The sequence below is a fragment of the Camellia sinensis genome, chromosome 12 (genome assembly GCF_055761805.1).
Source record: "Camellia sinensis isolate YWXY chromosome 12, ASM5576180v1, whole genome shotgun sequence".
Classification (NCBI taxonomy): Eukaryota; Viridiplantae; Streptophyta; class Magnoliopsida; order Ericales; family Theaceae; genus Camellia; species Camellia sinensis.
The window spans coordinates 150,116,781-150,188,869 of record NC_138972.1 but is presented as its reverse complement, the minus strand read 5'-3'; the positions used below and the strand labels follow the sequence as shown (position 1 = coordinate 150,188,869).

The 72,089-nt window shown below is 39.3% G+C and overlaps 1 protein-coding gene and 1 pseudogene across 6 annotated transcripts; both read right to left on the bottom strand.

Annotated features, from left to right (window-relative positions):
* Nucleotides 1-937: 937 nt before the first annotated feature.
* On the bottom strand, nucleotides 938-4,422 carry LOC114268145 (putative receptor-like protein kinase At1g11050). Of its 2 annotated transcripts, none has more exons than XM_028209263.2 (2): nucleotides 1,924-4,422; nucleotides 938-1,365 (listed from the first exon to the last, which is right to left on the bottom strand). In XM_028209263.2, the coding sequence occupies exon 1, from the start codon at nucleotides 4,147-4,149 to the stop codon at nucleotides 2,143-2,145; it is 2,007 nt and encodes a 668-aa protein (XP_028065064.2). In that variant the 5' UTR covers nucleotides 4,150-4,422; the 3' UTR covers nucleotides 938-1,365; nucleotides 1,924-2,142. The 2 variants fall into 2 exon arrangements, with proteins under 2 accessions (XP_028065064.2, XP_028065063.2); XM_028209262.2 differs by having other exon boundaries at nucleotides 1,898-4,403.
* A 46,523-nt stretch (nucleotides 4,423-50,945) lies between these two features.
* On the bottom strand, nucleotides 50,946-66,720 carry LOC114268146 (putative receptor-like protein kinase At1g11050 pseudogene; annotated as a pseudogene). 4 transcript variants are annotated; one of them, XR_014347502.1, is made up of 2 exons: nucleotides 64,241-66,720; nucleotides 50,946-51,178 (listed from the first exon to the last, which is right to left on the bottom strand). The product of XR_014347502.1 is annotated as a putative receptor-like protein kinase At1g11050 pseudogene, transcript variant X1 (transcript). The 4 variants fall into 4 exon arrangements; XR_014347503.1 differs by having other exon boundaries at nucleotides 64,267-66,720; XR_014347505.1 differs by lacking the exon at nucleotides 64,241-66,720 and adding an exon at nucleotides 51,272-51,330.
* Nucleotides 66,721-72,089: the final 5,369 nt, after the last annotated feature.

Below are 72,089 nucleotides of genomic sequence, written 5' to 3'. Positions count from 1 at the left end.
ACTGAAAACAAAATAGTTACCAAACAAGTTTTAGATGGTGAAAATGACGTAAAATTAACAAATAATTAAATAAGTTACCAACGTAAGAAATGACTTATCAAAAGATTTTAGGCTATGTATGGTTTGATTTTTAGAAAAATAAAAATAAAAATAAAAAATTAATTTAGTTAAGAAATAAAAAATAAAAAATAAAAAATAATTATCATTTTTATATAATTTTTATCTTTCAAGTGATTATAAATAATTTTTCACAAATTAAATTCAAATAACCATACGTATATATATAACCTGCCCAAAAGTTAAAATGATAATTATTTTTTACCCTTAAATGATAATTATTTTTTATTTTTTATTTCTTAACCAAATTAATTTTTAATTTTTTAAAAAAAATTCTAAAAGTCAAACCATACATTATAGCATAAGAATTTTTTGATAAGTTATTTCTTACATTGATAACTTATTTAATTATTTGTTAATTTTACGACATTTATATCATTTGAAGCCTATTTGGTAACTATTTTGTTTTTAGTTTTCAATTTATATTTACAAAAATTTTAAAAATTGTCATAAAAACTTGTTTGATGATTTTTTTGATTTATAAATTATTGTCTCAGTTTGTAAATTTGAGAAAAAAATGTAAATTCAAAAAATGAATTTACATCAATTTTTAAACAAAAATTTAAAAAATTTACTAACAAATTTTTTTTTCAAATAATTTTTTTTTTCAATTAATTTTTTCTTCAATGAATTTTTTTTTCCAATTAATACTAATCAAGTAGACAATTGGTAATACTATTTTAAACCTTAGGGAGGGGATTATAATTTTTAAAATGTGAGGGGTGTCAATGTAATTTACCCAATGAGGACAAAATTAATATTTAAAAAAATTAAATTGTGGAGGAGAAAATCTATAATAAAACTTTAAATGGAGATATAATTTTCAAAAGATGAAGAATATAACTATAATAAATATAAATCTCAGAATTTATCAGTATAATTCAGCCAAAGAAAAATTATTCAATATAATTAGTGACATTACCCAACAACATTTGAGATCATGCATTTGTGTAAATTCTACATATATTGTGGTGGGCTCCGCACAAAGGTGTCGTATGTCTCATTTTTTTTTTTTTTGGTTATCCACCCGGTATCCGACCCACTTTGGGCCGACTAATCCGGATTCGGGAGAGCAGTTCTGGATGGTTAGACTCAAGCCCCCTCCCAATTGGCATTGCGGGGGATCGAACCGTAGTCCTCCCTACCAAGTCGAGCTCCAATCGCCACTCGACCAACAACCAATTGGTGTCGTATGTCTCATTTGTTACTGGGATAATGTCACTTCTTTCCATAGAGAATTGTTGACTCCTGACAAAAAATGGAACAAACAGATTAAAGATTGGAATCTTGCAAACTTCGGACAGATGTAAAAGATACAAAATTTCTACTGTTTTCCCACCATTTTAAAGGTGATCTAATGAAGCCAGACACCCATTTCTCAGGGTATCTAATGGGAAGAAATTTAATTTCTTCATAATACCCATTGCAATTCCTCCAAATTGTCAATGTATATAGAGGACTTTCACCTTACGTGAATCCTTATCTTCTTTGTAACATTGCATGAACCAACTCAAAAATGGAGTTCCAAGTGGATGGTTTCCATATCCCTTCATCCTCTTGAACAATGAAGAGTTTAGTAAATATTATAAGTTCTCTCAAAACAGTAAATTTATAAATCTAAAACGGACTCATAAAACTTTTCAGTATATTTCCTTAAAATGATTCCTTGAAAAACAAAATTCAACTGTAACGAACCAAAAAAAAAATTACCTTAAAATACCTTACATGTAAGCTATACAAATCTATCCTACCTTACCATATTTCCGAACATATGGCATACCATTTTATCATGTCCATTCCACGTACCAGAAAGATCCGCAGTGCAGGAAATCTAGGCTCGCACTAATTTTCAATTCCTCCAATTGATCAATGTATTTAGAGGAGTTTGGCCTTTTCTTGAATTCCTCATCTTCTCTATTTCATTCCATGAACCAACTCCAAAAAGGAGTTCCAAGATCATGGTTTCCATCTCTATCCTTCCTCTTGATCAATGAAGAGACATACAAACATTACAAGTTCTCTCAATCACCTTAGCATGTCTCCAGAATTCAATTTAGGTCCACTCAATGCTGGCGATATGCTGAAGGTATTCCCATCCCTGCAAAAAGAAGGATGCGCAAGAGGCATCGGCCTATCAGGGATTGCAGGAACCTCAATATCTCCTTCCAACATTTTCAATGCATCCAAAATGGTCGGCCTCAGAGCCACCATCACATGAGCACACAAAATCCCAACAAGCAAAAATCTTTCCATGATAGCCTTTGGATTAGAACTTGCTGAATTTCCATCTCCCAACAAAGAACTATCCAAAACCTTCTCTATTTTCCCTGCCTTCACCAATGACCAAGCCCAATCTGTGATCAGAAATGCCCGTGGCGATCCATTGGAAGACAAATCAAGAGCTTTCCTTCCACACATTATCTCCAAAACAACCACCCCAAAACTATAAACATCGCTCTTCTCTGTCAATTGCCCATAGAGCGCATACTCTGGGGCTAAGTAACCGTGTGTACCGGCCACTCTAGTAGTGAGATGAGACTGCCCTTCTCTGCTTTGCTTTGCTAACCCAAAATCAGCCACTCTAGCTCTCATATCAGCATCCAAAAGTATATTTGTGGCTTTAATGTCTCTATGATATATAGAAGGCTTGACTCCATAGTGAAGATAAGCTAACCCTTTTGCCACATCTAAAATTATGCTCTTTCTTTGAGGCCATGTCAATGGCTGCTTCCTAACCATACTCTGTTTCTCAGACCAAAACAGATGATCATCAAGATTCCCATTTGGCATGTAATCATAAACAAGGTACCTCTGGCTTTCCCCATCTTCATACTCTCCATTTTCTTCACCAGTCACACAACAACCTCTAAGTGGAACCAAATTTCTATGCTTCAAATTGCTAATGATCTCAACTTCATTACAAAACTCTTCATTCCCCTGAAAATCGGATTCGATCACTTGTTTAACAGCAACCACAGTCCCATCTGACAAAGTCCCTTTATACACAACACCAAACCCCCCTCTCCCGATGAAATTCTTCTGCGAAAAATTATCAGTTGCCATGGAAAGCTCATCAATCTTGAACCAGATTGACCCCGTATTAGGCCTCATTCGAGGCCTCGATTCCAACTCCTCCGTATCCAACCCAAAACCAATCGCATCACTCATATTTCCCCGTTTCTTATGCCAGCAATAATAAAAACCCAACAAAACCGACATCACGAAGGCAGCAACACAGGCTCCGGTGAGTCCAAACACCATAGCCAAATGAGTCTTGCTCGACCCAGATTGAGAGCCAATCGAAAGGCCCAAAATACAAGACATAGCACCAATACTTTCGGGTCCGAATTGATTGACAATTCCAGCAGCATACAAAATGGTCAAATAGAAACAATTAGTGGAGTGATTTTTGTTACCGTCGATTGCAGTGAGTTGGTTTTGAACTCGAAAACCAGCGGCAACACAGGCGTCGCAGGAGGTGAGGTCGGTGAGATCGGGATGACAAGCGGTGTCGAGGGAAGTGGAGGAGCCGAGCTTGGAAACCCAGTCATGGGTTGTTTCGATAGAGGCACAGAAGTTGGGGGTGATGACGAATTGGAGGGGATCGAAGCAGAGAGAGGTGAGATTGGAGGAGAGAGAGAAGGAATTGAGCTTGGATTGGAAGTCGGAGAGGCAAGAGAGAGAAGTGGGGAGGTCTGGGAGGTGAAACAGAGAGGTTTCTTTGAGGTGTTGAGAGAGGGAGATTCCGTAAAGGCTGAGGAGGGTTTGGCAACACTGGGTTCTGTTGTTGGAGTTGTTGATTGGCATTTCTGGGTTGTAGTTTCTGCAATCAGAGACTGGCCATGGGACTCTCGAAACATAGCTTAGATTCATTGGACATGAAGAAGATGAAGAAGAAGAAGAAGAAGAAGAAGAAGAAGAAGAAGATGAAGATGAGTTGGTGGAGGAGGGTGGTGGAGGAGTAGTAGCTGCTGCTGCAAATGATGGTGATGAGAGAGAAAGTAGAGAGAGAAACAAGAAAGCCAGATTCATCTTTTCTGTGTGTGTGCGCCGGTGAAATTCTTGGTCTGGGTTTGGTTTAGAGAGAGGAAGGATTTGAGAGGGTTTTTGTGATCTCAATTGATGAAAATTGATTGAGACTGCATACACAGTTGATATTTTTGTTTGAGATGATGAGATAGAGATGACAAGTAGAGTAGCAAGTCAAACTTGATTTTCTATGGAGTTTCCAGTGGCTGCTGAGGGAGGAGAAAGAGAGAGACCAATGAAATACCACCACCACACCACCATTAGATTCGCCTAGATGTTGGGTTTAACATAAAAATGGAGTATAAAATTGTAATTTATCGTAAATTAAAAATTAATGAAACATTTTTTTTTTGTAATTATGTAATAAAAGAGGTTTAAAATATCTTTTTTATTAGTTAAGATTCTTTAATGAATTTTTTTTTTTCTGAAATCAGAGAAATTTTTGTGTGCCAGAGTAAAAATTTCTTTAAGTTGAATTTATTTTTTAAAAAATATTGAAAGATTTTAATTATTATAAAAATATTATATGTCTTTTATCTTATAAAATCTTAATATCAATAACTTAAAAAAAATCCCCTAAAACTTAAAAGTATTTTTTTTCTTAATTTTAAAATAATTAATTCTTTTAATATTATTTCTATTTAATAAATTGTAAATATAAATTACACTTAATAATTTAACATAAATTTTAAAAATGAAATATAATAAATTATAAACAAGTTAGATGATCACGAGAAAATCTTTAAGTACTAATAGGGTGTGATGTTAGGTTTGAGTTAATAAAATGATCCTGATATTGTAATTGCAGAATTTAAGAACTTTTTAAAAGTAATTGTTGGAGATGAATTTTTAGATTTTGTACTCCTTCAGTAGTTAAAAATTCAAGACAACACTATTACGTTCCTAGAATAAAAATATTTTTAAAATATATATTTATAAATCACAAAATATTTTTAAAATATATATTTATAAATTACAATTATTTTAAATGTGACTCATATTTATCAATTTTAAATGTACACCATCTATATCCATTCTATTTTCAGGATAAAATTCATAATACAAACTCATGGTTCATTTAAGATTTCAATTAAAAATGGCAGACTTGTACATGATCTGCTGATATGAATCACAATTTTAGCAGAATTTGGTTTATACGAATGTTTTCTCAAATTTGTAACGGTTTGTTTCTTAGAAAAATAAATAAATGGAATTTTTATTGATAAATTCTATTTAGAAGTATTTTAATCCAAGAAATCTATGAAGAAATTTTTTAACCCATTTAGTCCCATGTATGTATAGTTTTATTCCATAAAGTCTTTTTTCTTAATTTACACTATTTTTTTAAACACTTATGCCCTTATATTTAATTTTGATACCCTTATAAATATTTTTTGAACGGTTAGCAATTTTATGATGTGAACATTCATATTTTAAAATTCACATTGGTAGGAATGTAAAATTGGCCCGTAGGCGGCCCGAAACTCGGCCGCGAGCCGGGGCAGGCCCGGCCCGTTAACAATGTGAATATTCACATTGACATGTTAACATTCACATTAATATGAGTGTAAAATTGGCCCGCATCCCGTGGTGGGACAAAACCCGCCCCCGGCCCATGGGCGGCCCGAGACGGGCCCGGGACGGCCCGTTGACAATGTGACTATTCACATTGACATGTTAACATTCACATTGATAAGAGTATAAAATTGGTCTGCGGCCCATGAGCGGCCAAAAGCCCGTCCGCGGCCCGGGGCGCGCCCAGCCCGGCCCGTTGACAATGTAAATATTCACATTGATATGTTAACATTCACATTGATAGGAGTGTAAAATTAGCCCGCACCCCGTGGCTGCCTTGAACCAGCCCACGGCCCGTGGGCAGCCCAGAGCGAGCCCGACCCAGCCTGTTGACAATGTGAATATTCACATTGACATCTTGACATTCACATTGATAAGAGTATAAAATTGGTCAGCGGCCTAGGGCGGGCCCGACCCGTCCCGTTGACAATGTGAATATTCACATTGACATGTTAACATTTACATTGATAAGAGTGTAAAATTAGTCTGCAGCCCGAGGCGGGCTTGGCCCGACCCGTGACAATGTGAATATTCACATTGACATGTTAACATTAACATTGATAGGAGCGTAAAATTTGTCCACTGCCCGAAGCTTGCCTGCGGCCCGGGGTAGGCCCACCCAGCTCGTTGACAATGTGAATATTCACATTGACATGTTAACATGCACATTGATAGGAATGTAGAATTGGCCCGCGACCGGTGGGCTGCCCGAAGCCCGCCCACGGCCCGAGGCAGGCTCGTTTGGGTCCGGGCCTGAGCATGTCCGAGACCCTAGGCTAGGGCCTAGGCCATCACTTTGAAGCCCGGTCCGGCTCATCGGTCCGCTTAAGGCCCATTCAAGGCTCGGTCCGAGGCCCAGCCCGCCCGAAGCGCAATGTCTTTTTTTGTGGAAAATAATAAAATTTTGGTAGAAAAAATTAAAAAGAATTAAAAAAAATGGCCAAGCCCGACCTAAGCTCAAGGCTAGGCCCAGGCCCACCGGCCCGACCTGAGGCTCGATCCATCGGCCCATCCAAAACCCGAATACCCTTGTGCTAGGGCTAGGGCTAGGGCTTGGGCCTAATTTTTTGGCCCTTGGGCCGGCCTGGCCCGGATTTTTTCGGACACCCACAAGGCGCGATATGGGCTGGCTCGGGCCTCTACGCATTGATGATATGAACATTCACATTAACGATGTGAACATTCATATTATGGGTATTTTGATAATTATGTCTCTCATAAGACTTATTGAAACATAAGAAAATAATGTGTACTAAATAGAATATAAGTAGATGAAAATGTTATTTTGATCTTTTTACCTCAAATAGGACTTAATGGAATAGTCAAAAAGAACGTAGGCTGCTCGAAGCCCGTCTGCGGCCCGGGAAAGGCTCATTTGGGCCCGGGCTCGAGCCTAGTCCGAGACCCTAGGCTAGTGCCTGGGCCATCACTTTGAAGCCCGGCCCGGTTAAGGCCCATTCAAGGCTCGATCCGAAACCCGGCCCGCGCCGAGGCCTAATGTCTTTTTTTGTGGAAAATAATAAAATTTTGATAGAAAAAATTAAAAAGAATTTTAAAAAAATGGCCAGGCCCGCCCAAGCCCAACCCAAGCCTGAGGCTAGGCCTAGGTCTATCGGCCCAACCCGAGGCTCGACCCACCGGCTCGGGCCCGGACCCAAACGAGCCTGCCCCGGGCCGTGGGCGGGCCGCGGGCCAATTCTGCATTACTATCAATGTGCATGTTAACATGTCAATGTGAATATTCACATTGTCAACGAGCCGGGTCGGTCCTACCCCGGGCCGCGGGCAAGCTTCGGACAGCGGGTAAATTTTACACTCCTATCAATATTAATGTTAACATGTCAATATAAATATTCACAATGTCACGGGTCAGGCCAAGCCCGCCTCGGGCTGCGGTCGGGCTTCGGGCCGCCCACAGGCTGCGGGCCAATTTTACACTCTTATTAATGTGAATATTCACATTGTCAACGGGCCGGGTCAGGCCCGCCTTGGGCCGCTGGCTAATTTTATACTCTTATCAATGTGAATGTTAACATGTCAATGTGAATATTCACATTGTCAACAGGCCGAACCGGACCCGCCCCGGGCCGTCTACGGGCCGTGGGCGAGTTTCGGGCAGTCACGGGGCGCGGGCTAAGTTTACACTCCTATCAATGTGAATGTTAACATGTCAATGTGAATATTCACATTGTCAACGGGTCAGGCGCGCGGGCGGGCTTTTGGCCGCCCATGGGCCGCGGGCCAATTTTATACTCTTATCAATATGAATGTTAACATGTCAATGTGAATATTCACATTGTCAACGGACCGGACCGGGCCCGCCCCAGGCCGCCCATAGGCCGCAGGCGGGTTTCGTGCTGCCATGGGACACGGGCCAATTTTACACTCCTATTAATGTGAATGATAACATGTCAATGTGAATATTCACATTGTCAACGGGCCGGGCCCGCCCCGGCCCAGCTCAAATTTTTCCTGACACCCATGAGGATCGACATGGGCCGAACCCCTACACATTGACGATATGAATATTCACATTGACGGTGTGAACATTCACATTAGGGGTATTTTGGTAATTATGTCACCCATAGGACTTATTGAAACATAAAAAAATAATGTGAACTAAATGGAACATAAGTAGATGAAAATGGTATTTTGGTCTTCTTATCTCAAATAGGATCTAATGGAATAGTCAAAAAGAATATGAGTTGGATGGAATAAAGCTCTTAAAAAGTGGATTTATCAAAAAAGCTCCCTAAATAAATCACAATAAGATATTTTTCAGTTTTTAAAAATTATTTTTGACCTTTTAAAAGATAAAATAATATAAAAAGGAAAAATTATTTATAAGTCCTATTAGGGAGACTTATACTACATATGGTCCTACTAAAAAACTTATGTTCTCATAAGTCCTGTGAGAAGTTTGTTGACACATTTACCCTCAATATTAGTTGTTAATATCATAAATAATGGTAAAATCATATATAGGAAATTGAATGTCACCATAGATCATGTCAATATAAACGTAACGTGACACCTATGATCTATGGTAACATGCAATTTCCTAGAAAATTGCATGTTATCATAGATCATATCTATATAAACGTAACGTGACGCCTATAGGAAATTGCATGTTACCATAGATCATATCTACATAAACGTAACGTAACATGACACATACATAAACATAACGTGACACCTATGATCTACAGCAACATTCAATTTCCTAGGAAATTGAATGTTGCCATAGATCATATCTACATAAATGTAACGTAACGCGATACCTACATAAACATAACGTGACACCTATGATCTATATAAACATTCAATTTCCTAAGGAAAATAAATGTTACCATAGATCATATTTATATGAAACGTAACGTGACACCAATACAAACTAACAACATTTTCACATTCAATTTAAAAAAATAAAAATTCATTAAATTTGCGAAATGTAAAACGTAACATGACACATTACGTTACGTTTATATAAGTGTCACGTTACGTTTATGTAGGTGTCATGTTACGTTACGTTTATATAGGTGTCACGTTACGTTACGTTTATGTAAGTGTTACGTCACGTTACGTTTATGTAGGATCTTGTGGAATACATTCCTATCTAAATAGGACTTGAGACTCTATAAGAAATTACACAGGACTTAACCTGCCATAAGTGTCTGAAAAATGACTTATAAATAAGTCTCCCATATAAAAATGATAAGTATTTTTTTTACTAAATTAATTTTTAATTTAAAAATATAAGAAAATTTACCCATAAATGGAATAATGTTGATCCATTTAGTCCTAAAATTTTTTTTATAAACCAACTAGTCATTTTTGTTTTGAAAAGTTATATTTATTTAATTTGGTGTCATTTGAATTTAAGTTAACGTCCTTTTATGATTCATTTTTTAAATTTTCTAATTCGTTTTGGGAATGGGAATAAAAATGTGAGGTGTGGAAGACTATTTTTGAGGGAATTGATTGTTGAAGTATTGGTTATCAAGCATTGAAATCTACATTTCTATTAATAGGACTTTCTGGTGTTATAGTGAAGTGTCACATTAGAGTGCTACGTTTGAAAAAAATAGATTAAGAAGTTTTTGTGTATTACATTGATTAGAGTATTATATTTGAGAAAAATGCACTAAATTTTTTTTTTAAAATGTTACGTTATTACATTTGAGAAAAATAAACTAAGGAGTTTTTTAGAAAAATACCTGAAATAGCCACTTGCACATTCTTAGGACGACGACTCTCCACAGAGACCAAATTCCAAGAAAGACTTAGAAATCCAACGAAAACGATCAAAACCAAAACCCAAATCTAAAATGAGTCCCCATTCCTGCAACCTAATTGAGTTTAAACTTGCTGGGCTGATCAGATCAGAGTATTGCCATTGATTCGCATAAGGGTTCTTGGACAGAAATCTATGGCTTCGGTGAACCGAACTGAATGAGACGATTGCGACGACGACGGCGACGATGATTTCGCATAGCAGAGTTTAAGCAGGCAAGAGAGTCAGTGAGCAATGCTAGGGTTCACTATTGTCTTTGCTTGGTTGACACCGTTAGACTAATCAAATCATGCCACATCAAATGTAGAGGGACTTTGTTGTCTATTAGTTGGGAAGATTGGGGGTATTTTTGTCAATTAAGGGGTCAAGTTCCATATCCATGCTATTTATTCGATGTGGCATTGCACCATTTGTTCATTAGAGAAAAATTACATTTTAAAAAATAACTAAATAATAATTTTTTAAAGAAATTACAAAAAAATAAATTTAGGATTTGACCCTTATAACAAAATTAATTCTAAATTTTTAATTTTATCAATTTAAACCTTACACTTTTGGTTTATTTTCAATTTAAATCATTTGTCTATTTTCATTATGTAAAATTGATGAAAAAGTTATATTTTAGTTATTAAACAGAATGAAAAATAGTATTTTAGACATTTTATATGCACATAAAATATTATATTTTAATCTAACAAAAATATACTAATAATTTATATTGAAAATAAATAGGATCAAAGTCTAAAGGGACCTTCGAATAACTTCTCTCAAGAAAATGGCAATGCAAGAAGCTCTTGTGCTACCAAATAATAGCTAAAATGGCAGATCGCTAGAAGAAAAGGATCATCTAGTGCGAAGCACCAAAAAGATCAAAAACACGAAAGAGCACGCTGAAGACCAAGATATGAACAATTCGATTCAAGATACAATAGAGGAACAAACAAAGAGATCGTTCAAACAAGCACTCACATCAACAAAGATTAATAAGAAAGCCTTTGGCAACGACCAGGAAAGGTTGTCAGATGATGACTTCCTTACAGAAGAGGAAGATAACATGGTAATGGAAGATCAAAATCAAATTGACAATTCTCATTCCCAAAATCAAGCTTCCTTCGCGATTCATCAAGCACATTTGTAGGCCACAGAAAGACTACCTGATTGTCAGATTACTTGGGTTAACATCCACCTCCTTAATTAATTGTTAAATTATGTGATTTGCCTTAATTATGTGTTTATTATGCCAAATTATGTGTCATGTGTTATATGTGTCATGTGTTATTTGTGCTATGTGTTCATTGTATTGAATTAGTGGGAAAGATAGATGGAAATGGGAAACAAACCTGCCTGGATCAGTAAACCATAAGATTAAAATTAAATATTTGAAATAGGCAATTAGAGCCTAATTCACAGTAGTACGTTTCAATTTAGTGTTAATTGAAGAGGCTTGTGAATTGAGTATTAAAAATTAAACTTAGAATTAGGAAGACCCAAACAAGGCCTAACTCTACTCATCAAATAAGAGGTAGATAGAGATAGATATTTGGACGGACTTGAGAGAATTCTAGAGACAAAAGAGAAAAAGAGAAAGCTAGGGTTCAAGGAGAAGAAAGGGGAATTAACCAATCTTCATCAAATCATCAACTTGAGGTAAGAACTTTTGTCTCAATTTCATGAATTTGGGTTGTCTTCATCATGGAATTAGAGTATCTAAGTTGAATCAAGAAGTAGAGTGGCGTAAACTTGTTGGTATGAACCCTAAGGAGGAAAATAGAGGAACTAGTGCAAGATGAGAATCTCCATGGCATTTTTAATGTTTTACCACTTGCTTTTGCATGATTTATGAGCAATATGGAGGAAACTCCATGAATTAGAACTTAACCCCCATGTTTTATGATTTCCATGTTTTTCATTTATGTAATTGATCTTTCTTTTGATAACTTAAGTGTGAATTAGACTATGATTCATATTGAAGTTAGATATGGTGAATTCAGTTATTTTGATACATTTTGGACCTTGATTTTCATAAAATGGAGTTTGGGTTTGAAAAGGGGAAAGTTCCATTTTCAGCAGAATTTTCACACTGATTTTCACCCAAACCGCTTGAGCGACCCAACGAGTGGCCGAGTCTCCTCTGCCTAAAAATACACACTGCTTCACCACCGCTCGTGCGACCAAGGCCACCGCACAGCAGCCAGACCACCGCATGTGTGGCCAACAAGGCAGATTCAACCTGTTTTTCTGGTTATGTCTCGAACTATTGGGCCTTCGCTTGCATGGTTTTCACATGGTTTTCATGTGCATTCGCATCTTATAAATATGAAGGAAATTAAGGAACGAAACGGTGAGATTTAACGACTAATAACGAGGAATTGAACCATTGAAACTAGATATTGAACCATTGTGCTTGTATGTGTTGATGTAGGTCAGACGCCGCATCCGAGCCACCTGCTCCATGGAACTAATTATGAGTAACAATGTTGTAAAGATATGTTTGAGTTATTCTTTCTGACTGTTATTGTTATTGTTAAGAAATGTTTGTACAGTGATATGATTTACCGAATGACTGAGTATCCCACTTCATGCAATATGTTCACGTGGCCTAGACCCAAGGGTAACAATACCATGGTTATGTTCATGTGGCCCTTATCCAGGGGGTAACAATACTATGGTCTATGTTCACGTCGCCCTTACCCGGGGGTAATAATACCGTGGTCTATGTTCACATGGCCATTGCCTGGAGGTAACAATACCGAGGCCTATATTCACGTGGCCCTCACCTGGGGGTAATAATACCATGGCCAAATGGGTGTAAGATATTGAGTTATATGATTATGTTTTGATAGACCACTATATGTGTACGTAGATCCTTATGATTGCTATGCTTTCCTTTACCGAACATGCTACTACCATGTGAATCAGCCTTAATGTTTAAATGGACATTATTCCTAATCTCTTTACACATTAGTGTTCACTGGTCTTTGGCTCACATTTTATATCTGTCATATAGGTGATCAAGCTCAAGAAAGGACTTACGGGCATCAACCTACCTTCTAGTTGTCAAGCCAACCGTTATGCCTCCCTTTGAGGTTTCTTTTGGGCCTAACTCCAAAGCTTTTGGGTGGTTATGAATTCACCCTTTTGTTAAGTGATCAAGTGACTCATAGCATAGATCTTTGGTTATATGAATATTAATTAAGGGATTAATTCCCTAGGTATTGTATATGCTTTTGGTACATGTATATGATATAGTATTGGATGGTTGTACAATGATGCATATACAGTGTTGTTTATTCATTTTAGTTTCACAGCTCATTGGACGATGTATTGTGATATTATTGGCTTCCACCAGCCCCTTATACTATTTACTGTTAAGCAGGCTTTTGGTAATTTCAGATTACTGACCAGTTACGTCTCTAATCCTGTAGGGTGAGGGTTGGGTCATAACATTGGGAAAACTCTATAGTGTACAAAAAACTACTAGTATCCAAATTGAAAAAGATTTGGGGACTACAAAGAGATTTTGAAGCAACTAATCTAGGTTTGGGTTTCTTCTTGATCAAATTCGAAATATTGGTTAATTGTAGCAGAGTTTATACATAGGGCCCTTGGATTATAACGAATCATTATCTAACAATAAGATGATGGGAACACGATTTCAAATTGTTAGAAGCAAGAGAAGTGGCCACGGCATTATGGGTAAGGTTTCCCCAACTCCCAATTGAGTATTATAACGAGAAAGTTCTCTTCCACATAGCAAAGGCCATTAGAAAACCCCTCAAGGTAGATCTTAACACTGTTATGTCTGCTCAGGGAAGGTATTCACGCGTATGTATGGAAGTGGATCTAATAAAGCCATTAATCTCAAGATTTGCTATAGGTAGATATACTTACATAGTGGAATATGAACATGTACACTACTTTTGTTTCCAGCGTGGGAAAGTTGGACACTAGAAAGAGTATTATAGTATCAAACCGGCATCGGAGCCAGTGAAGGCAAACTCAGTAGCCATAGCTAACGATCATGAAGCTGGATCAAATTAAGCTACAACGGCTAGTTCCTCTAGAAGACAATCTAACCCTGGCAGAGAACAACTAGAAAAGTTTGGGCCTTGGATGTTAGTGAATAAAAGGAATAATAGGCCCAACCCCATTGCAAGACAAGTTGGGCCCAATAATTATAATCATAAAAGATCTACTAATAGGTTTGGGCCTCTTGCTAAGAATGGGAATATGGAAGAAGTAAAAGAAAAGACTAAGCATAAAAGCTCCATTGACCCAGGCATGGAAGAGATACACAAAAAAGATTCCACTAATGAGTCAGGTAATCCAAATGCAGCAAGGAGAATATCTTCAGATAGAAAAGAGGATGAAAGACAACTCAACAAGGATAAGAATCCAGCTGTTGAAGGACAAGTGAGAACTAAGAATCCTGATGCAAGCTACATCCCTAGACTGGTGCAAGCTACAAGTGAGGAACTGGAATTAATGATTACAGAGGTTAGTACACCTAACCCTCCATTATCACCATTCAATCCCACTCCAGCCTAGATTTATTGTTTCACTCCTTCCCCATCTACCTCTGAAATTCCAAACACTTCCACTAATAGTTTTGATCTAAAACAAAAATCGCCCGATGCAAAACATGAGCATCTCCAGCAACTCCAGTACCAATGAGGATCTGGAGATACCAAAAGTGCAACTCACCAGGATGAGGTACAGTTTGGTGGGGTCATACCTCAAACTAGAGAGCGAAGCCATTCACCAAGTAGATATAGAGTGGTGGATAGAAGAGATAAGGCTGAATATAGAGCCCAGGTAGGTGAGCAAGGGAGAAAGGCCACTGCAAGCAACTCAAATGGCAGCCTTAAGGCTATCAAAGTAACAGATGTAGAAGGTTTCTTGATAACATTAATCACTGTGGACTTACGGTCCTAGGTTGCACAGGGCTGAAATTTACTTGGTCTAACAACAAGCAAGGATTAACTAATACTTTTGTAATGCGGAATAGAGGACCACCTTCCCTGAAGGAACAGTCAGAAACCCACCTTGCATATACTCGGATCACTCACTCTTATGATCTACACGGAAGGTATAACTAAACTCTCCTCTGTGAATTGTCCTTTTTATTTTGAAGCAGCTTGGTTATCCCACCCTACTTATAAAGATATTGTAAATTCTTGTTGGAATCATGAGTATTTTATTCAAGACAACCTGAATTATGTTGCTACTAATTCTCTTGCTTGGAACAAAGATGTGTTTGGTAATATTTTTAAAAGAAAGCGGTGGATGTTATCTCGAATTGAGGGAATCCAAAAAGCTCAAAATTTTTCCTTTTCTCATAACCTCTTTTTGTTGGAAAAAGACCTTATTAGTCAATATAACAAAAATCTTTTCCAAAAAGAAGTTTTATGGTTCCAAACATCTAGAGCTAGTTGCATTACGCAAGGTGAGAGGAACAGTAAGTTTTTTCATATATCTACTATTACTAGAAGGAAAAAATTGAGGATTAATTCTTTGAAAAATGATCAAGGTGTATGGATTGAAGACCCCCTGTTAGTGAAAGACCATATTTTAAAAAAATTGTTTCCTTATTTAAAAAGGAGCCTGTTGATGTCTTAGATCATTGGTGTAATATTACTGCACACAATTTTTCACATGATGAGAATAGTTTATTGTTGAGGAACATTACTGTACGGGGAAGAAATAATTCTCCTCGTATAATCCTGTTGACTAAGTCCACGCTCCTCCGTACGATGTCGCTTTGTCACCTGAAAACACAAACGTGAGCTAGCCGGCGGGTGTGTGCCGGAAACCTCTCCGATGCCTAAGTCAGAAAACTTGCCAAATAGACAAAGCTCAATGTATTCAGGAAGCAAAATTGTATGTTGTGTTATGTTACCTCCTCCAAGGTGATGCTTGTGAGCTTTTATAGGTTTCGAGTGGCACAATCCTAGTAGGACTTTTATTCCTCCATGCAGAGTCCTCCTAGGATTCATACTCCTAAAGGATAATGCTTATCCTTTTACACCCCCTCCCACTGCTTAAACCAAGTGGGATGGTTTTTACCACGGCCGAACTACTATTTGACCGAAGTACCTACGGCTATACCGAGCCACAAAATAAGTCGTACTATAATTGGTTTGGTTCTGTCTCTCATTACACCTTATCTCGGTTCTCCCTTGTATGAACCATGGTGTGTTGGGACCGAGCTACCGAGTAGCAGGGTCCTGACCGATCTATCCAGAACGCGTTATGACCGGACTAGCTCGTAGACCGGACTAACTCCAAGTTGTCCAGACCGAAGTAGCTTTACAATTCCTGAGCCGAAGTAACTTCATCTCTTTTGGCCGGAGTAACTTTATCTCTCTTGGGCTGGAGTAACTCCTCGGCCCTTTTTACCCAGTCCGTCATACTTTGCGCCATAAAGTCCATCTCATAGCTCGGCCCAATTTTCACCAAAAATTACCCTCTCAATTGCCCCTTAATTCCATCTGCACAGCATGATTGGGATTACCTAGTGACCAGCCGAGCTACCGTTTTTAAGCCTTTCCAGCCGAACTAAAAAATCGTTTAGCCTCTCCAGCCGAGCTTATTTTTACTTCGGCTCTACACGTTCGGTCAAAACGTCTCTTCAATCACTGACTGTAACGCTTCACTTTCCAATGACTCGTGGCAGGTTCTGATAGGCTGTGGGCAGCTGTCACGCCGCCCTCATACCACGAAAATTTTGAACAGTCCCGCCCTTTTTGCCTCTCGTCCTTTTCACAAAACATCCCTTTCATCTTTTGAATCATTCACTTTCTCTGTTCATCTTCTTCTCTCTTCGTGCCTCTGTTTCCCCATTTCTTCAACCTCTGAGTTCTCTGAGCTCGCGTCCTTTGCTGGTGCTGCTGCTTCCCTCTTCAGCTTTATCTTCTTCTGGTAAGCTTTAAAAAACCTGTTTTTGTTTTTTCTTCTTTCTGTTTTCTATGTTTTTGCGAAACATGCTTGTTCATTTTTGTTTTTGCTTCTGAACTTTCTTGAAAAAACATTAGCAGAACTCATGCGCGTAAGACCCATTCTGTAGAAAACTAGTCTTGAATCCAAAATCATGTAGCAACCGAACTAGGATATTGTTTGTCCTATATAGGCAGATCACTTTAGATAATAACCGAACTAGAACTCCAGAAATCAGTAGTTTCAGTAGGTTATCAACTCCTGAATAACTCTAGCCGAGATAAGCCCACCGAACGAAGTTTGACTTTATTAAATAAGGAACCTCGGTCTTCAACCGAGCTAAGCCTTTAGGGCTAAGCCAGCTTTCCTAGTTTCTAAACCAAACTCAGAAAGCTGCCCCTAGAGGCTCAACCGAAGTAACAAAACTCCTAGTTCAACCGATTTAGGCCTTTGGGGCTGAACCAGCTTTCTTAGTTTTTTAGATCAAACTCAGAAAGCTGTCCCTAGACGATGAACCGGTCTAACAAAATTGTTTCCAAAGCCAGTATGCCGAGATGCCTGCCAAGATTTGGCTAATAAGAACCTTGCTCAAACCGAGCTACCAAGCATTTTGCTGAACCGAGATAGAACCTGTCCATAAAGCCGAAGTAGAACTCTTTTACCTCGCTTTTAATTTGTAGCACAGTCCAATGATTTGTGCTTAACCCCTGTGTTTTCTACTTTGCAGACTTAGGTTGCCCAGGCACTCCTGCGTGCGCTCAACCGAGCTACTGAGGACAATTTTTGCACCGATATAACTTATTCGTAAATTATACGATAGATGGGGAAGTATAGATACCTAGTAAATACTCCGGGCGGCCTAGCCGAATTCAGGAAAGACTATCAAATACCTGATGACGTCCATCTGGTCTTGGCCGAAAAAGACGTCATTCCCTGGGACAATGAAGGCTTCGTCCCCTTCACCCTTTTATCCATTATAGAAACCGGACTACGGTTTCCAGTCCAGCCATTGATTTGCGAGTTTCTTAGGCAAACCAGACTATGCCCAACCCAACTATCTACTAACTCCTACCGCATCATTATGGGAATAGCCGAACTGAACCATCAAGACAGACTAAACCTTGGCCTGGCCGAAATCTTCCATCAATATTCCATTGGCTCAAAAGAGGATGGATGGGTTTATTACCTTAGAATACGTCGCCGTCGAGAGAAGATAATAAAATATACACCGGACAAAGACTTAAACGACGACGATTTTTTTTGGGTCTCTGGGAACTTTGAGGATTTTCAAGCCCAAATTCCTGGCCGACCTATAAATTGGAAAAAAGGAGAGCCCGGTAATTTAACTTCGGTCTTCTTCCTTGCATTTTTTTACTTCGGCTTTTTAATGTTTCAGCCGGACTAACAGTTGTCTTTTCTCGCAGATTTTGCCCACCTTCTTTTCTCGCAGATTTTGCTCACCTTCACTCTTTATACAATTATCCAAACCTTGCAACTTTGCGAGCCGCACTACGATATCCTGAACGTAGTTGGGCCAAATTGCTGCAATTCGAGCCGACCTACCGATACAGTGGTCGCCGGAAAGCCAGAGTAACTGACTTTCTTCTTGAAGACGCCCCAGAACCGGACCCATCCTTGCCCGAGATTAGACTAGTCCCACTTACAGCTGAAGAGGAGATGGCAAAAAAGAACAGAGTCAGGGCACTTTTAACCGAGACAACCAGGCCCGAAGTAATGCCACCAAGCTAATCGCAGCCTGCTGTTGTGGCCCTCCCTTTTCAACAGCCGTCCTCTTCCCGCCGAGCCAAGTGCGCCCGGACTTCCGAAACCGAACGAAGTTTGGTTGATGAAGAAGAACCTGCTCTTCCGCCGAGCTTGCCACCGAGCCCCCAACCGGAACCTTCTGACCAAACTACCGGTAGTTGGGCCCCAAAACTTACTTTCAACGACCGAGACATCCAAGATTCAGACTCGGTTGTTGCTGAGAAAGACCACCAGTTGGCCTTCAATCTGGCCAAGAGTGTGTGTCTCCCTAAAGACATGGAGCACCACCAAAAACAATTGAACACCTAACTGAAAGCCATCCGGTCTTCAACAAAATCCATGATTCTGGTAAGTAACTTCGGCCGTCTTTCTGTCTACTTTCTTTTTTCAACTTTTACTTCGGCTAAAGGGAAATCTTTTGCTTTGCTAGGCCATTCAGAAAAACCACATCACTCATAGGAAAGTGCTAGAACTTAGAAAAACTACAAGGCAAGCCGTGGCAGAAGCCGAAGTGAAGTCGGCCGAGCTAGAAGAGGTCAGAAAGCAAATGGCCGAGCTACAGGCTGAGAATGGCAGACTGACCGGACTGGTTAGTTCGGCCGAAGCCGAAAAGCAGAAGGCTGCCATTGCTCTGAAGGACAAGTACCTGCGCAAGCTGGTGAAGCTCGAAAGGAAGAAAGATGCCGAAATATCCGAAGTGAAGGAGAGCGCAAAAGGAGCCGAAAAACGAGGCTACAAGAAGGCAGAGGACGCCTATGTCAAGCAGTATGAAGCTGCCAAGGAGCTATTCTTTAAGTGCGGCTGGAGGGGAGCTGTTGAGAAGCTCGGTCATGATCCACAGACTGAGGTTTTCAACCCTTCAGCCTGCTTCATACCGAACTCCCTTATGGAGTATGCTAATGCCATGCAACAGCTTGAAGGCTCAGACTCGGATGAAGACTCTGCCTTTGAGGATACTCCGGTTGTCAATGTAGATCAGGCAGTTCGGTCGGAGCCCATGGTGGAAGATCTAACTATTGAACAACCAGGTGAAACCGTGGTTCCGACCGAAACCACTCTTGCGACTGAAAACGACCTTCCGCCTAAAACCGGTCTTCATGTTGATGCCGATGCGGCCTTTGACGCCGAAATTGAAGATCTTTTTTCTTGATTTTGCACTTTTTCTCTTTTTTGTTACCTTTTGTCTTTGTAACCGGGCTATGCCCCTCTGTACTTGCTTTTCAATGAATGAAAATTTTGTTTGAACTTTTATTCCGGTTTTGATTTGTATGCTTTGCAGTTGATCTTTATATGTCCAACGTTTATCTCGGTTTTTGCTTGTCCGAACTAACTTATGGTTACCAGCCAACCACTCCTTAGCCGATATAATTACTTCGGCTGAGGAGTACTCAGAGTTGGTTTTAATCCAGCCAACCACTCTTCAGCCATACCCATACTTCGGCTGAAGAGTTCAAAGAGTTGGTTTAGCCAACCACTCTTCAGCTATTCCCATACTTCGGTTGAAGAGTACAAAGAGTTGGTTTAATTCCAGCCAACCACTCTTTAGCTATTCCCATACTTCGGCTGAAGAGTACAAAGAGTTGGTTTAATCCAGCCAACCACTCTTCAGCCATACCCATTCTTTGGCTGAAGAGTACAAAGAGATTAGTTTAATCCAGCCAACCATTCTTTAGCCATACCCATACTTCGGCTGAAGAGTACAAAGAGTTGGTTTAATCCAGCCAACCACCCTTCGGCCATACCCATACTTTGGCTGAAGAGTACAAAGAGTTGGTTTAATCCAGCCAACCATTCTTCAGCCATACCCATACTTTGGCTGAAGAGTACGAAGAGTTGGTTTAATCCAGCCAACCACTAAGTTAGTTTTTTCCAGCTAACTTAGAACAATGTTTGGTTATTCCGACCAAACGTCCTGCAGCCTGGATCCTTATCCTGGGCTTAGGAAGGGTGTTGGTTTATTCCAGCCAACCTCTAAGTTAGTTTTTTCCAGCTAACTTAGAATAAAAGGTTTGCAATATTCCTATCTTCACTAAAACTAACTTTTACAAAGAACAACTCATACTGAAAAAGGATTGATTGTCTTATTGAGAAAAAAGAAGAAATTACATGTTTGAAAGAGAAAAAGCTAAAAATAAAACAACTTGAGATTGGCCGTGTTCCATGGCCTATGGATTGCTTTGCCGTCCTTGTCTTCTAGGTGGTATGCCCCTTTGCCTGCTAACCCAACCACTTTGTAAGGACCTTCCCAGTTTGGCGCTAACTTGCCATCTCCTGGTACCAAGGTGTTTCCCATTACTTTGCGCAGTACCCAATCGCCGATCTTGAATTGTCTTGGATGCACCTTTTTGTTGTATTTTCTAATTAACTCTCATTGGTATGAAGCAATGTGAACCAGTGCCCTTTCTCTTCTTTCTTCCGCAAGGTCGAGTTCCAACGCTATGGCTTCTTCATTTAAGTCTGGATCAAAATTTTCACTTCGAATTGTGGGGAGGCCAACTTCCAGTGGGATTACTGCTTCTATTCCATAGGCTAAGGAGAATGGTGTCTCTCCTGTTGATCGTCGAGGTGTGGTGCGGTAAGCCCATAAAACATGAGGAAGTTCGTCCGCCCACTTGCCTTTTGCCTTCTCTAGTCTTTTCTTAAGTCCATCCAAGACGACTTTATTTGATGCTTTTGCTTGGCCATTCGCTTGAGGATATGCCGGTGTAGAATTGTAGAACTCTATCTTGTATTCTTCACAAAAGCTTCTGAAGATTCTGCCGTCGAACTGAGTGCCATTGTCTGAGATTAGGGCTTTTGGTATGCCAAACCGAGTGATGATATTCTGCCAAATGAACTTCTTCACATCTTTTTCTTTGATTGATGCCAATGCTTCTGCTTCCACCCACTTTGTGAAGTAGTCTGTTGCTGCGATAAAGAACTTCCTGTTGCCGGGTGCTGTTGGAAGCGGTCCTACTATGTCCAAGCCCCACATTGCGAAAGGCCATGGGCTGGTCAATGGTAGGAGTTCTCTTGCTGGTTGATGAATTTGGTGTGCGAATTTTTGGCATTTCTCACACTTCTTTACATATTTCTCTGAGTCTGCCTGCATGTATGGCCACCAGTAACCTTGTGAAATGGCCCTGTAAGCAAGCGATCTTCCGCCTTGATGGCTTCCGCACACCCCTTCATGTATCTCGTACAAGAAAGCTTCTACTTTGCTGGGATGTACGCACTTTAGGTAGGGTCCTGAGAATGACTTCTTGTATAATGCTAAGGATGGGGAGATCCAAAATCACTGTGATTTCACTCTTATTCTGTTGGCTTCTTTTTTCTCTTCTGGTAAGATGCCGTCTTTTAAGAACAGGATGATGGGATCCATCCAAGAGGGGCCTAGTTCTGTGCAACATACTTCTTCTGCTTCGGGGTCTTCTATGCTTGGTCTAGGTAGGTAGTCGATCAGTAGTGGATGGGGTATGGAGGTATCTGCCATAGAGGCGAAACCTGCTAGTTCGTCTGCTCTGCTGTTTTCCTCCCTACCGATTTGCTCTATCCTTACTACTTCAAATTTCTTGATCTCTGTTCTAACTAACTCTTGGTATTTGGCCATCCTATCATCCTTCGCTTCATAGTCGCCAGAAATTTGATTTACCACCAGCTGTGAGTCGCTGTAAACCATTAGTTCGGTGGCCTTCATGTAGCATGCTGATTTGAGTCCTGCGAGAAGCGCTTCATATTCCGCTTCGTTGTTTGATGCTGGGAAGCCAAGGTTGATTGCTTGCTCTACAACCAGGCCGTCTGGGGAGATGAGGACTATGCTAAGCCCTGCACCATGCCAGTTGGATGCTCCATCCACAAAGAGCTTCCACATCTCTCCAACGAACAACTTCTAGCACGTGGAGGGGTCAGATGATGTCGTGGGGTCAAGAATGGTGTTTTCTTCAAGGTCCATGCTTGCTGTCTGCCCTTCGCCATCTGATTGTACTATTGGTAAGCCTTGGTTTGTTTCTTCTTTGTTGTCCTTAGTCTGGTCTGCCTTGGAGTTTGACTGAGTACCTTCTACTAGGGGTTGCACTATTCCGGCGTCAACTTCCGTTCCTAGTTCGGTTGTGTCAGTTAGGTCGACTGGGCAGATATGATGACTTCCAGGAGTAAACTCTGCGATGAAGTCTGCCAAAGATTGGGCTTTTATCACGGTCCTGGGTTGGAACTTGATGTCGAATTGTCCCAACTCTACTGCCCACTTCAGAATTCGCCCAGAAAAGTTCGCCCTCTCAAACAAAGCTTTTAGTGGGAAAGCTGTGAGGACGGTTATGGTGTGGGCGTGAAAGTAGTGTGCTAATTTCCTGGAGGCCATCATCAATGCTAATGCCAGTTTTTCCAGTGGCAAATACCTTGTTTCGGCTCCCAGTAATGTCTTGCTGACATAATAGATGGGCAAGTGTTGGATTCCTTCTGCACGAACCTGTATACGTCCCCGAACGCCCCGGGAGGATTAAGTCCCGTTCTGTTCATTTGGGGTCACTACAGCTCGGACTCTCAAATTTGTCACGGTTCTAAGTCTGAACCGAAGAGTCCAAATCCGGCAAATCGTTTTGAGAAAAATAGATTTTTGAAAGAAGTGCCAAACATGGACTGCTTTGCCAGATACAGAGTCGCCACCTAAATATTTTTTAATGGGAAATTTAGGAAACCCTAACTCAGTGCCAAAGGCCACGTGTCCGTTATCACCAAAGTTGCCTCGGCTCGGGAACTTGGGTACGATTGGGGAAGGTCACTTCGTGAGCACCCCCGCTCGCCCGATCAAAGATCGGCCTCTACTAACCATGATATCTATTTTTGAAAACTTTGTGTGTTCTTATTCCGGTTATTAGCTTAGGTTACTATGTGATGCACACAGCATATAAGTATAGACTGGGTCGCCCGAATTGGAACAAAACACTTCATGCTTGTTTATTTGAAAGATGGTTTGCTACTCGTAAGTAGGCTTAAAATACAAATTTTGCCACCCGCAGGTGGGCTTGGAAAAGATGGTTTTGCCACTATCTAGTGGGCTTGAAACAAACAGTTGATGATTCATTCTAATCTGAATAACCCAACCTTCACCCACAGGCATTCAGGCAGTTGTATCACATAAGCATATTGCCTCATAGTAAGCATGCTATCATGGCATTCACTCACACGCATGCAAGGATGCTAAAGCATAAAACTTACCAGGTACTCCAAGCCAAAATAGAAACTACATTAGAAATCATGCATGAATCCTAAGTATACAGAGATGCCTAATGTAACACATGCAAGAATGCAAACTATAGCAGGCTCGGCTATTCTAAACATGGCACATGGAATGCTGCAGCTAACATGTATTCAATTTGGAATTGAAAATACAATGTAGTTAGTATGGTGCGCCAAGCCCGGTGCATGCAAAACAGATGAATGATGCAAACATGCTGTCATACTGTATGCTAATTGAAATATGCCCTAATCTAACCATCATAAGCAGATAAATAAAAGGGAAGAAAGACGTGGGGTTGGAAAACATACAACACACTCACGCACACTTATTACAGTTGTGCCCTCGCGCAGAGGGTCCGAATAAATATACAGTCCCAAATAAAAGAATATTACAGTCCAAATATTACAGTCCAAATAATATACAAATTCCTAATTAATTAATCAAATTAACTAAGAAAGCTGTAAAACTGGCGTGCAAGCCAGGGACTGCCTTGCTTCTGATGAATGATGCATGTCTGGGCTGCCTTGCGTGGAAATCCACTGGGATGCCCCAATTAGCCTCTGTTTTGTGATTTTTCTTGGAAAGCGCGCCAAACTCCGGAAGTTTGCTGATTCTTCATTTGCTGCAACAGAGAGCAGGAAAGGGGCATAGCAATGTATTTTCACAGATATATGCATGCCTCGATCCTCGTGCCACCAATCATGCATATCGAGGCATGATGGCCGAGGAGTCGAATTGCACAATTTAATATGGGATGAATGCACGTATAAACACAACAAGAACCTAACTCCATCATGGATGATCCGGAGTGTCGGTGACTAGGGAATTGAGACACATTCCGTCACTCGGAGTACGAAATGCACCTCGTTTCCCGTGCCCGGGCTAACTCCTATCCCGAACACAATGCAATATGCATGATATGCATGAATGCAAAAAAGATACAGCCTAGTATGCACAATGCTATAAAAATGAGATGTCTCGAAATGCGTGCACACGGGCACGCAAACTGAGAAAAATGACTGAATGCGATCTAAGATACAACCTAGTATGCACTATGTTGTGAAAAAGAGGTGTCTCGAAATGCGTGCACACGGGCACGCAAACCGAGACAATGACATACGCAATGTAAATGACATGGAAATGGCATATAAAATGCAAAATGGACTTATACTAACATGAGAGAGCCTCAGCCACACTCACATAAGAGGCCGATGGATGAAAATGAAGTGCCTCGAAGTGCGTGCACACGGGCACGCAAACCGAGGCAATGGCATACGCAATGCAATATGGCTAAAATGGCATATAGAATGCAACATGGACTTATACTAACATGAGAGAGCCTCAGCCACACTCACATAAGAGGCCGGAGGATGAAAAAGAAGTGCCTCGAAATGCGTGCACACGGGCACGCAAACTGAGGCAATGGCATACGCAATGCAAATGACATGAAAATATGATATGGGCTTATACCAACATGAGAGAGCCTCAGCCCCACTCACATAGGATGCCGATGGATGAAAATGAAGTGCCTCGAAGTGCGTGCACACGGGCACGCAAACTGAGGACCGACCCTCAGGCGCCGAAATGCCACTCTAATGAGACATGGCAAAGACATGGAAAATGATATGCAAACATGCAATTTTCAGTAGCAAAATGAGGGGTAAAACAGCCCCGAAACGAGGCGAAATGACACCCGATGCATGGAATCTCTCCCGAAATGCAAATTAGGCGCATAGAATGAACTACAGCTATACAAAGCATGCATAATTGGTACACGAGATGAAAAGACAGAAGCAAGGAAGCCTCAAAATAAGCATTTTTACAGTACAAATCATGGCCAAACAGCAAGCAAAGATAGGGCAACAATGGCATGCAAAAATGGCCCTAAACATGAGATTATGAAGCAACTCACAGCTGCTAACTCCAAATAGGTTAGGGCCCTTCAACAACATTGAAGAGGGGCCAAAAATAAGCCACTTTACATAACTGTAAAAACCCTAAAAATAAACATAGATATGGCTAAGCTCTTATGCAAAAAAAAGGGCCAAAAGGTGGCCAAAGAGGCAAGTGGTATATGAAAAGCCCAAACTGAAAAATTCCCTTCTACAACATTGAAGAGGGACCAAAAATATGCAGATTTACAGAACTGTAAAAACCCCAAAACAGTATACAAACATGCTAGAAATGCAATGCAAAATGAGGCTCAAAAGTGGCTATAACACAAAGTATACAAAATATTCATCAAACAGCCAAAGACCCTTAATGAAACATGAAGAATGGGCCAAAATAAGACTATTTTTAGTTCTGTAAAATGACCAAAAACAGAAGCATAATAGGCTGCCAAAGCATGCAAGAAAATAGCATTCAAGGGAGATATTGAAGCAAGTGCAAGATGGGGGGCTCAAACAGGGTTGAGCCCTTAAGAAAAAGTGAAAAAGAGCTCAAAATAAGGCCACTTTCAGTTAGGACCGGAGCTCAAAACAATAAGAATGTATGGCTAAGAAATGTTGCAAAATTAAGCTCAAAAGAGGGGAAATAGGACTTACCTTTGAAGACAAGTCTTGGATGCTTCTTGGCTTGAGTTTGCAGCACCCTTAGGCCTTGGAGAACACCTTCAAACTTCTGGAATGGAGGATGGAAGGGTGGGGATTGGTGGTGTAGAAGAAATGGTGGTGTTGGACTTGGAGGTTTTCAAGGAAATGAGAGAGATGGAGGAGGATTTTGTATACCAAGCTTGAAGATGAGTTTTTCTAACCCCTAAAACCAATGCTTGCAGCTGGTTATATGGACCAAAAGGAGGGGGAGCATGGAAGGAAAGGGTGGGGAAAAGGACCAAGGCTTTCCCCCACAAAATATCCCCCGGATACAAATATTTTCTAGGGGAAACAGCTATACAGCTGTAAAGTACCAGGCATAAGGAACATGGCCGGCCACCTTTTGGGCTTGCAGGTGGCCGGCCGGCCACCCCCCCTAGCCGGCCGGCTAGGGGTCAAAAGGGTCAACTTGCTTTAGTGGCCGGCCACCACAAAAAGGTGGCCTCCCAGGTCTCCTCTTCACAACCCTGTGGTTCGAATTTGGAAACTCTAAAACAGGAGAGAGAACAAGCCATTTTTAAGAGGGGTTCAAAAGGGTCAATCAACATTAGTGGCCGGCCACCAACTTTTAGGGTCCTCCCATGTGTGTACAACACAAATATGTGGTTTGGGGTTGAAGAAAGTGGCTCCAAGGTGTTCAACATTGGCTCGGAAGTGAGAAAAACGGGTGCCGGAGGGCGAAAATGGAATATAACTGGTTGCCAAGATAATTGCTGGCCTCCCACCCTCCAGTGACCTTCCTGGTAATGAAACAGAGGCCCCTGCCAAAAATGAACGAAAACCGATGCAAAACGAATGCTCGGGGGCTGAAACACGCAGTTCGGGGTCCCGAAAATTGCCTGTTAAGCACCGAAAGTTGCGTTCAGCCACGAAGTGGGTTTCTCAGACCCCAGTGTCCCTTAAAAGGGAGAAAATAAGATTTATGCCAAAAATCAGAGCAAATGGAGACGATTAAGCGGTCCCGAACCGAGGCACACGGCCAACGGTTCCAAAAAACTGAAAACCGGGCTCCGAAATGGGCAAAATGGCCTGCGGAAACAAAATGTAGCCCACGGCCACTGAGAGATGGTCTAGGGACCTCTCCCTCCCCTCAGGAAAAGAAACAAAGAAAACCGAGTCTGGTTCGCAAACCGAGGCAAGGCACAAAAGAGTCCGGAAGTCCGGAGGCAGGGCTCACGGCCAAGACTCTGAAACTTCTGAACGAGCACATTATGCAATATCACCGAGCGCTCAACTGGTGATGTCTGAGTCTTAAGGTCGGTCAAAAATGGGGTGTCTACAGAACCAACACTGCGCTAACTGCGTGCTGAGAGACTGCCAGGTACAAGAAGAGTTCTTCACCAGATACTGGGGTAACAAGCAGTGGTGGGGAAGACATATACTCCTTCAAGCTTTCCAGAGCTCGGTCGCATTCTTCATCCCACTCAAACTTGGCTTTTAAGGCATGAAAAAATGGTCGTAGTCTATCTGACGACCTGCTTATGAACCGGTTGAGTGCAGCTGCCATGCCGGTGAGATGCTGCACTTCTTTTACTAAGTTTGGTCTCTCCAGATCTTGGATTGCCTTGATTTGAGAGGGGTCTGCCTCTATACCTCGGTTGGTCACGAGGAAGCCTAGGAATTTGCCAGATCCTACTCCGAATGCACACTTGGACGCATTGAGGCGCAACTTGTGCTTCTTCAGGATCTCAAACATCTCGCCTAGGTCCTTAAGATGGTCATTCTCATCCTTGCTTTTGACCACCATGTCGTCGATGTAAGCTTCCATTGTTTTGCCTAACAATGGTTCAAACATCTTGGTGACCATCCGTTGGAATGTTGCCCCTGCGTTCTTCAAGCCAAAGGGCATGACCTTGTAACAGTATAATCCTCTTGGAGTTGTAAAAGATGTGACCTCCTGGTCTGGTTCATGCATGGCGATTTGGTGATAGCCTCTGTATGCATCCAGAAAGTTAAGTCGGTTGTGCCCCGCCGTTAGGCCCACTAGTTGATCTATCCGTGGTAGAGGAAAGCTGTCTTTTGGGCACGCCTTGTTGACTGTTTTGTAGTCGACGCAGACTCTCCATTTGCCATTTTTCTTTGGTACTACGACTGTGTTAGAGATCCATCTTAGGTAGTGCACTTCTCTCATTGCTCTTGCCTCCAGCAGGTTGCCTACTTCTTCCGCCACTATTTCGGCGTGGTGGAGTGCCGATCTGCGTGTGCGTTGAATGACTGGTCTGGCGGATGGGTGGACATTGAGTTGGTGACTGATGAAGTTTGGATCAATGCCTAGCATGTCGTAGGGTGTCCAGGCAAACACTTAGATGTTAGAGGTCAAGAATTCCAAGACCTCTAATCTCTCAGTGCTGGACAATGACGAGCCAAGCAAGAAGAACTTATCCGGGTTCTTCTCATCTATTTTTACCTCCACTAAGTCCTCCACCACTTTTTGATCAGCCTCTTTACCGACGTCCACGAATAGTTCATTGCTTTCAGGTTCCTCCACCGAATGAACGTATCCTTTGGCAGCGCGGTTGCCGTTTACCATGACGAAACATTGCTTTGACATGATCTGATCTCCATAAACTTCTTCAATTATTCCGGTGTTGTTGGGAAATCGCATCACTTGGTGGTAGGATGACGCCACCGATCGCATGGCATGCAGCCATGTTCTGCCCAAGATGATGTTGTAAGTGGAAGGGATCTTTAATACCCAGAACTCCACTTGTTTTGTCACGCTTCCTGCTCTGACCGGAAGAATTATCTTGCCAACGGGCCATTCTGGCATGGAGTTGAATCCAATTAAGGGAGATACGACAGGCGCCAAGTCTTTGTCTTGTAGCTTCAGTTGTTTGAATGTTTCGTAGTACATGATCTCACATGAACTACCCTGGTCAATCAGAATCCGCTTGACGTCAAAATCCTTGACTCAGAGAGTGACGACTAGGGCTTCATTGTGAGGACAGTATATTCGATCCAAGTCTTTATTTGAAAAAGTCATGACGTTTGTCGCCTCTGTTTTTCCCTTCTTGATGGCAGGTTGGGCACTTAGCACCTCTCTAAAGTGCTCAGCCTTTTTGATTGACCCCCTGAGCTCGCATACACGCTCAGGTTCAAAGACTCCATGTATCACATTGATAATTCCTTGAGGTGGGAGGTCGATTGGCATTCCGTTGGGGTTGTGATCTTGGGGGGTTGTTTGCGCCCCTCCTTCAATGTACTTGTCCAAGTGGCCTGCTGCCACCAACTCTTCCAGGTGTTGTCTCAATGGTGCGCAATTCTCCGTGCGGTGTCCCTTTTCTTTGTGGAAGGTGCACCGCGATCTTTCGTCATAGTCCTTCTGAGCTTCTCCTAGTTTGGCTAGCCACTTGACGAAAGGCTCATCTCTTATTTCGCTAAGAATCCGATATATCGGTTTCTTGAACACCGTGGTTATGGCAGTGCAGATTCTCAACCATCTTTTATCCGGGTCTTCTCCGTTATCTCGTCTGCCACGTCCGTTTTTGTTCTGACAATCTACTGTATTGACCTTTGCTGAGGTCTTCTTTTCTGGTACTGCGGTCGCACTAGATTTTGCTTTGGCACGTGCGCCATCCTCTTCTACCCTGATGTGCTGATGCACTCTTTCCATCAGGGCTTCCATAGTGAGGGGCGGCGTCATGGTGATCGAGTCCCTCAGTCTGTTCCCAACTGGAAGGCCTCTTTTATACTGTGCAATGGCGAGATTGGTGGGACAGTCCCCAATCTGATTAAATGTCTCCCAGTAGCGACTATTATAGGATCTTAGGGTCTCTTTATTGCCCATGTCGATGGAGAGTAGCTGGTCGATCTCCACTGGGGTTTTAGTGTTCGTTCGGAACCTTGTTACGAACGCTTCTGCCAATTGCGCCCAAGAGGCTATGCTGCCCTCAGGAAGTTTCTCGAACCAAGTCAAGCCTAGGTCGCCAAGGCTAGACGGGAAGAGTATGCACATTAAGGCCTCGTTTCGCCTGTAAACGGCCATGACTTGGCGAAAGTGGCTTAAGTGTGAATACGGGTCCGTCTTCCCTTCATATGTAGTGAATTTCGACTGAAGGAAGCCTGATGGTAGGGGCGCGTTTTCGATCGCTGGAACAAACGGCGAAGTCTGTAGTCTTGCCAATGCTTTGTCCGTTGGTTCGTAGGCTGGGCGCGGTATTGGCATTCTAACCTCGACGCTTCCATGCGTCCGAGGAGCCAACCGCTGTAAGGCAGAAACTCTGTGCAGATCCCGCACCCTGGCATCCTCCTTGCATCGTGCTTTCTCTTCGAGCATGGTTCGTAAGTCGGATGATCTGGGTAATTCCGTCTGTCTAGATCTGGTTTGGTGCGAATGTGAGGGCCAATATGTGCTTCCTTCAGTGTATGACCTTTCAGATCTCGTCCTCTCAGACCTGGAGTGACGAGTTCTGGAAGACCAGGATTGAGTATCGCCTGTCCTGAGGCTTCTACTCTCTCCTTGTGAGGGTGTAGTAGTATTCCTACTACGATTTTCTGAGTGGCGAGGGGGCGTCTTGTTTTTGCGCCCCTCTCCTGTCACCACTTCTTTTTTCTTCATCTGGCGTTTCAAGGCCTCCATGTCTGCCGCCATCTTTCTTATCAATTCATCTTGCTCTTTCACGCGGTCTTCCAGAGCTTGAGGGTCAATCCTCCGTCTTTGCCTGTCAGGACTTTGAGAGCGATGGGGGCTGTTATTTCGCCTTCCCCTAGTATCCCTTCTGGAGTTATGTCGTTGGGGCTCCAAGTCCGCCATGAGAGGGACAGAAGGTAATCCTTCACGCCTTGCGCCCCCATCTGGAGTTAGTCCGTCGACGGCGGACTGCGGTAATTCTTCAATGTGTGCCATTGGATGTAAAGGGGAGAAGCTTTAATCAAGAGGTTTTGTTCTGTCTGTTATTCTCACAGACGGCGCCAATTGTACGGGAAAGAAATAATTCTCCTCGTATAATCCTGTTGACTAAGTCCACGCTCCTCCGTACGACGTCGCTTTGTCACCTGAAAACACAAGCGTGAGCTAGCCGGCGGGTGTGTGCCGGAAACCTCTCCGAAGCCTAAGTCAGAAAACTTGCCAAATAGACAAAGCTCAATGTATTCAGGAAGCAAAATTGTATGTTGTGTTATGTTACCTCCTCCAAGGTGATGCTTGTGAGCTTTTATAGGTTTCGAGTGGCACAATCCTAGTAGGACTTTTATTCCTCCATGCAGAGTCCTCCTAGGATTCATACTCCTAAAGGATAATGCTTATCCTTTTACACCCCCCCCCACTGCTTAAACCAAGTGGGATGGTTTTTACAACGGCCGAACTACTATTTGACCGAAGTACCTACGGCTATACCGAGCCACAAAATAAGTCGTACTATCATTGGTTCGGTTCTGTCTCTCATTACACCTTATCTCGGTTCTCCCTTGTATGAACCATGGTGTGTTGGGACCGAGCTACCGAGTAGCAGGGTCCTGACCGATCTATCCAGAACGCGTTATGACCGGACTAGCTCGTAGACCGGACTAACTCCAAGTTGTCCAAACCGAAGTAGCTTTACAATTCCTGAGCCGAAGTAACTTCATCTCTTTTGGCCAGAGTAACTTTATCTCTCTTGGGCCGGAGTAACTCCTCGGCCCTTTTTACCCAGTCCGTCATACTTTGCGCCATAAAGTCCATCTCATAGCTCGGCCCAATTTTCACCAAAAATTACCCTCTCAATTACTAACGTTGAAATTTGAGAGGCTATCAAGAATATTAATGCGTTCAAGGCTCCTAGGAGAGATGATTGCCCTCGTTCCCAAGACTGAAATTCTTGAGAATATTAAGTAGTTTCATCCTATTAGCCTTTATAATGTCTCATACAAATTTTTGTCTAAAATTTTGGTCAACCGTATACGGCCCCTCCTTAATGATCTTGTTAGCCCTAACCAAAGCAATTCATTCCTAGTAAATCCACTCATGATAATATTATCATTACACAAGAATTGATCCATACTCTAAGGCACAAGAAGGGTAAGTATGGTGGTCTTATTATCAAAATTGACCTAAAAAAGGCTTATGACAGAATATCTTGGGATTTTTTGAAAGCAACTCTTGAAGAAATCAATCTTAACCAACATTGGATAGATCTTATAATGTCTTTTGTCTCTTCTGTTAACTTCTCTATTTTATGGAATGGAGAAACCATGAATAATTTCAGTCCAGGAAGAGGTTAGAGGCAAGGAGACCCGCTTTCACAATATTTGTTTGCGCTATGCATGGAGAGATTGTCTAATATGATCAGAGTGCAAGTGGAGATAGGAAAATGGAAGAGTCTTAAAGCTTCAAATAACAGCCCACCAATCTCACATTTGATCTTTGCAGATGACCTCATTCTCTTTGCTAAAGCTGACCAAACTAACTACGATACAATCATGGAAAGAGTTTTGCTATATCTCAAGGCAGAGAATCAACCTGTAAAAATCTAAGATGTTTATTTCCCCTAATATTCACAGGAATTTAGCCAAGGAACTTAGTCTACTTTGTGGGATAAGCCTGACTCAAAACCTTGGCAAATATCTTGGCGTTCCTCTCATCCACAGTCGAGTTAACAGAAAAATCTACAATGGAGTTATTGAGAAAATTCAAAAAAAGTTGTCCTCATGGAAAGCTAAGGCTCTATCCTTAGCTGGGAAAGCAACAGTAATCTAATCTGTGTCATCCTCCATACCTTCCTACATTATGCAAACCTCTAAACTCCCTCAAAGTATATGCAAACAAATTGACAAGCTTAATAAAAACTTCCTATGGGATTATCAAGAAGAAATGAAGAAAGTTTACTTGGTTAATTGGAAACAAGTTTGCAAGAATGTTTAGCCTTGTGTTGCTTTATTTTGTAAGTTTGTTGTGTCTTTGTACTCTTTCCTTTGCATCAAAAAATAAAAAGAAAAAAAGAAAATAAATCAAAAAATTAATATTTAAGTTGATAAAATTAAATATTCAAAGTTTGTTTCATTATGACAGGTAAATATTTAGATTTTTTTTATAATATTTGTTGTGACGTATAATAATAAAATTTTAAAAATTAAATACAAATAGTTATAATATTTGTTAATTTATATAACATTACTCTTATTTGTTTTTTTAATCAAGTACACAAAATTTCTATTGCAGTTGATGAAATCTCGATGAGACAAATTTGTTAGACAATGATATTGACCAGCTTTTTTATTGTTTTTTAATTTTAAGTTTTTATGAGCATTTCTTTAAGAATAATAATATTACATCTACTTCAAATTTTACTAATAATCCTATTAAGTGTTCCGTTTGACAATGACTTTTTTAATTAGTTTTTTGACTTTTTAAACTTTTTAACTACGGACTTTTTTAGTCGTTTGGTATTTTTATTTGACTTTTTGACTTTGGAATGACAAATTTTTTTATCTTTTTGTAATTTTTGTCCTTTTATGATTTTTTAAATTTTTTTGTCATTTTGTGATTTTTTAGCCCCAACTCAAAAACCAAACAACACCTAAAAGCATCCATATTTAAATATTATTGGAAATTTACATTTTTTTTCCCACAATTAATCACATTTGATCATTTATATTTTTAATAAAAAATTTAATAAGATTGTTAGTGGGTATATTTATTTTTTTTTTAACTTTTAACGCGAGTTTACTGATAGATGAGATAAATATAGTTGATTGCATTAGTTCGGAACACTACAGGGAAAACGGGTTATGGTGGCGTTTTTTTAACGACGTTTTTTTAAACGTCACTGTTATTAACATTTAACGGCGTTTTATAAACGCCGCATATTCTTTTAACCAAAACGGCACCGTTTTATAATAAGAGGCGTTGAAAAACGCCTCCGAATGCGGTATACCACACGCGCCTTTTCATTCCTTATTTTGTAGAAGGTTTTTGTTTGTGTATTTTAGGTGGATGATTTTGATCTTTTTAAGGAGAGAATGTTAGGGTCTGGAGACAAGAAACCTCCACCACATAAAAGAGCACTACTCTTTGTGGACAACTCAGGTGTTGATGTGATCCTGGGAATGCTTCCACTAGCACGGGAACTCCTCCGACGGGGAACTGAAGTAAGTGTTTTCTCAGTAGTGTTAATGAAATGGTTCTGAATATTTTTAATTGAAGTTTATATTAATAGTAACCCCAATCTAGGAATGCTTCTCTCCACTTTGTGAAGTCTGATTTAATAAAGGTTTATTGGTAATTGCGAGAATGGGGTCATGAAGATGTGATTCACCAATCTCTCCCCTGCCCCCCACCCCCTTCAGGAGGAGACAGAGAAGGAGGATATGGAGACATATAGATGCATTATGATTGATGAAAGTTGATACGATTGTTACTTACCCAAAAAAAAGTTGATACGATTGTTTTGCAATGGATTGCATATCTAGCTGTTCAAATGATCGATGTTACCGCATTACTGTTGTCAAAATCATATGATATGCAATTAGGATCTTAGGATTGCATTACACTATTGTACAACATATTTGACATTTTTTACTTTATCGTATGAAATGACTAGTAAATGTATGATAAATGGCTATTATGTGATATACATCGTATTGGATTTTCAGGTTGTGCCTAGTTGATTAGGGTGTGAGCCTGAAACAAAGAAACTTCTTAGGACTAAACTTTATAGCTTCCATGGATGTTACTTTGTACTTTGTAGGCTTAACATTTTCTTTAACAGTGTTATCTCCGTGCTTGCCATGAGTAACAAGGATATTTTTACAGGTTGTTCTGGTTGCAAACTCACTCCCTGTACTAAATGATGTTACTGCTATGGAGCTTCCTGATATTGTGGCTGAGGCTGCCAAGGTTTGTGATGGACTATATGCATAAACGCTAACCATTTATTTTCTTCCATTTATTGTCTTGAATTGCCTATGTTAAATTGCTATATAGAAATTCAGTTTTATGATTATTATTGTGGTAGACTTGAATGGCTGTGCCTTTTTCTTTTCATATATGAGGTCAGATTTGGTTAGTAAGCCAATACAGCTTCCTAACCAAACTTGACCAAGGTTTAATTGAGGGAGTTGCTAGCTATCCAAATTGGAGCAAACTTCTCATCTGTTTGCATAGCTCAAGCTTTTATATTTTCAGAGTATACAGACTACTAGATTTGTAGGAATTCAGTGTAAGATATTAACAGGGGATATTTGGCTAGGTTCTAGGTTCTAGTTTGATTGTGTTCAAACCTGAAGGCAGACACTATGTGCATCTGATGTTTATGTATATTTACATTGTGGTTTCTTTCAAACAAACTTTTTACGTGCTTAACATGCTTATATTCTTTTCTTCAGAGTATCTCCACAGAACAAACAAAAAGATTTACAAAATTTAGGGAGAGGAAAGGCCTTATTGATGAAGATGTGGTATGCTGGAAAATGCCTCATTTTTTTCCTTTTGAATTAATTTTCTTTAGATGAATTGAAAAAGTTGTTTACATTCAAACTTTTAATTGTTCACTTTTTGTTTTCAAGGTAAGAACTGATAGATCACTTTCATTCTATGATGGGGATGACAATCCAAATGTGAATCTTTTACGAGACATACTGCTGACATACTCGTTTTACAACTTTGACCTTGGTTACAGTCAGGTACTTATTGTTGTCAATAATTATTATTTCAGATGGCAGTTATTTATTGATTTTAGATGATTAATAGCATAATGGTTTTCCATGTACGAAATGTATCAAATATGTAGAAACTGATATGTAGACAATTGGCCTCATTTGGATCCTTTTTTCTAAATGAATAATTTTGACCTTTTCATCATTAACAGGAATAGGCTACCAAAAGCAAGTCTGCAGGAAAGGCATAGTACCAGACTATGATCTCCGACAGCGATTACACCGAGTTTGAAAACTTCTCAAAGTGGTTGGGAGTCTCCCAGTGAGATTTTTCTGTCTTTGAGTTTTGTCTTGGTATAATATCTTTATCTAATTGTTTTGTTTCAAGAGGAGTTAATTTACTTTTTGTGGCAGTTTTGAGACAAGATTTGAGTTTGGTGGGTTATGTTTTATGACAAGATGGATGGATTTTTCATTTTAGCAGATCTGGAATCAAAATTTTACAAATTGTAGTCTCTTACTTAAACACGATTTGTTAGTTTTTTTTTTAATGAGAAATTGAATTAATGCTTCATTTGTTATTTGAATGAGAGTTATTATTTTAAATGTTAGTTTTTTTTTAATGTGAAATTGAATTAATGCTTCATTTGTTATTTGAATGGGAGTTATTATTTTAAATGTTAGTTTTATTACAGATATTTGAATGGGAGTTAATATTTTGTATGTTAGTTTTATTATAGGTATTTTTTTATTAATTGAATGAGAAACTAAATTCAATATTTTTTACAGGTATTTTTTTTAATTTAATCAAATAAAATTAGCATAATATCCCCCCCCCAAAAAAAAAAAAAGGAAGATATGACGGCGTTTCTACAAACGCCTCCTAATCCCTCAACAGTAACGGTAATATTTTTAAAACAGATACGACGGCGTTTCAAAAACATCGCTAAATATTGTTGGTGAAGTCAGCGTGTGTGGTGGGACATTTGGCGGCGTTTTAAAAAACGCCGTCTGTACTAATATCACGACGTTTTTAAAACGTCGCAAAGCTACAGCGACGGCCGCAGCTTCGACGTTTGGTACTAAACGCCACAAAAGGAATTAGGGGCGTTTTTGATACATATGGCGGCGTTTAAAAAACGCCGCTAAAAGTGCGATTTCCAGCAGTGGAAAGACAATACTAATCTTATAATAGTAGTATAATAAACAATGTTATCTTATAAGGCTCCGTTTGTTTTGGGCTATAGGGATGGTATTGGGATTAGTAATACCGTGTCCTTGTTTGTTTGGAGAGATAGCCTTGGGACTATTAGTCCCTTGGTATTACTAATACACTTGAAAGAGGGATTGGTAAGGAGGAGATAGAGATGGTATTAAAAAATAGTGAGGGGATTAGAAATTTTTTTATTTTTTACATATCGGGAATTTTTTTTTTAAATATAATGTTTAATTTTTTATATTTTTTTATTTGTTTTATTATTTTATATAAAAATAATTTAACAATTCCTCATTATTAATCCCCTCACTATCAATCCCCTCACTATCAATCACCTTCATTCTATCTCCCAAAACAAACGGGGCCTAATAGTAATATAATAAACAATGTTAACATATGTGACGAAATTACATTTTTACGTTCATGTATTTTATATATCCTCTCCATTCTATCTTTCAAAACAAACGGAGCCTAATAGTTGTATAATAAACAATGTTAACATATGTGATGAAATTACATTTTTACGTTCATGTATTTTATATTTCATATACCAAATGATAAAATTACCCACTATTTTCAAAGTGGAGTTTATTTTTAGATAAATTATCATTAGGTCTTAATAGTTGGATTTAATTCTCATCAAACCTTATTGAAAATAAATTCTAGTAAAATTATCAGTAAAAAGAAAATTTTGTGACAATTTTTTTGTATACGTCGCAAAAAATTGACAATTAGTGACTTTTTTTATCACGATTTTCATAAATTGTGGTAAAAACTTATAATTAGTGATTTTTTTTTTTTTTGTAACAAAAATTTCAAATTGTCATTAAAAGTCAAAAATTAAAGACTTTTGTGACAATTTTTTTAAACCGTCACTAAAACTTATGATTAGTGACATTTTTTTTGCTAAAATTTGTAAATTGTAAATGAAAATTAATGATCAGTGACTTTTTTAATGGTGTTTGATGAAAAGCGTCATTAATTCTCATAAGACTCATTGGATAATAAATCTACCTATTACGACCTACACGTAAATCTCTTTTTATTTTTTCACCCTTAAAATCTCTCTTACTCTTCTTTCTTCTTCCAATACATCAAACCACCACCTCACTCAGCCCTTTCTCTTCGTCTCCTCTCAAACCAAGCCCACCACAGCCGCTACACCAACTTTACTACATTTTTTCCTCTTCCCTTCTCCTACCTTGTTCTTACATCTTCTTCTTGTCATCTTTACCGCCACCCCAACTTTACTACCTTCTTCCTCTTCCCTTCCTCTATCTTCTTCTTGTCATCTTTTTCAACACACCAACACTTCTAGCATCCACCACCACCACCACCACTTTCCAATTCACCATCCCACAAGCAAACACTATCAAATTAAACGCCACATTTCTTTCAAATCGCTCATTATCTCTCCTTATACAATAAAAATTAAAGAAAAAGAGAATTTGATCAAAAAGGCGTTAAACATTATCAACTTATACTCTTTTAAACATACACAGCAATCGAAATGTGACAAGTACTAACTAAATCTTCTATATCATAATTTTTCCCCACTTCCAAGAATAATTTCACAATATTGTCTGATTCATCATTTTGAATCACACTCAATACATGTAAACTATGAGAAACTATATCACACTCAACATTTTATGATTAAACTCAATTGCGCCTTTCACATTACCTGAAAAATAAGTTGAGAGAGAGTTGAGAGAGTGATATTGAAAGTGAACACTCTGTTATTGAAACTGTAATCAGAAACCAAATAGAGGTTCCATATTATAGGAGCTGGATACAAAACATCATTATGATCTAATTTAATATAATAAAGAAAAGGAGGCCGAAAGAGGGCGGGCGGCCGAAAGCAGCAACAAGGAATCCTATATACATACTATAATATAGTAAAGGAAAGGAATCATAATATAATATATAACATATTATATTATATACATTATATTAATATATGTTAACAGCCCCCCTCAAACTCAAGGAGGACAAACATCAACCAACTGGAGTTTGGAGACAAGTTCAACGAAGCGGCCAGGAGAATGAGCTTTGGTGAAGATATTAGCAGGTTGATCAGCAGAGGAGACTGGATGGAGATGAACAGTACCACGAGTGACGTGTTGACGAATAAAATGACAGTCAATCTCAATATGCTTGGTGCGATCATGAAAAACATCATTGTGAGCAATTTGAAGAGCACTTTGATTGTCACAAAAGAGGGCAGTAGCGCCAGAGGGGGAAACACCCATGTCAGCAAGAAGCCAACGAAGCCAGAGAAACTCCTGAGTAGTATCAGCAAGAGCACGATATTCGGCCTCAGTACTGGAGCGAGCAGTAAGAGATTGTTTCTTGCTGCGCCAAGAAATAAGAGAATCACCCAAGAAAAAGCAGAACCCTGTAGTAGAGCACTGGTCAGTAGGATCCCCAGCCCAATCAGCATCGGAAAAAGCACGAAGCTGGAGAGAGGAGCGGGCGGAATAATGAAGTCCATGAAACAAGGTACCTTTGAGATAACGAAGGATACGAACTAATGCAGCATAATGAGGGGTACGAGGAGCTGACATAAACTGGCTGACAATATGAACGGCATAGGCACTATCAGGACGAGTAACAGTGAGATAGACAAGGCTGCCAACCAGCTGACGATATAGGGTAGCATCAGAGAGAAGAGTGCCATCAAGAGGTGTAAAACGACTCTGAGGCTCCAGCGGAGTGGAGGCAGTCATGCAATCCGTAAGACCAGCACGGGTGAGAAGATCAGAGGTATACTTAGCCTGAGAGAGAAAAGACCCCGTAGAATCATGGAAGATTTCAAGACCCAAGAAATAGCTGAGAGGACCAAGGTCTTTCATCTCGAAATGATGGCTAAGAAACTGTTTAAGGCATAGAATACCATCAAGATCGTCACCGGTGATAATCATGTCATCCACATAAAGAAGAAGCAAGGTGGTCCCTTGAGAAATGGTCCGGATAAAAAGAGCAGTATCATAAGAACTGGAGGTGAAACCACAGTCATGAATAGTAGAGCTGAACTTGGCAAACCAAGCGCGCAGAGCTTGTTTGAGACCATATAAAGCACGCTGAAGTTTGCAGACTTTATGAGGTGGATAAGTAGACCCAGGAGGAGGTTGCATGTAGACCTCCTCAAGAAGAACACCATTAAGGAAAGCATTTTTCACGTCCATTTGATAAAGATCCCAGTGTCGAGCAGTAGCAACCGCAATCAGGCTGCGAACAGAGGTGAGACGAGCAACAGGAGCAAAGGTCTCCTCATAGTCAATACCATATTCTTGGTTGAAGCCTTTGGCAACAAGGCGGGCTTTGTAGCGCTCAATAGATCCATCAGAACAAGTTTTGGTTTTGTAAACCCATTTGCAACCAATGGCAGTCTTGCCAAGAGGAAGATCAACAATGTCCCAAGTGTGAGTTTTGTCTAACGCCTGCAATTCATCAGTCATAGCTTGCTGCCAAAGAGGATTAGAGCGTGCCTCACGATAGGAGGTCAGTTCATAAGTAGAAAAAGCAGTAGAACCAACAATAAAGTCACGAAGACGAGTAGAAGGTTGGGTTACCCGGTGTGGTCGAGTAGAGGCAAGAGGAGCCAAAGGGAGAGACTCACCAGGAGGGGAGGATCCCGAGGGAACAAGAGTAGGACCATCAGAGGGAGCAGGTGCATGGAACAGACCAGTAGGCAAGGCAGGCTCGAGAGAAGCTGGTGGGGGCGGTGGAGTAAGCTCATCAGAGAACTCGAGAGAGGCTGGAAAGGGCGGTGGGGTAAGCTCATCAGAGAACAGATCCGTGGAAGGGTCAGTAAAAAACAAAGTGGATGAGGGAACGGACAAACGGAAGAGAGAGAGAGAGGAAAACATTTTGTGTTCCCAAAAGACTACATGACGAGAGATACGGAGTCGCTAGGAGAGAGGATCCCAACAACGATATCCCTTGTGTTCAATACCATACCCTAAGAAGCAACAGAGGCGAGAGTGTGGTTCAAGTTTGGTACGTTCATGAGGTTGGAGAAGAACAAAACAGGCAGAGCCAAAGACCCTAAGGGTGGTGTAAGGGGGACGGGTGCCATGCAGACGATCATAAGGAGTGTGATTATGAATGACAGGTGTAGGGATACAATTGATAGTGTAAGCAACAGTGAGAGCTGCCTCTTCCCAAAAATGTTTCGGACAAGAGGAAGACAGAAGAAGGGCGCGAGTAGTGTCAAGGATATGTCGATGTTTCCGTTCAGCACGTCCATTTTGTTGAGACGTACCGGGACAGGAACGATGAGGTTGAGTACCATGACGCTGAAGAAAAGAAAGAAAGTCAAAATCTTTATATTCCATGGCATTATCGGAGCGAAAAAGCTTAATATTTTTAGAAAATTGTGTTTGAACCATGGCAGCAAAATTGTAATAAAGTTGTTTGAGCTCAGAGCGATTTTTCATAAGAAACAACCATGTAAAACGGGAAAAATCATCTATAAAAACAACAAAATAGCGTGCGCCCCCCATAGTAGGAGTAGAAGAGGGTCCCCAAATATCAGAGTGAATGAGATCAAGTGGGGCAAGAGAAACAGAGTCACTTTTATTAAACGACAAGGCAGGTTGTTTGGCAAGTTGACAGGACACACAATCTAAAACATCAGAACTTACATGACCTAAATGACCACTGGAAATTAAAGATTTTAAACGACCAACAGAAAGATGGCCTAAACGACAATGCCAAAGCTGAAAAGGAGATAAAGGAGGAGCAGTGGTAGCAGTGGTAGGAGCTGTGATCTGAGAGGAATCTGGAACATGAAGATGGATGAGTTCGTAGAGACGTCCATGCTTACGGCCAATCCCAAGAGTTTGCCCCGTCCGAGGGTCCTGCACCAAACAACCAGAACGGGAAAAGGTAATAGTTAGATCATGCTCACATAATTGACTAATGGAGATAAGATTTAAAGTAAGAGCAGGCATAAGATAGACATGAGATAAAGATAAGTGAGAGGTTGAAACAGAACCAACATGACTTACAGACAGAAGAGACCCATCAACAGTATGGATAGAAGGAACATGAGGAGTAGAAGAGAGACGAGAAAAAATAGTAGGGTCAAAGGTCATGTGATTACAACAAGCAGAGTCAAAGTACCAAGAAGAGTTACCTGCGGTGGCAGATAAAGCAGTAGATGGAGGAGTACCGGAATTCTGCCAAAAATGTTGAAACATGGCTTCGACATCGGTTTGAGAGAAGACTGGAGTGGAAGGGTCTACAGGAACAGAGGAAGGTAAATCCTCTGAGGCGGCAGCAGCAATGCGTTGAGCAGGCAGTGGTTTAAACGGAGTCCCAGAACGGTGAGAGTGGCTGCGAGAAAAATTCCCGGTGGAAGGACCATTGCGAGAGGCACGGGCGGGATTGCGGAAGCAATCTTGCTGGAGATGACCCAGGCCAGTCTTGTTGCAAAACCGACAAAGACGAACCGGACAATTAACCAGAAGATGAGTGGACGGAAGATTGCGGTTGTGACAGTAATTGCAGGCATTGGACTTCTGTGGTGAAAGTGGGGAAGGAGAACTTCGAAGCTGGGGAGTGGCAAGAACAGAGTCCGCAGGGTGCGGATGGAGAGTACCAAATCTGGTTTCCTCTGACAGGAGTTCAGAAATTGCTTGCTCAAGAGTGGGTAAAGGAGTGCGATGAAGGAGAGATGCGCGTACTAGCTCAAATCGGGGAGTGAGAGCCATGAGAAACTGAACCAAGCGTTGTTGGTCACGGTAAGTAGTAAATAGGGCAGCATCCTTAGTACAATCCCAAGGAGGTTCAGAAAGAGCGAGCTGATCCCAAACAGAATACATTTGGGAGAGGAAATCATTAATGGTCTGAGTTGTTTCTTGGCGCATACGGTAGTGAGCAAGGCCAGTAGTCTGATAGCGTTCTTGTAAAAAATCCCAGATGTCTTTGGCAGGAGAGGAAGCAGAGTCAAGTTGGAACCGACCAAACTGAAGGCTGATAGAGGTAATAGAAGTATTGCGAAACCAAGTGATGATCTGATAGTTTTTACTATCCCAATCTTCCAGTCGGTCGACATATTTGGTAGTGGAGTCCGTGGCAGCAGAATTCGGGGTCCCTTGAATGGGTTTGCACACATCCCCAGTGATGATGCGCCAAAGTTTCTTTCCTTTGAGGAAGCCAGACATAGCTTGGGCCCATAGGACATAATTAGTCCCGTCAAGAATAACGGAAATAGAGTGGTTAGAGAAGTCCAAGCGATCCATGAGAGAAAAATAGCACAATCAAGGGAGAATCTGAAAATTCCAAGGGCACCAGTGAGTGCAGAAGGGCCAAAATAGTCAGAAACTGGGCTGAACCGGCCAAAAAGGTTCAAAAATTGGGGTGAACCGGCTTGGGAAAGTGGCTGAACCGGTTGGAGCCGGACCGGCTGGAGCCGAGTGGGGGAGCCGAGGACAAAAGCGGGTGCAGGGGGTGCGAGCCGGCGCGAGGGACGCGGGTGGGATGGCTCACGCGGACGGCTGGCGTGGCTGGCGGACGCGGAGCGCGTGGGACGCGGAAAGAGGTGGCTTAGGTGACTGGGGACGCGTGGAGCGCGTGTGATGCTGAAGGCGGAAGCAGACGACGCGCCGGCGACAAAAATAGCACGTGACGGCGCTTGTAACGGCGAAAGAGGATGATTCCGGTGGCCGTGGATCCGTAGTGAAGAGATGAAGGCTTCGGTGGTGTCCAAACTGTAATTGAGAGAAGGACGAGAGGGGCAACAATCTGCAGACTGCCAAGAGAGAGAAAAAAAAAATAGAGGCTAGGAAAGACACCTGTGCTCTGATATCATGAAAAATAAGTTGAGAGAGAGTTGAGAGAGTGATATTGAAAGTGAACACTCTGTTATTGAAACTGTAATCAGAAACCAAATAGAGGCTCCATATTATAGGAACTGGATACAAAACATCAATATGATCTAATTTAATATAATAAAGAAAAGGAGGCCGAAAGAGGGCGGGCGGCCAAAAGCAGCGACAAGGAATCCTATATACATACTATAATATAGTAAAGGAAAGGAATCACAATATTTTTGTATTTTTCAGTATTTTTATCAAAAAATGTTACAGATTCTTTATATTTTTCATTATTTTTATCAAAAAATGTTACAGATTCCATAAATGTTACACTCATTTTGATCTTAACAATATTTATACCGTGCCTTTAGGCATGGGCATACACTAGGTAGTTTAAAAACAAACTTCTGGTGTTTCTGAATTTGCATTTGCGAGTCGACTGTGATCAAATTTGTATGTGCATATATGTTAATTTTGTTTATAACATTCAATTGTCATGCAAGGTTATAACATTCAATTGCCAAATTTCGATTACTATTTTTTAAATTGTTGTATTATTTGGTATGGTGTGCAGAATCTGCTTCGAACCCCGATTGGAGCTCTCCGGTAGAGCTACTTCAGAGCTACACTAAACCTGAGGCTTCTATCTGTGCAAGGTAATATTTCTGTCTCTATTCCCTTTCTCTCTCTGTTGAAAAGAAAAAAATTAAATCCAAAAGAGTTCAAATAAAATTAAAAGAATTTTTCTGTAATATTCAAACAAGGGCCTCCGATTCCTCTAGACAATCACAAACCTTTGCCAGTTTTAAAGAGTTGCAACCGCTCTTTGGATCATTTAGAAGGTAGATTTTTTTCCTTTTTCAATTTTTTTTTTATTGGCTCTGGATTTTAATGGTAGTTTAAAAACAAACTTCTGGAGTTTCTGAATTTGCATTTGCGAGTCGACTGCAATCAAATTTGTATGTGCCTATATGTTAATGCAAGGTTATAACATTTAATTGCCAAATTTTGGTTACTATTATAGAAAAATTGTCACTCACTTTTCCAATTCATTCGATTTTCACTAATTCTTCCTGCATATATTCTGCATACTAAGTTTCCGGGAGTACATAAAATAGTTTTTGGTTTACTGGGCAAATTGATTGTAATGTTGCTTCAACTTACGAATAGATCATTTCATCCTAAAAGATGAGATCCATAGATTTAAATCTACATAACCAAACCTGCACCATTTTCCGATTCAAGATTATTGATTAGATAAATGGTAGGGAAGAGTTGAGAGGGAACTGCATATAAACTACACATCATTAGCTGCCCCATGGTTAAAGCAGAAATAATCTTCTTCACGGAAAAGCTTCCATTCCAAATTATTGTATAACTTGACATAATCCAACATTTGTTTAATAATGTGTCTAACTCGAAGACAATTTGGTAAAAAACCACTTCCATCGACCAAATGGAGTTTGTCAAAAGTAAAGCTACTAGAGTTCTATTAAGAGCACAAAGCAATTGTCAATTGGTTTTACACCAAATTCCAATACATGCCACAGTCAATAACTACCTAACAGTAGCATGTGCTTCCTTCCAAGGCCTAATCAACAAAACCCCTCAGCACCACGAAATCAATTATTAGCTGGCACAAACAGGAGAGAGAGAGAGAGAGAGAGAGAGAGAGAGAGAGAGATCAATACATGGTAAATCAAGTGCATACCTTAGGAGCCATGTAACCAAGGGTTCCAGTTTCACCAGTCATGATTTATTTTCATTTTATATTGTTAGGTTTGAGTTTTCCAGAATTCTCTCTAACCCGCTGTTAACAGGTTATTTTTGCTCTCCTCCCTTTTTGATCTCATTGATGATTGAGATTTTATCCTTTTGATTGCCTAAGGACTTGGTGATTAGGGTTTATTGATTTTGATTGTATTGTGGTTTTGAAACTTATTTGTGCGTTAATTTGTGGTTAAGAAAACAATATTGTTCATTATTGATTTCTAATAGCGATTAGGTTCTACAGTTTTTTTTCACATATATGGGATGCTTTTTTTTATTTATTATTTTTTTATTTGGGTAACAAGAAGAATTATGTTACAATTCGGAAATTATTGATTGTATTGATACTGATGTTATTTAGACTCTTCCCATTGTTATTTTTATGTCCTAAAATGCTTAACAAAGCCAAGATAGTTAGGTTTGTGTGAATGCATTTAACAGAGGGACAACGTTGAAACTTCTTAATATATTGAACGTTGAAAATCTATATATATTGAAAGTCAAGTTACTTATGTGTTTGTGGGATATTTATGTGTTTGTTTGATTTGGAAAACAAGAAGAATTATATTAAAATTGGGAAATTATTGGTGAAATTGATATTTATGATATTTACACTTACTAACAGAGTATGCACACCCACCTTCCATTGTTGTTGGGGATGTCCCAAAATAGTGTACCATCTTGAAGAGCCAAGAAACTAATACTGTTACCATCATTTTGTTTAGTTTGAATGCATTTAATAGATGGACAACTTTGAAAATCCTTACTATATTGTTAAAGTGTAAACATATTAACTCATTTGTTTTAAATTGGGATAGGTACGAAATTAGATGCATTCTTTATTTGTTTATTTATTTTTAAATTGATGAGGGGCCGGTATTGTGATTTATGGGTGGAAAATTGAATTTAGGAAGGTGAGTAATCATTTAGTTTGTTGATCTGACATCACAGTAATTTATAATCTGCAAGATATTTGAGAAATTATTGAGAGGAGTTAGAATTCCATAGAGAAACTGATGGATTTGCAAAAATTTTGATTTATATCACTTGGGAGAACAGGAAAGTAGGTACTTGCAATTTGTACATGTTTGAAATGATTTGGCAATTCTAGACATAAGAGAGAATTTTTTATGATGGAGATTAATTTAGCTAATTAAATCTCTTACCGTTGATTGGAAAATTAGTACATTATTGAATTAAAATTGGCATATTCTAAGCTAACATAAAAAATTCATGTATTTGCGTGCAATGAAAAACAAATAGTTGACGAATAACATAGAATGGATGAACATTCAAATCTGATGCATTGCATTTAAAAAATTGTCCCATGTTCCCATCACAGAAATCGAATTTTGCCAGATAAAGAAGAAGAATAATTTCCTTATTTTTAAAAAAAAATGTGAATGATAAACACAATTTTTGAAATTTGATACATATCCTATTATATCATTATGTGAAGAATTGTGGATACTTTTCTAAAGGTTTCGAATATTTTTCAGAGTATCACTGTAATTTTCCCAACATGAGAGCTATGCTACGCTACACTACACTACCCCAAAAAATAAAATTGAATAATTTGAGATGTTCTAATCTGTTCAAACACGCTTCTATTGTTGTGGAACTTTTTTCTTTTTTTCTTCTTTTTCCTTTTTCATATTATTAGCCTGTGGTTTTTTATAAGAAAAATAACATTGATTTGAGTTCATTTTGCAAAGCAATAAAATGCCATAATTGCTAAGTAGAAGATGGAAAAGCTGATGATGCCATGATCGGGAATTACCAGATTGTTTGTTGTAGTTTCTACTGTAAAAAATGTGATTTGTGTGTGTGTGCGTGCGTGCGCCCACATTTGAGATGTTCCTATTTGTTCAAACAATCTTTGTATGTTGGAATAAGGTTGCAGTTTTTATCATATTCCACGTTATGTATTTCCTTTTAGCTTTTATCATCTATTTACTTAAAGGCTTTTATTTTTATTGGAATTCTTCTTCTTCTTTTATTTCAATTTTTATTTTTTATTTTTTATATTAAAAAAAATGGGATTCGTGCATTTTAATCTTAATATTATTTAAAGTTTGGTAGGCTTATATGCCACCAAACTGGGTTCCATTTTTTTTATAAAAAAAATTGGTGGGTTTGGATCCGATCAACATTCTTTATTTGTTTATAGATTTTTAAATTGAATGTTTAAATATGTTATCATACACTTGGACTTCATTCTAAGTAGTTTGCTTTCTGATTAAATGTGGTGACTATGGACTTCATTTTATCATGTTTGATTTCTACCTCCTCCTCCATCATATAACAGAGTAAAATTGATTTGTTAATTAGGTATCATCTGGATATCACCACCACCACAGCCACCGTCATCGTCTTTGCTTCAAACCCCCTCCGGTACCTCTCTCTCTCTCTCTCTCTCTCAAACCCTGTGTCTCTAAGGTTTAAATTGATGTTCTTTGTGGCTGTGTTTGTTCAAACCAGTGAGAAAGAATGTCTTTGTTATAGTTCTCTCTCAAATCCTATGTCTCAGAGGTTTAAATTGATGTTGTTTGTGGCTGTGTCTGTTGAAACCAGTGAGAAAGAATGTCTGGGTTCATCATGTTTCGTGACGATCTTGATGATGCATTGTGTGGTGTTGTTAGAAGATGTATAAGAGTAGAGTATTTATTGCTGCTTCTTTGTTACATTTGTGATTTTAATTTGTTTAGTTATGCAATATTGGTAATTGGTAAGTTGTGGTGAGTTCCATTTATTTAGGATTTAGCTTTACTCTTAGAACTGGACTACTACAAACTTTGATGAGATATTTATGCTATGGATGATATGAGACAATGGTGATTACATTTTTGTACCGTATTAACCTTTTTAATATGAATGGATATTTATGGTCAAATGCTGTATTTAATTCCAAGTGTTAATTGAAGAAGTTTGGAATTGTTGTTCATTTTATTGAGTATTGGAATTGCAAGGTGGTCAATTCAATTTTAGATGAAGCTGCTAAGAGGCCAACATAAATGCTTTAGATAATACAGTGAGGTGTAATGAAAAAAACTTGGTTAGATATGATTTAAGAAGAGTATAGTTTTGCATGTTGAATGGGGTGGAAAAGATTTCATGCTGCGTACATCAAGTATACAGGAGTGGAGGCAACTCGAGTGTTTTGTTTCAGTATTATTACTGATTGTAGTTAATGTGCGCTTTGTTTTTTTGACGTTTCCAATTTCCACATGTATATATATATATTCATATGTATGTTCAAATTTATCTCATCCGAATTTAATGCTTTAATATGACATTTTGTATTTTATGTTTCAGTGAGGCTCCTTGGACTCTTCAATTGATTAATGCAGCAAATTAGCAGAGTTTGATTGATTTATTAATAAAGTTTGGCTGCTTGAAATGTATGGTCAGGGTAAAGATCACTCTATTTCTTATGTTTGATTGCTAACACACAGACTCTTCACATTAAGGTAAAGACTCTTGGCTCCAAATTAGGTGGGTCTTTCCTGTTTGTGTTTTCTACTTTTAAATTGGTCTTTCATCTAAAAAATTTTCAAATTGGTCTTTCCTGTTTGGAAGATTTGGCATTTGTTTTCAGAAATCTCACCAAAGGTCTTTACGATATTTAGTAAGGCCATGATTTTTGGGCTTTATATGTGTATCTCTATGAACTTTCTTTTTTCTCTTTTGAAATTTTTGACATTATACTTTAACTACATGTCTCTTTTCAGTTATGATATTAAGAAAGATGTAAGAAACTATGGATTTAAAAGGAATGTATGAAGAGGAGTTGTTTTGAGGAGTTGCATTTTTGCTTCCCATCTTACTTTGTTGTTGTCTACTGCATAAATTTTTTTATGCAAGAAGTTGTGATGGATGTTAGCATCCATATCTTTTAGAGAGAGAGTCATTTGAATCTTCGACTAAATCATTATGTGCTTCACATTACATGCATTTGGATATGAATAAGGTTTCCAACAGTGACTTGTGTGTGTGTGTGTTTGTATATATATATGAAATTGTAATGTTGAATCAGTATGACACGTGAAACAGGAGTATGAAAACATCATATTTGGCCTCATGATCACTTTGGAGGACCATCAACTTGGTGATTCCTAAGAATGTAATAATAGTTATAAAGTGATTTTCCTTTTAAAGGTTATTCTACATGTACACATGTTGAAAATAAAAAGGAAAATGTATCATCATAATGGAATAAAAAGGAAAATGTATCATCAAAAAATTATGAGCAGTTGACAGTCAATTAGCAAGTTAAAAAATTATGAGCAGTTAAAATAAATTTTCTTATGTAGTTATAATTTGATTGGCAACAGTAGCATTAAGTGGTGTGCATTTTAATTTTATTTTTTTTTTAAATTGCAGAGCACTGGCTGGTATGTATTATTTAATATTTAATTTTTTTTATATTTGATTTGTTTGGAATTGTAAAGTACAGTCTGTTAAATATATTTTTATAACTGCATTTTAATCTTAATATTATTTACACCGTGCCTTTAAGCACGGGCATACACTAGTCATAATATAATATATAACATGTTATATTATATACATTATATTAATATATGTTAACATTACCATTGCGTAAAAAGCTTACAAATCACAACATTCAAAAAACTCACATCATGCTTGGTCATACTAATGAAAATATTCATTATTCCTCTATTTTCCTATTTTGTTCATTGCGAGTAATCATTGTTTTCCAAGAAACAAAATATCTTTCGCGTTTGGTCAAACAAGTAGAATTCATCCTCGATATACCTACTTTCATAGTGTGATATATACATTAAGATATCATCAAATTCCACGACAAGTCATATTTCTCAACTAGTTGGTCAAATTATTTATGCCGTTTAGTCATCTATCTACATTGGGACATACCTGATAATCATCAAATTTCTCACTTTCATGGTAATATACAATATTTTGAAATATTTTAGTATATACCTTAAGAGTACACATCAATAAAATTCATTTATAAATAATATCGAACAAAAAAGAGGGGGAGGGGGAGGGGGAGGGGGGGGGTGTTGGAACCTTATTAAACAACAGAATCTGAAAGAAAACCAACTGTGGTGGGCGCCGCACAAAAGAAAAATTATTCAATATAATTGGTGACATTACCCAATAACATTTGAGATCATGTATTTGTGTGAATTCTACATATGCTGTGGTCGGCTCCCCACAAAGGTGTCGTATGTGTCATTTGTTACTGGGATAATGTCACTTCTTTCCATAGAGAATTGTTGACTCCTGACAAAAAATGGAACAAACAGATTAAAGATTGGAATCTTGCAAACACTTGGGACAGATGTAAAAGATACAAAATTTCTATTGTTTTCCCACCATTTTAAAGGTGATCTAATGAAGCCCGACACCCATTTCTCAGGGTATCTAATGGGAAGTGTGGGGATGTATTTTCTGAATACCAACACGTGGCATGGTGACACCGATGTGTCAGCCGAGGTGCCACGTGTCCTGGTCGTAACGCCGAGGTGATCTCGGCAAGGCCGAGGTTATCTCCGAAGATATCGGATTCCGAGATATGCAGATAAGGGACAAGAGTCCTAAAGCAAAGAAGGGGATTTAACCAAGATAAGGATAAAGCTCTTAAGGAGTTTTATCTTTATCTCTCATAGAGTCCAGAGTAAGCAGTAAATTGGAGTTCATAGAAGTCATACTTCTAGTGGGACTTGGATTGAGTATATTATAAAAGAGAGGCACCCCCGTGGGTCTAAGGTATGCAATTTATGTTTTGAGTATTCAGTTTAGTACTTGATTATCTTTAAGAGATATACTGACTTGATCGTCGGAGTGCCCCCGGGTGGAAGAACCACCGCCGGAGCTTTTTCTTTCTGTTTCAGGTTGCCTAAGCCATCTATTCCGCCTGTGCTCTCCAGCTGATCACTAAACGGGCAGTGTGGTCAGATTTTCACCCACACAATTTGGCGTCGTCTGTGGGAACGAAGGAAGAATAGATGGCCAGTAACGGACAGCAGGAAAATATTGGGGATGACGCTCCCACTGGGAGTGGCAGACCAATTGACCTTGACATCGAAGGAGATAACCACAATGCAGAAGCCCGTGACCAGGGTCACGGAGAGAACGACGTCATCCCAGAAGGCGACATGTCAAAAAGAGCAAACCAAGGAAAGTACTACAATGAAGATAACCTCCAGGTATGGAGGGACAGGTGCCTACGGAGGGATGAGGAAGTAAAAGAACTGGCGAACAAGTTGTCAGACCTTCAGTCAGTCGTCAACTTCATGATGCAGAATAATGTTATGCAGCCACCATACCCGCTGCAAGATACGCCGATGCCAGCAACCAACACCCAGAAGGGTGGACGAAAAACAATCCCCGAGGTCCCTCAGCATACCAGGAGCGGAAGGCATTCTCATCGGCCTTCCAGGGAAGTCGGACGGGAAAAACCGAGGCAAGAAGAGTCCCGAAGGACACACCACATGAAGAATCCAAACCCCAAAGAACATCGACATGTTCAGGGGCAAGTACTCCATTTTGACACAACCCATGAAGAAAGATCCAAACGGACCCACCACGAGGCCGAAAGCAGTGTACCAAAAAGACTAAAATCTAAAGACAGTCGAGCTCCAGGGAGGAGCAAAGAAGACTTAAGGGACTACCTCAAGAGGAGGCAGCAGAATGCAGAAGCCGAGGTAAACTCCCCAGTAAAACCGAAGACAGCCTTCTCGGTGGAACTGGACAAATTCGAACCGCCCAAGAGATTCAGTATGCCGAGGTTTCAAATCTATGATGGTAAGTCAGATCCAAACTTTCATGTTGGGCTATACCTAAATTCAATGGCATTATATAGCGGGAACGAGCCGTTGCTCTGCAAAGTATTCCCCTCATCCTTTGGGGAAATTGCATCTGATTGGTTCCATAAGTTACCAAAAGGAAGCATAAAGACATGGGAAGGCTTGGCCGAGATGTTTGTGGCCAGGTTCGTGACCAACAAGCTGCAACCCCTGAGGGTTGATGCTTTGATGGCTCTAAGAATCACCAAGGAAGAAGGCCTTAGGGCCTATGCGAAGAGGTACTACGAGGTGTTCAACCGAATACCCGAATGCAACCAGGAAGTAGCAGTCGTGTCTTTCAAGAACGGCCTGAAAGATGACTGCCCACTACGGAAGTCTTTGGCAAAAACATTGCCAAAAAGCATGGAAGAACTCATGGCAAGAATTGAGAAATACGCCAGGGCCGAGGAAGATACATCGGGAAACAAAGAGGTGAAACAAGAAAAGGGAAACGGCTCGCCAAAGCGAGGCCGAGTCAACAGTGGGCCGACCAAACAAGAAATAGAATTAAGAAATAAACAGGCGGTAACAACGGTATTCCGGATCCCAATCCATAAAATCTTAGATCGGATTCGAAATCAACCATACTTCAGGGCACCAGCAAGAGCACCGGGGGAATTCATGGGAAGGAACGTTGGTAGACGTTGTGCCTACCACAATGAAGAAGGGCATCCAACTCAATGTTGCAGAGCCTTAAAAGCACACTTGGAGGACCTAGTAAGACAAGGCCTTCTGAGGGACCTGGTCGATGAGGCCAGAACAAGGGAAGAGCAGGCAAGGTTGCCTCAAGCACCAGCAGCACCCCCTCCCCCAGCACAGCTACCACAAGCAGGAGAACCGAGGGTGGTTAATGTGATCCACTCAAGGGTCAACGAAAACGAAGTCAGAGGAGAAACCCAGAGGGTAAGACATTTACAGCATATCTACCAAGTCGGGGAAAAGAGACATCGGCCAGAAGAATGCCAAGGGCCAATGATAGCCTTTACTGAAGCCGACTTAGAACTGGTCCAACATCCGCATAATGATGCCTTGGTAGTATCCCTCCAGGTTGGGGAGTGCCAAGTAAAACGCATCCTAATAGATCAAGGCAGCTCCTGTGACATCATGTATGTCAGATGTTACAAAGAGCTAGGCCTGCACCCCGATGACCTAGAACAATCAAACGGCCCGATGGTCGGCTTTAATGGAACACCGACATGGCCACTGGGTGCAACAAGCTTAGAAGTACAAGCCGGCACTAAAAAGATCAGGACGGAATTCCTGGTAATTGACACGCCTTCACCATACAACATCATCTTGGGAAGACCGTGGTTGCATGCAATGGGGGCAGTTCCCTCGACGTTGCATCAACTACTCCGGTTCCCAACAGAGCATGGGATTGAAGAAGTCAGAGGGGATCAACTACAAGCCAAAAATTGCTCCATGGCAGCAATAAAGTCCACCTGTAGTATACGGGAGCCAAAGAAAGTAGAAGTTGAAGATGAAAACATGGAAGTCCTAGAAGACGTCGGGAAAGAACCAGCCGAGAAGAGCGAAGAGGCGCTAAAGAAAATCCTCGTCCAGGAGGGCGACGAAGAACGATTTTTTCTTCTCGGCTCAGGCTTAGCTAGAGAAGAGGAAAAAGAACTAGAAGATTTTTTAAGGGCAAACATAGAGGCGTTCGCCTGGACACCCTATGAAATGCCTGGCATTGACCCCGAGGTCACTTGCCACAGTCTGAATGTCGACAGATCGGCAAAGCCAGTGATTCAACGAGCTAGAAGGCCGACGTTAATGCACGTCGAAGCAGTAGAGGAAGAGGTAGACAGACTCCTTGAAGCCAGGGCCATCCGAGAAGTTCAGTACCCAACATGGCTGTCCAACACAGTAGTAGTAAAAAAGAAGAATGGCAAGTGGAGGGTTTGTGTAGACTTTACCAGCCTCAACAAAGCTTGCCCCAAAGACAGCTTCCCTCTGCCCAAAATCGACCAACTAGTAGACGCCACTTCGGGACATGAAAGGATGAGTTTTTTAGACGCATACAGAGGGTACCACCAGATTGCTATGTACCCTCCAGATGAGGAGAAGACCGCGTTCATCACCCCGAAAGGCCTGTACTGTTACAAGGTAATGCCTTTTGGGCTGAAAAACGCAGGAGCAACCTATCAGAGGTTAGTGACAAAGATGTTTAAACACCTGATTGGCAAAACAGTAGAAGTTTACATCGATGACATGGTCGTAAAGACCAAGGAATCAAAAGGTCATCTTGCTGACCTAAAAGAGGTCTTTGACATACTCAGAAGATATCGGCTCCGACTCAACGCCTCAAAGTGTGCCTTCAGAGTTGGGTCAGGTAAATTTCTAGGATATCTGGTAACAAGAAAGGGCATTGAGGCCAGCCCAGACCAAATCAAGGCCATCCTGGAACTACAGAGTCCGACATCGGCAAAGCAAGTTCAAATACCCACTGGAAGGGCCGCAGCCCTAAACCGATTCATCAGTAGAAGCTCAGACAAGTGCAGACCCTTCTTTAACCTGGTGAAAAAAGCCACAGACTTCCTATGGACAGAAGAATGTGAAGCTGCCCTAGCCGACCTAAAAAAGTACTTGACCACAACCCCGGTCCTTTCTAACCCAATTCCAGGGGAAGAATTGTTTTTGTATTTAGCAGTCTCTGAACACGCAGTCAGTGCAGTGCTAATCCGAGAGGAAAAAGGGGAGCAGAAGGCTGTCTATTATGTAAGTAAGACTTTGGCTGACGCAGAAACCAGATACCTACCACTGGAAAAATTAATGCTAGCCTTGGTAATGGCTTCAAAGAAATTGAGCCATTACTTTCAGGCACACAAGATTGTGGTCCTAACAGAGCACCCACTGAAGTCCTTATTACATCAAGGAGACTTAACAGGAAGGATAGCAAAATGGGCAGTAACACTGGGCCAGTTTGACCTAGAATTTAGGCCAAGAACAGCAATAAAGGGCCAAGTTTTGGCCGACTTCGTCGCAGAACTCACACCTGAAGCCATCACACCTCGGGCTCCGTCGAGCCAGGATGAGCATCGCCCCAACAAGCAAAAAGAATCCCAGTCAAAGACAAAAAAGCAAGAGAAAGAAAAGCTCAGACCATGCAGCATCTACATCGGCGATTCATTCAGACTATTCGTGGATGGAAGTTCAAACCGCCAAGGAGCAGGAGCAGGAGTACTGCTGATATCTCCAGATGGAGAAATTGTAGAACAATCCATCTGTCTGGGGTTCAAAGCCTCCAATAATGAAGCAAAATATGAAGCATTAATTGCAGGGCTAAAACTAGCAGCAGCAGCAGAGGCAGACGAGGTAATTGTTTTTTGTGATTCACAACTGATTGTTAACCAGTCAACAGGAGAATTTGCAGCCAGAGACGAAAGAATGTCGGCATATGCAAAGGAAGTCATCCGACTGGCAGCCCTATTCCAGAACTGCAGATTACTCCAAGTTAGCCGAGATGACAACACCCACGCCGACGCCTTAGCCAACCTGGCCAGCTCAATTCAAACTGGAAAAACGAGGACAATTATGATCGACTACATGTCGGCCCCGAGCATAGATAAACAGAGCACCGAACAGGAAGCAATGTGCGTGGGCTTTGGACCAAGCTGGATGGATGCAATCATTGCATTCCTAAAAGAGGGGAAGCTGCCAGAAGACCACAAAGAAGCACATAAAATTAGGCTGAAATCGGCCAGATTCAGTCTAACAGCGGAAGGCCATCTCTACAGGAGGTCGTTCACTGGACCACTTTTAAGGTGCGTACACCCTTTGCAGGTTGAAGATTTTCTTTACGAGATTCATGAAGGAATTTGTGGAAGCCATGCTGGGGGCAGATCGTTAGCCCACAGGGCCATTACCCAGGGGTATTGGTGGCCCTACATGCAAAAGGATGTCGAAGCCTATGTAAAAAAGTGTGAACAATGTCAAAGGTTTGCACCTTTGATACATCAGCCAGCTGCCGACCTAAACCCAGTATCCAGCCCTTGGCCATTTGCCCAATGGGGCATGGATCTGGATGGACAACTTCCCCAGGCAACTGGGCAGAGAAAATACTTGCTGGTAGCAACAGACTACTTTACAAAATGGATAGAGGCAGAACCTCTTGCCAAAATCCGAGATGTGGACGTCAAGAATTTTATATGGAGAAACATCATCACAAGATTTGGGATTCCAAGAGCAATAGTTGTCGACAACGGAACACAGTTCGACAGCAAACTTATCAAAAACTTCTGTGCAAAATTCAAGATCAAGAATTACTTCTCAACACCGAGTTTTCCTCAAAGCAATGGGCAAGCAGAGGCATCCAACAAAGTAATCCTAGATGGAATAAAGAAGAGGCTCCAGGCAGCAAAAGGAAAGTGGGTGGACGAGTTGCCCAACGTACTTTGGGCATACCGGACTACGCCGAGAAGATCAACAGGAGAATCCCCCTTTGCCATGGCCTATGGCACAGAAGCAGTCATCCCATTAGAGATCGGCATCCCAGGGATCAGAACCCAGGGAGTAGAAAATGGCACCAATGACATACTCTTAGCCCGAGACCTGGATTTATTAGAAGAACGAAGAGAGAAAGCTGCAATTCAGCTCGCAGCATACCAGCAACAGCTTGCCAGAGCTTACAACAAGAAGGTTAATCCAAGAGATTTTCAAGTTGGCGACCTAGTCCTAAGAAAAGTCGTCGGGAACAAGAAGGATCCCAGGGAGGGCAAGCTTGGCCCAAACTGGGAAGGACCCTACAGAATTACTTCAGTGTTAGGCAATGGAGCATATCGGCTTGAGGACAATGAGGGCAAAGCATTGCCCAGACCTTGGAATACTTGTAATTTGAAATTTTTCTATCATTAGATAAACATCATTGTTTGGCCGATATCATCAATAAAGTCTTTTCAGAATCCTTTCAACATGTATGATTGATAAAGTTATGCATGGATGTTTATTGAAGACATATCAAACTCAGGCAAAGCTAGGCCGATGTTATTCCTTAATTCACTTGTTGAAATTTGTAGCAATTTACAAGTTGGAATTAAGCTGATTCCTTATCTTCACTTGTTGAAATTTGTAGCAATTTACAAGTTGAAGTTAAACCAATGTTATTCCTTAATTCACTTGTTGAAATTTGTAGCAATTTACAAGTTGGAATTAAGCTGATTCCTTATCTTCACTTGTTGAAATTTGTAGCAATTTACAAGTTGAAGTTAAGCCGATGTTATTCCTTAATTCACTTGTTGAAATTTGTAGCAATTTACAAGTTGGAATTAAGCTGATTCCTTATCTTCACTTGTTGAAATTTGTAGCAATTTACAAGTTGAAGTTAAGCCGAGATGATTCCTTATCTTCACTTGTTGAAATTTGTAGCAATTTACAAGTTGAAGTTAAGCCGATGTTATTCCTTAATTCACTTGTTAAAATTTGTAGCAATTTACAAGTTGGAATTAAGCTGATTCCTTATCTTCACTTGTTGAAATTTGTAGCAATTTACAAGTTGAAGTTAAGCCGATGTTATTCCTTAATTCACTTGTTGAAATTTGTAGCAATTTACAAGTTGGAATTAAGCTGATTCCTTATCTTCACTTGTTGAAATTTGTAGCAATTTACAAGTTGAAGTTAAGCCGAGATGATTCCTTATCTTCACTTGTTGAAATTTGTAGCAATTTACAAGTTGAAGTTAAGCCGATGTTATTCCTTAATTCACTTGTTAAAATTTGTAGCAATTTACAAGTTGGAATTAAGCTGATTCCTTATCTTCACTTGTTGAAATTTGTAGCAATTTACAAGTTGAAGTTAAGCCGATGTTATTCCTTAATTCACTTGTTGAAATTTGTAGCAATTTACAAGTTGGAATTAAGCTGATTCCTTATCTTCACTTGTTGAAATTTGTAGCAATTTACAAGTTGAAGTTAAGCCGAGATGATTCCTTATCTTCACTTGTTGAAATTTGTAGCAATTTACAAGTTGAAGTTAAGCCGATGTTATTCCTTAATTCACTTGTTAAAATTTGTAGCAATTTACAAGTTGGAATTAAGCTGATTCCTTATCTTCACTTGTTGAAATTTGTAGCAATTTACAAGTTGAAGTTAAGCCGATGTTATTCCTTAATTCACTTGTTGAAATTTGTAGCAATTTACAAGTTGGAATTAAGCTGATTCCTTATCTTCACTTGTTGAAATTTGTAGCAATTTACAAGTTGAAGTTAAGCCGAGATGATTCCTTATCTTCACTTGTTGAAATTTGTAGCAATTTACAAGTTGAAGTTAAGCCGATGTTATTCCTTAATTCACTTGTTAAAATTTGTAGCAATTTACAAGTTGGAATTAAGCTGATTCCTTATCTTCACTTGTTGAAATTTGTAGCAATTTACAAGTTGAAGTTAAGCCGATGTTATTCCTTAATTCACTTGTTAAAATTTGTAGCAATTTACAAGTTGGAATTAAGCTGATTCCTTATCTTCACTTGTTGAAATTTGTAGCAATTTACAAGTTGAAGTTAAGCCGAGATTATTCCTTAATTCACTTGTTGAAATTTGTAGCAATTTACAAGTTGGAATTAAGCTGATTCCTTATCTTCACTTGTTGAAATTTGTAGCAATTTACAAGTCGAAGATAGGCCGAGGTTATTGCTTAAAGTTCTCATAGCAATATGTGGGTTGTTTAAACCCTAGGGAAGATGCTTAACACTTGTTGAAATTTATAGCAATTTACAAGTTTATGTTAAGCCGACATATGACCACCCGCTGAGGTATACAGAAAGTTACAGGTTAAAATAAAGGCTAAGTATATTGTTCATTACTTGTTAAAATTTGTAGCAATTTACAAGTAGGTTAGACTAAGATTACCATTCAGTACTTGTTAAGAATAGAGAAGAAGCTTGCAAAGTTTACATTCCGAAATATATGTTCTATACTTGTTGAAATTTATGAAAAGTTTGCAGATTAGTATCTTGCCGAAGTAAAAGTCTTACGGTTATACCCGAGATATGTAATCCCGAGAAGATTGCACAAAGGAAGCAACATGAAGAAACATGCAAAAATATTTTCTAAGTACAAGACTATGCAGAAGCAGTCAACAGAATATCACAAAATTAAAACATCCAGAGGAAGAACTGTTGCAGTTACATATTGAAGAAACCACGTCGGCCAAAAGAAAGAGTTTTGCATTATCCAAAAAGTAAAAAAGTACAAAGCACAAAAAACAGAAAAAGAAGGAAAAAAGTACAAAGGGCAATTTTTTCAAGATTCTTCAGTGTTAGCCACTGCAGGGACTGGGACCTCGGACGACTCTGGTGGTACCTCGTCGGCCACTTTTTCCGCTTGTATCTCGGCATCAATCTCTATGATTGTTGACTCAACACTTCTTTCTACCAAGAGAAGATTAGACGATAACTGCCCAGTGGTAGTCTCCTTGGGTACCCCCTCAACCTCATCACCCTCCTCATCCAAAGTTAAGTCCATAACCTGCTCAGCAGGAGGAGGAGACTTGGCTTCGGCAGTATCCTTGGGTTTTCTCACCAAGGCCTCACCATCATCTTTTTCTTCATCTTCATCAACGGCATCGGCCTCAGACTCTGATTCACCTTCAGGAGGAGGTGGAGGAAATGGTAAAGGAATAGCGTCGGCCTGACGCAATGGCGAGTCAGCAGGAAGATCAAGCTTTTTTATCAAGGACATCCAACCAAGGGAAAATCCCCTGTTGCATGCCTGCCTGACTTGAAGCTTGTAGTCTTCTGCGACGTCGGCCATGCCTTGAGCATAGGCCTTTTCATCGGCCTCTTTGACTTCGGCCTCTTTGGTGGCCAGAGCCTGCTGGAGTTCTTTCTCCGCTTGAGCCTTCCTAGCCTCAGCCTCTCTTTTCTCGGCTTCAGCTACTTTTTTAACGGCTTCAGCAGCCTCGGCCTTCTCAAGAGCTAAAGTTTGGACTTTCGTTGCAGCCTCGGCCTGATCCTCCAGTTTTTTCATTTTTGCTTCAAGGGCCTTTATCTCTCTCTTCATTGAAGATGCTTCCCTCTTCATATCAACCAATCTTTGACGATTTTCAAAGGATTGCATTGAAAATGAATGGGCGTGTTGGATGGCCTGGATGAAAACAGAAGTGTTAGAAAATTTTCTCAGAAAGAAACAGAAGGAAAAAACACAAATACAAACAGAAATACTTACATGAACAGAATGTTGGAGCATGAGAGCATAATTCTCATACTCACTAAGCTTAGCATTTCGCTCCAAATCATTTGGAAGGAGAAGAGCTGTGCTAAGGGCGACACCAACGTTAATATCGTCGGCACTTTCACTGGCCATGATAGGCCTGTCCTCCAGGGTTAGTTCAGGAGCCCATGGAACATCGGGCTTCTTTGACGCCGAGGTCGTCGCAGACGATGACCTTGGCCTCTTTGTTTGTGTAGACCCCGAGGGTTGGCCCTCAGCAGACCTCTTGGTTGAAGTAGAGGCTGATTTTTTGCTTTCTGCTAGTTTAGAAATCGGCAAAGCATCCTCAGCCTCGGCATCTGTAGCCTTGGCCTTAGGCTGAGCCTTTTTAACTCTCTTTGGTTTGGGTGGGAGCATTGATTGCGTTGGTGCGGCTTCGGCGTCAGTTAGAAGATCGGCGAGAAGGTCTTGAACGACAGGCCTTGGACGAACCATTTCGGCAGTCTTTACAAGCTTTCGTCGACGTTTACGTTCAGGAATTGGTATTAAGTAGGGGGCCGAGGTTGATGGAAGATCGGCTAGGTCAGATGTGGACTCTTGATCCGTTCGGGATGTAGAAACAGTTAAGGTTGTGGCTGTGGGTGGAGAAAGACTCTTCTTTCTTTTTCTTGGGACGTCGGGTAAAGTGGATTTGTATGTAGGGATGAAGTTTAGTAACAGTGGGGCCTTTCGTTTATGGATTGGAAGGTTGAGGAGTGTTTTTAGATCTGTTCCTGGGAAGAAGGATTGACGAAAATTTTTCGGTGGCTGATGAAGATCTGCAGGACAAAGAAACAGACGTCAGAAACAAAAAAGTATTAAGGACTTAAATAAAAACAACTAAGTGTTGACTCAGGGCTCTTACTCTTGCCCTCTGTAATTGTTCGAGGAAGAGGGTAGAGGTGGACATCTTCATCTGGGCCAAATTCCCAATTTCCAGAAGCAATGAGAAAATCATCTCCAGCCCCCTTGTTGGAGTCTGGGAGGTCGGCTACGATTTTGTACTGAGTAGATCTCGGTTTAAGGTAATAAACGAAACCCCTATCCTTCAGGTCAAGAGGGCACATGGTATAGCAGTATTGAAGGTCGGCCAGGGTAATTCTAAGGTTCTCTTGCCTAGCTAAGGCTATAATACCATTGATCACCCTATAGGAGTTAATAGTAAGTTGCACGGGGTTCAGCTTATAGAAATAAAGAACATGACGGAAAAGGGGATGAAGTGGAAGCCGGAGTCCACATTCGGTGAAAGCTACTATAGGGAAGGGCATCGTATGGTCTGTGGGCATGATGGTATCACTGTCCCCAGCCAGTTTAAGATGAACATCGGCTGGGATAGAGAATTCCTGCCTAAAGTATTCAAGTTTTGTTGGGGTATTTACCCTGTGCCTCCACATACCCATTATGTCAATTTAAAATATGTTTCAGAAGACGGGCGTTTTTAGGAAGGCTTACAAGAACCTCGGTAAAGATCAAAGAAATGGCTGATAAGGCTTATTTCAGTTTTCCCTAAATTGGAAGGTTCTACGCACAAATCCCAAACCTAAGAACTATGAAGATCAAGATTGAAGGCATAGATCTGGGGCAGATACAAAAAAGAGAAAACAAAGACGAAGTTTCAGATTCAAGAACAGAGGAATAGCACTCAGAAACAATAGAGATACAGGGAAGAAAAAAGAATCAAGAACAGTGGCAAAGAGAATGGTGAAAAAGTATAGAAGTTCAAGGTATAGCCATAAATTCAAGAAACAAATAAATCCAAGGCTTCGAACAAGATCAGTAATGGCAACAGGCAGACAAAAGCACATAAAGAGAAATCAACATTAAAGAGAATGAATCTTACCGGAACAAGTGAAGCCGGGGCAATGTTCGCCGAGCTCAGAAATTGGTTGCAACAGCAAAGAGGGCTTCGCAAGAATGAGGGATTAAGAGCAGTTCAAGAAAAGAGATCGAAGCAATGGCGGATTCGAAGAAGAAAGAGCTTTCAGAGAGAGAAAGAGCAAGAAGGCAGAATGAAAAAGTGAAGGAAAAATAGAGGCAAAAAGAGTTTTGTCAAAAATTTGAAACGGCAGCAAAAATAGGGCAATTATTACGCCTAGAGCAACGCACGCGTCAGACGGCGCTGACGAACGAACAGACAGCTTTCAGGCGCGTCACAGACACGCTCCAATGAAAACAAAACACGTGAAAAGGAACGGTTAGATATGCATGACAGCTCATACGCGTGGGAGAGTACGATCGAATCCTTGTTCTCCGAAGAGAACACGTCGGCTGGAAGAGGATTATCTCGACTAAACAGTTTTTTGAACCATTACTCAGAAAAGAAGTGGCAAAATAGCGGAATAGGTTCCATCACCTCAGAATGCCGAGGTAATAGAACCTAGGGGGCAGTTGTAGAGATGTATTTTCTGAATACCAACACGTGGCATGGTGACACCGATGTGTCAGCCGAGGTGCCACGTGTCCTGGTCGTAACGCCGAGGTGATCTCGGCAAGGTCGAGGTTATCTCCGAAGATATCGGATTCCGAGATATGCAGATAAGGGACAAGAGTCCTAAAGCAAAGAAGGAGACTTAACCAAGATAAGGATAAAGCTCTTAAGGAGTTTTATCTTTATCTCTCATAGAGTCCAGAGTAAGCAGTAAATTGGAGTTCATAGAAGTCATACTTCTAGTGGGACTTGGATTGAGTATATTATAAAAGAGAGGCACCCCCGTGGGTCTAAGGTATGCAATTTATGTTTTGAGTATTCAGTTTGGTACTTGATTATCTTTAAGAGATATACTGACTTGATCGTCGGAGTGCCCCCGGGTGGAAGAACCACCGCCGGAGCTTTTTCTTTCTGTTTCAGGTTGCCTAAGCCATCTATTCCGCCTGTGCTCTCCAGCTGATCACTAAACGGGCAGTGTGGTCAGATTTTCACCCACACAGGAAGCAATTTAATTTCTTCATAATACCCATTTCAATTCCTCCAAATTGTCAATGTATATAGCGGACTTTGGCCTTACATGAATCCTTATCTTCTTTGTAACATTCCACGAACCAACTGAAAAATGGAGTTCCCAGAGGATGGTTTCCATATCCCTTCATCCTCTTGAACAATGAAGAGTTCAGTAAATATTATAAGTTCGCTCAAAACAATAAATTTAGCCTATCTAAAACGATCTCATAAAAATTTTCAGTATATTTCCTTAAAATGATTCCTTGAAAAACAGAATTCATATGTAACGAACTAAAAGAAAATTACTTTAAAACTACCTTACATGTAAGCTATACAAATCTATCTTATCTTACCACATTTCCAAACATATGGCATACCATTTTATCATTTCCATTCCACATACCAGAAAGATTCGTGGTGCAGGAAATCTAGGCTCACACCCATTTTCAATTCCTTCAATTGATCAATGTATTTAGAGGAATTTGGCCTTTTCTTGAATTCATCTTCTCTATTTCATTCCATGAACCAACTCCAAAAAGGAGTACCAAGATCATGGTTTCCATCTCCATCCATCCTCTTCATCAATGAAGAGAAACACAACCGTTACAAGTTCTCTCAATCACCTTAGCATGTCTCCAGAATTCAGTTTAGGTCCACTCAACACTGGCGATATGCCGAAGGTATTCCCATCCCTGCAAAAAGAAGGATGCCCAAGAGGCATCGGCCCATCAGGGATTGCAAGAACCTCAATATCTCCTTCCAACATTTTCACTGTGTCCAAAATGGTTGGCCTCAGAGCCACCATCACATGAGCACACAAAATTCCAACAAGCAAAAATCTTTCCATGATGGCCTTTGGATTCGAATTCGCCAAATTTCCATCTCCCAACAAAGAACTATCCAAAACCTCCTCTATTTTCCCTGCCTTCAACAATGACCAAGCCCAATCCGTGATCAGAAATGCCCGTGGAGATCCACTGGAAGACAAATCAAGAGCTTTCCTTCCACACATTATCTCCAAAACAACCACCCCAAAACTATAAACATCGCTCTTCTCTGTCAATTGCCCATAGAGCGCGTACTCAGGGGCTAAGTAACCATGTGTACCGGCCACTCTAGTGGTGAGATGAGACTGCCCTTCTCTGCTTTGCTTTGCTAACCCAAAATCAGCCACTCTAGCTCTCATATCAGCATCCAAAAGTATATTTGTGGCTTTAATGTCTCTATGATATATAGAAGGCTTGACTCCATAGTGAAGATAAGCTAACCCTTTTGCCACATCTAAAATTATGCTCTTTCTTTGAGGCCATGTCAATGGCTGCTTCCTAACCATACTCTGTTTCTCAGACCAAAACAGATGATCATCAAGATTCCCATTTGGCATGTAATCATAAACAAGGTACCTCTGGCCTTCCCCATCTTCATACTCTCCACTTTCTTCACCAGTCACACAACAACCTCTAAGTGGAACCAAATTTCTATGCTTCAAATTGCTAATGATCTCAACTTCATTACAAAACTCTTCCTTGCCCTGAAAATCGGATTCGATCACTTGTTTAACAGCAACCACAGTCCCATCTGACAAAGTCCCTTTATACACAACACCAAACCCGCCTCTCCCAATGAAATTCTTCTGCGAAAAATTCTCAGTTGCCATGGAAAGCTCATCAATCTTGAACCAGATTGACCCCGTATTAGGCCTCATTCGGGGCCTCGATTCCACCTCCTCCATATCCAACCCAAAACCAATGGCATCACTCTTATTATTCCCCCATTTCTTATGCCACCAACAATAAAAACACAACAAAACCGACGTCACAAAGGCGACAACACAGGCTCCGGTGAGTCCAAACACCATAGCCAAATGACTCTTGCTCGACCCAGATTGAGAACCAATCGAAAGGCCAAAAATACAAGACATAGCACCAATACTTTCAGGTCCAAATTGATTGACATTTCCAGCAGCATACAAAATGGTCAAATAGAAACAATCAGTGGAGTGATTTTTGTTACCGTCGATTGCAATGAGTTGGTTTTGAACTCGAAACCCAGCGGCAACACAGGCGTCGCAGGAGGTGAGATCGGTGAGATCGGGACGACAAGCGGTGTCGAGGGAAGTGGAGGGGCCGAGCTTGGAAACCCAGTCATGGGTTGTTTCGATAGAGGCACAGATGTTGGGGGTGATGAAGAATTGGAGTGGATCGAAACAGAGAGAGGTGAGATTGGAGGAAAGGGAGAAGGAATTGAGCTTGGATTGGAAGTCGGAGAGGCAAGAGAGAGAAGTAGGGAGGTCTGGGAGCTTAAACAGAGAGGTTTCTTTGAGGTGTTGAGAGAGGGAGATTTCGTAAAGTCTGAGGAGGGTTTGGCAACACTGGGTTTTGTTGTTGGAGTTGTTGATTGGCATTTCTGGGTTGTAGTTTCTGCAATCAGAGACTGGCCACGGGACTCTCGAAACATAGCTTAGATCCATTGGACATGAAGATGAAGATGAAGATGAGTTGGTGGAGTAGGGTGGAGGAGGAGGAGTAACTGCTGCTGCTGCAAATGATGATGAGAGACAAAGTAGAGAGAGAAACAAAAAAGCAAGATTCATCTTTTCTGTGTGTGTGTCTGTGAAATTCTTGGTCTGGGTTTGGTTTAGAGAGGGGAAGGATTTGAGAGGGTTTTTGTTATCTCCATTGATGAAGATTGATTGAGGGTGTATACACAGTTGATATTTTTGTTTGAGATGACGAGATAGATGGCAAGTAGAGCTAATAGCAAGTCAATCGGAGTGAAAAAATGTCCACGGTGGACCCCACCTGATTAGGTCCGGTTAGGTTCGTGAAGGATTTGAGAGGGTTTTTCTCCATTGATGAAGATTGATTGAGGGTGTATTCACGGGGGCCTTTTGGAAGAAATTAAAAAAAAGTCAGTTTTTTATTTTTTTTAATTTTTTATATAAAAAAGTCGCAAAAATGTAACTTTTTTATTAATTTTTTATCACCTTCGCAAAATACTCCACAATTTATATTTTTGTTTGACACGACGACGAGATAGATTTAAGGGTTATTTGAGGTGTCTTAAATAAGTGTATTTTTTAATTTTTTAAATTAAAAAATTGAGAAAAAAAAATAGTTATTTAAGTTAATTTTTTGACTTTTTATAAAAAAATGTGTATTAAAAAATTGTATAAATTAGTGTGTATGAGAAGATTAGGAGTGTGAGGTGCTGAGTTGATGCTGAGAAATGATTGGCTACTTTTCGGGTATTGCACTGGACGGTATTGTTCGATCCGTAGGGGCTATCACGGGTTCTGTTTTGATTATCTAAACCGTTCAATGTCTAGAACTCGTTAAATACTGTATGCCTGTAAAAAATCACGTTAATCGGATATCGATAGCTATCTGATTAGATTAGTTTTTTTTTAACCGTTAACTATAACACCATCCATTTTTTGTACACAAAACTGATTTGATCATATAGTTAGAGATATCTAATCTATGTGATTTTTTACAGCCATATATTACTCGATGAGTTCTACACATTGAACGGTTTAGATTATCAAAACAAGACCCATGATGGGTCCCCATGGGCCGAATAGCAGTGTGTTCAATTTTTTTTAAGAAACGCAGGCACAAATCTGAACCGGTCAGATCTGTCAATTCTTTTTGTATGTAAAATTAATTTTTTAATATTTTTTTGTTGTTATGAATAGTGATAACTTTTTAACTTTTTGAATAATTTTTTAACTTTTTGTCTTTTTTTAGACATGCCAAACTAGACTTTAGAGTGAGTAGCAAGTCAATAGGAGTGAAAAAATGTCCATAATGGACCCCACCTGATTAGGTCCGGTTAGTTTTCATGAGCTTGACCTGCCTAGGTTTGGGCCAAAGCCTTTATTTTGAAGCCTAGTCTGGTTTGTGAGCCTAACTTGCTTGTCTACTCAAGACTCACTCAAGGTCCGGTCTGAGATTCGATCCATCCGAGGTTCGATGTCATTTTTTGTGAAAAAAATAAATAAATAAAATGTTCAAACCCTGCTCAAGCTCAAGCCCAGGCTCACCAGTCTGCCGGCCCGTTCAAGGGCTGAATACCCCCTAAGTATGGGTCTAATTTTTTGATCCGTGGCTCGACTTGAATTTTGGCAGAGCCTATAATGCCTAACATAGACCGATCCGGACCAAATTTACACCCTTACAAGTCAAGCTTGATTCTCTACAGAGTTTCCAATGGCTGCTAAGGAAGAAGAAAGACAGAGACCAATGAAATACCACAACCACACCACCATTAGATTCACCTAGATGGGTTTGGGTTGAACTTAAAAATGGAGTACGATTGAAAATTGTAATTTACTGCAAATTAAAAATTAGTTAAATATTCTTTTCTAACCTTATATAGTAGAAGAGGTTTAAAATATTTCTTTTATTAGTTAAGATTCCATGATAAAATTTTTTTGTGAAATCAGAAAAATTTCTCTGTGTCGGAATAAGAGAAATTTCTCTAAGTCGAGTGAAATTTCTCTAAATCAAATTTTCTCTATGAAACTGTTGAGCGATCTTAACTACTATAAAAATATTATATGTCATTTATCTTATAAAATCTTGATATCAGTGACTTTAAAAAAAATAAAAATAAAAAATCTCCTAAAAATTAAAAGCATTTTTTTCTTAATTTTAAAATAATTAATTTTTGTAATGTTATTTTTATGTAATAAATTGTAAATATAAATTACACTTAATAATTTAACATAAATTTTAAAAATAAAATATAATAAATTATAAACAAGTCAAATGATCACAAGAAAATCTTTAAGTACTAATAAGTGTGTTTGATTTTAGTTTTTAAAATTTAGTTTTCTAGAAATTGACTTTTTTATTTTTTTTATTTTTTTATTTTTAGTGAATATTTTTAAAATTTTAAGCAATTTTTATTTTTTATTTTTTTAGATGCACTTTACTTAGATGTATCTAAATAGTAAAATATTTGTGATAAAATATTTTAAAAATTAATAAATACACAAAAATATGAAAATGTACTTAATTTTTATATCTTTGATATTTAGTGAATTTTTTCAAGATTTTTTTCATAAATATTATACTTTTTAAGTGTATTTATATTAGGTGTATTTAAATATTAAAAAAATTAAATAAAAACAAAAGAAATATAGAAAATGAAAAAACAAAATTTTTAAAAAAGTGAATTCTGAAACTGAAACTAAACAGAGTAAATACGGCATGATGTTAGATTTGAGTTAGGCCAAGTTTGGCATGATTGAAAAAAGACAAAAAGTCAAAAAGTCACTATCTTATATAAGTCACATCATCTTATTTAAGTCACATCACCTCTCTAACACATCACTTCAAACCCAACCCAAATCCAACCCATATTTCATAAAAAGTCAAAAAGTACACTTATTTAGTCTTCCCAAACTAGGCCTTAATATTGAGTTAATAAAATGATCCGGCTATTGTAATTGAACTATACAGAGAATTTAAGCCTTTTTTTTGAGGTGTGGGTTAGTTTTTAATTTTTTTTGGCTTTTTAGTTAGTTTGGAGTTAAAAAGTCTCGTTTGTAATGAATTTTTTGACTTCAATGAAAATGGTAAAAAGTAAAAGAAATGGAAAAAATAAATTTTTTCTAACTTTGTTTAGCATGAAAGTGGTGGAAGTTATAAAAAAAATTATTTTTATTTGTACAACTCATGATAGTATGGTAAAGTTTCAGTTTCTTGCAAAAAATACAGAAAAATATAAAATAAAAAAAATTTAAATTTATTATAAAAGTAGTTACTTATAACTAGAATTCTTATTTTCTTACAAAATTTTCATTCTATTAAAATTTATACGAGTAAAAATACTTTCTTTCACTTTACTTTCTATCATTTTTTCTTTTTATAATTTATTTCTTTCTAATCAAACGGAGTTACGTATCTAGAAAAAGTATTTTAAAAATATGTATATATATGAATCATAATTATTTTAATTGTGATTCATATTTATCAATTTTAAATCTACATCATCCATACCCATTCTATTTTCAGGATAAAATCCATAATACAAACTCATGGTTCATAGCTTTTATTTGGGATATAAGTTAGTTTTTTGACTTTTTAACTATTTTAGCCTAGGGATAAAAAGTCTTGTTTGTTTTTGATTTTTTTTTACTTTTATGAAAAAAAAAATAAAATGATTATAGTTTAAATGTGACATTTTATCTGATTGAACTAAAAAATATATTTTATCTTTTTATAACTACAATAACCCCAACCCAAATCCAAACCTTCATGCCAGATATAACCATATAAGTTTACAATTAAAAATGGCAGAGTTGTAGATGATCTGATGATATGAATCACATTTTTAGCAGAATTGGGTTTAAACGATTTTTTTGTCAAATTTGCAACAGTTTGGTTGCGTTTCGTAGAACTTTTTAATTATGATTTGAGAGTAGGAGTTGTATTTTGAGTTTGTGAATTTTAAAATTATGATTTGAGTGTGAAAAATTTGTTTGGTGAAAGAATTTTGAAAAAAGTTTTAAATTGAGTGGGGAATTTTTTATGCGACATATGATATTTGATATAAAAACTTATAACTCATAACCAAAATACAACTCAAAATTCTATTAAAACACACAATTTTTTTTTAAAAATTCGAAAAATATTTTTTTTGAATATATAAAAATTAACATATGTCGATTGCAAAAAAATAATAAATAATAAATAAATAAATTTGCACTATTCCGATCAACCGGCCAGATGACCGGTGGGACGACCGATTAATCCAAATTTTTCCGCCTTTGACAGAGTTTTCAAAACTGAGTGTGAAATTACATTTTGAAAACTCTAAACAAACGTCATGTGCAATACATGGGGTGGAAATATATTTAGAGAGGCTAACCAAACACAGCCTTTGTTTCTTAGAAAATATATATATATATATATATATATATGTAATATTTTTAAGAAAAATAAATAACAATAAGATATTTTTAAGCTTTAAAAATTATTTTTGACCTGTTAAAAGAAAAAATTATATAAAAATGATAAGTATTTTTTTTAGGAAAATTTATCCATAAATCCCGTATAGGGAAATGTTAATCCATTTAGTTTTAAGAGTTTTCGTATGAACAAATTAGTCCCGTTTGTTTTGAAAAGTTGTATTTATTTAATTTGGTGCCATTTGAGTTTAAATGAATACCTTTTTATGATTTATTTTTCTAATTTTTTTTTATTAATTTTTTGGATGAGAATGGAAATGTGAGATGTAGAAAATTCTTTTTAGAATAATTGATGACTGAAATGTTGGTTGCCGAGCGTGAAAATCTATATTTCTATCAGTGTGATTTTCTGGTGTTACATTAAAGTGTTATATTTGAAAAAAAGTACACTAAGAAGTTTTTGTATGTTAAATTGATTGGAGTATTATATTTGAAAAAAATACGCTATAAAATTTTGTAAGAATGCTACATTATTACGTTTGAGAAAAATACACTAAAAAGTTTTTTAATATGTTACATTAGAAAATTACGTTTGAAAGAAATACACTAAATTTTTTTTTAGAATGTTACATTGTTGTGTTTGAGAAAAGTATATTAAGAAATTTTTTAGTATTATATTGATTGAAGTATTACGTTTGGAAAAAGTACACTAAGGATTTTTTTAGTATATTACATTAAAGTGTTACGTTTTGGGAGTATTACGTTTTGGGAGTGTTACGTTTGGAAAAAACATTAGGAAGTGTTTTTGAAATTTTTAGTTTAATAATTTCAACATTATGAAAAAATTCACATTATCCATTTATGTAATTCACACTAAAATAGAACCTTTTGGGTCCATAAAATAAAAAAATTAAAAAAAACACTCATACAATCACTACTCGAGATTTATTAATATTGCATCTTTTTTTAAATTTTAATTTAAATATATATATATATATATAAAACAATTTTTAATTATATAAAAATGGTCTTTTCTTGACCATTTTTGAAATTAGAATAATAATGTTCTACCTCTCAGGACTGTCAACAATGCTATAGACCCAAAAAAACACAATTCCTACAACTCATTTACCTGTGATTGGTTCAAGAAAAAAATAAAATAAATTAAAAAAATGATTAATCCATATCATTTTGAGTGTCACAAGAGTCCCCAACTTTAGGAGTTTCAAATATTTTTTCAGAAATGTTGGCTAGATGTCAAAACTGTCGGCAAGAGATGGTGGTTACATTAATGATAAGATCATAGG

Coding starts and splice junctions, on each gene's coding strand:
- LOC114268145 (XM_028209263.2), bottom strand. CDS start 4,149: ATGAATCTGGCTTTCTTGTTTCTCTCTCTACTTTCTCTCTCATCACCA.